We start from the raw sequence: 72,089 nt of genomic DNA on the forward strand, positions 1-72,089 counted from the left end.
CTATAAACAGCTCCAGGAAAACCCATTCGTTAAGGACAGAGATGGAAATATAGATAAGATTTCGATTTTTATCAATTCCTTCAGGATTTTTATTTTTATTCAAGTATTTATTGAGCATATAGACCAGGTACCGGATACTTGCTCAGTTCTTGGGATATAATGAGGATGAAAATTGCACTCAAGGAGCTTACAGTGCAGAGGCCTAACGCCTAAACGTAATTCTTGCTGAGCTTATGAACACTGGCCTCAGATCCCTCCAGAACTGCCCTGGGAAGGACACTTTCTAAGTAATACTTTGCTTGGCTTCCAAAGGGTATGTAAAAAGTAAGCCCTTCAATAAGTGAGAGAAGTTTGCTCTGGGGAAGGATTTTTTGCATTCCATCCTATTCCTGCCCCTCTCTCTAAAACAAGAAAGAGAGGAGAGGTGTTAGAAGGTAAGCATGTGGATACCGAATAGGAAACATCATAGAGAAACTCCTCTCAACAGGCATACGGAGGAAGACTGGCTTTGCTTAACTGTTCTTTCAAAGTATTGCTCCCACTTTCAGAGCCAAATCTCTCTTTCAGTAGAACACTTGCGAATTTACAACCGTGGATGAATTCAGGTTCCTCCTCTGCTCTATCTTTTAATTCCATTAAGTAAGTATATTTTGGAGGGGTAACAAAAACTCTAATAGCAATTTTTAGGCTTCCATTTATTTGCACATTTGGCTCTCAACTTTCCCTGGAACTGCCTTCTACATAATATACTTCCTATTTGTTACTTAAAATGTTCTTGTTTCTTCAAACAAGACATAAAAGTAAAGTTTTGTCAGCAGAGCAATGGAGCTTTTTACAAAAGGACCGAATAACACAGGATCTTGAAACTGGAAACTCCCAGATCTTTCTCTGCACTGGCTGTGAAGTTAACCATTCTGTGGGCCCAACTGCCTGGGGAGTGAATGAGGACTGGAGGAATCAGAGTTGGCAAGAAAAATGTCTCTCCCTCTGAAGCTTCTGGCTGTGTATTCAGCAAAGACAGGACATTTGAAGTAAGAGCATAATTGACCTGTCAGAAACATTTTGATTTCACTTAAATACCAGGCAAACTGACAACCACTTTTCCCACAACTGAGAAGAATCTCCTAACATGAGAGGCACTTGAAGACGTGTTAAAATTTTTGCAGCTATTAACACATTCCTAAGAAAAATACTGCTGGAGACACAAGAAAGCCAAGGATAACAATCTTCTCTTTCCAATGAAAACGTTTAGTCTGTTTGATTAAAGGAAGATAAATGAAGGGACAAGGGCATACTCACCTCCCATTCTGTGTGACAGTTTGGTCTGCCTACAGACCAAATTGTCTAGCTTAGGAAAAATGTAGTCTGTCTTCAAGTCCCTGCATTCCTGGAGCAGGGAATCTGACGTGGAGCCACTCAACATTCAGCAGAAGATCTCAGCTGGCTCTGAAGGGCCTCATTCTCAGGCAACCTTGGCCAAGGATAGGCAGAAGGGAGAAAGCAGGGCACGACCATAGTATATGTTTCCTTCTTCCCTTACCCGTATTCCAAGGGAGCTGAATAGAGATGCAGGTTGCACTGAGAGAACAAAACCCTTTGGACCAAGGGACTGGGGCTCTGGTCCCAGCTCTACAATAACTGTGACTTTGGAAAATTCATTTGGTGTCCCTGAGCTACAGTTTTCTCTTCTATTAATAGTAAATAAGAGGGTTACCTAAAACAGTATTTTCGAACTGTGAGTTGTATCCATTAGTGGGACAAAATGTTGATTTAGTGGGTTGCAACAGACAGCTTTTAGAAAAGAAAGATAGGATAGGAAAGCATACAATAGGATAGAAGGAGAGGATAGGGTAGGATAGGATAGAATAGAACAGGGGATAGGCTAGGACAGAAAATATAACACTGCATCGTATACTGTTTCATGAGAGTTTTGTTTCAATTATTTGGTTATGTGTATTTTGAAATATAGTTCTATGTATTGTGTTTTTTAAAAGCTTGATAAACTCTGTATTAAATGACCTCTTGGTTTTTCTCTAGCTCTAGTTTTCTGGAACTTGGTGAAATATACAGACACCATTCTGACAAGACTACACTCTAGGTATATTCCAGACCTTAGCACACTCCACTACTGAATATGAACCTATTTTTATGTGATTCTAAGCCCCTGAAATCTTGGGTATGTTTATGTTTGTGTATTGATGTGCATGTGTATTTGTATTTTTATCTCACCTTTTCTTTTTTCTGCTTGACCTATGTTGTGCTCCTTGGATATGTGCAGACATAATTTTTACTGGTTTTGGAAAATTTACAATCAATACTTTGTTATATATTGGTTCTCCTCCATTCTCTCTAGTCTCTTTTTTGAAACTCCTATTGAACATATATAAGACCTTCTATTTCCATTTCTGTCCCTCTCATTCATGCTAACAGATTTTATATCACTATCTCTGCTACCTTCTAGATAGACTTTTTTCAGATAATTCTTCCAGCTTACTACTTCTTTCCTTAATTGTGTCTAATGTTATTTTTGCCTAAACATTCAGTTTTTTAAAAATTACAACATTTATAATTTTTCAGTGCTAGAAGTTAGTTGATTTTTTTAAGTTTATCATTTTTTGATTGTTTTTTATTGTATGCTCATCTTTGTAATTATAACACATCTTTTATTTTGTTAAATATTGCAAACTTAGCAGTCCATATAGGTTCATATTTGTTGTTCATTCTTTTACTGACTCTCCTTCATAGTGGCCTACCTTCTAGTGTGTTTAGTAATTTTTACATGTGAACTCATAAGTCCTGCAGCTTTAATCTGGAGAAACATTCCTCCAGAGAAAGTTTGCTTCTGCCCCTGCTAGTGATCAGTTGGCACCTGTAACCCAGAACTACTTCATTCCTCCTGAATAGTTTAAGCCCAGGACCAGAGACCCAGATTCAGCTTCCTCTCATTGCTATCTCCAGTGTTTACTATCTTTACAATGGTGTTGCTGTAGCAAAGCCTCAAAGCTATCAGAATTCATCCTTGCAGTCCACCTTGCAGGGTCCATTCCCTACTGCTCTAACACCCCAGTGCTCCAAGTCTCCTATTGTTCTGGCCCCAGTTCCCCTTCTCTGCAGCCTTGATCTCAGCCACCCATTCTCAGCTCAGTCCCAACGAAGCTACTGGCTGCCCTGAGTGCTCAGGCCACGGGCTTCAGGGGAGGCAAACCAAGTAGAATACAAGGCAAAATGTGTTAAATTGGACAAAGAGTACCCCCCTCTGCCTGAAATATCCTCCCATTGACACTCCATTACTAACTCTTATCTACCTGGAAAGCACTCAGCCATCTTGCAAAACTCAACTTAAACATTACATCAAGGAGGCCTTTGGTGATCAAGTCCTACTTGTGCCCTTATCTACCAAAATAGGATTTAGGACTGACTCCCTCTTTGCTCCTAAGTGATTTCTTTCTTTATTTTTTATTTTTAATTCTTGGAAATGGTAAAAAAAAAGTGTAGAGACTAATAATGAATTTGAAAAATTGTTCCTATATGCAACAAAATACCAATGCTATATTAAAAAGCAATAGTTAGGAATATTAATTTCTGACCCATTCATTTTTTTCACTGAATGTGTGCTCAATTTCTTTTCTTCTTTTTAAATTAGTGAGACTTCTTTTCCAGCTTTCTTGGGGTATAAATGACAAATAGAAATTGTATATACTTAAGATATGCAACCCGATGTTTTGTGAGATATATATATACGCACATCGTGAAATGATCACCAGAATCAAACCAGTTTGCACTTAATTTATTTTCAACCAAATTGTTTTTAAGCAAAATATTACCTACTACTTTTTATCCCACTATATCCCACATGTATTTTTTATTATAGCCTCTCCAAATGTTTATTTCTGTACTTTTTTCCTAGACTGTTAAATTGTAAATATCTTGGAGGCAGTGATCATTTATCTCAATCCCCAGCAGATAGTAGAATGCCTAGTATTCATTATTCAGTTAACATTATTAAAACAATGAATGAATAACATCCAGAATGATCCCTTTCTGCCTAAATAAAATATGCTAGCTTCAGTCTTTGTAAGCAAGTAGTAAATGTGTTGTACACAAGTGTTTATTATTTTTTAAAGTTGTATGCATCTGTTTATGTTAGATAATTGCTTGTGTATAAAAACTCTTTGGACTGTTGTGAAAATGATGATCATGAAATCTAAAACCATGGTCATTTGCATAGCTCAGAGTTTTTACAAAAGAGAACACTAAAGAGAGAAAAAAAATTCTACTTCATTCAGTCTGCCCTCCCCAGAATCACATTCCACCTAATTATTTATTACAAAAATATCTAGGCCTTGCCAACTACTAGAACTTAGTGATATGAATCTAAGAGTGACTTTCAAATCTCCAAACAAGATGAAAATGAATTCTGAGGCCCAGAATTTGTCATATTTCACTTTCTTTGCCAAATCTGCCTTAATTTGTTTGCCATCACTCAGTTTTCTTAAATGAATGCTTTTTTGGAGGGAGGAGGGAGCAGAGGCTGTAATTTTGCTATGATGTACTTCAATAAATATTTACTGAATTGAATGTCAATTTTTATTCATGCAGATTCTGTTGATCTATTTCACAAAACAATTTAATCTACACATCTTATTAAACATTGAACCTACTAAATAGGGCTCTCCAAATATTGTCTATCACATCCAAAAGTGATGGGTTTGGATTTCTGATTCTGCAAAGATCCTTTATTTGATGTCAACATCTTGATAAGCATGGCTAATGAGCATATTTGGGTGTATTTATTTAAAAGTTTGTAACCATTTCTAGATTGAAATGTCGAAATCATTGAGCAGAAGAAACTTAATTTCAATATTATTGATTCCATTTTTAAAAATAAGTAAAGTGGACCAATAAATTTTTAAAGTCACAGATGGAGCAATCTTAACATTGTGTACTAATGTTAGCAAAGATGAAAGAACATGAAGATAAGTTTTTCTAATTCACTGGTTTTTTTTTGTTTTGATGTTATATAGTAGGGAACAAACTGGTAAGTAAAGTAGTGACAGATCTGTTGAGATCTAATTAGCATAACACCTTTCCTGGGGATTCCCAACTGACGTCAGTGGGAAGAGGTAAAGGGTGGTGAGGGAGCTGCCTATCAGATTGGTCTGTGCATTTTTTATTCTACAATATACCTGCTGGACCCCAAGAAAATATGGCCAAGAGACATGTAAGAAAGATTACCAGCAGTGTGTGTATCTCCACCTTCCATGTTTGATAACTACCTATCTTTAGACTCTAAGCTATCCCAGGTATTTGTTTAAGTACTCTCCATATTTAAAAAGCCCAAATGAAAATTGATATGCTAATGAATACCCTTTTTATAATGAATATACAATGGTTTTAGATATAAAAGTTTCAATACTGCATACTGTAGATTTGGTATAATGACAGTTTTTCCCCTGATTAGCTTTACCAAATAGCCTAGAGAACTTCATCATCACTTTTTCCTGTCTAATGCCACCCAAACCTCTTCTTAGAAAAAATCCCATTGTTCAGTGTGCATACTTAACAAGATGCTGCTGCATTTAACACAGTGCTTATTATGTGCCAGGCACTGTTATAAGTGCTTTACATTTTACGAGATGATTTGACCTCAAAACATCTCTGTGAATTAGGCACTATTATTATCCTTTTTTCACAGATAAGGAAACTGAGGTTTAGAGGAGTTATGGAACTGCCCAAGGTTTCAGGGCTAGAAAGTATAAGAACCTGGACTTGCAAAATTGGCATAAAGTTTTTATAAGAAGGTCATATAGAAATCATATGATTTTTTTTTTTGCCTATAGAATGAAAAGAATTAGTTCAGAATGTCAGATGAAAAATATGATAATTCAGGATAGATAAAAAAGTCAAAGCTCAGGAAAACTTAAGTTCTGTGGCCAATCAACTGTTCTTGATTTTCCTTCTCTTATAAGGGCTTCTACACTATAAAAATAAAGAGGCTGGGAGAATCCATATGAAGTTAAGACAACGTACACACCCCCTGTTGAAAGCCGGGATGAAATCAAGTATCTTATATGCTGTTATTCTTCCCACAGGACTATTTCAGAATGAGCTCTGAGTGCATGATGTGTAGCACCTAGTTTCCCCCAGTGGGTAATGAGTTAGGGCATCCAACCCTCATGCCCTCAGTTTAAATTCTTTGTCTTCATAAAAAGTCACAAGACATGTGCTGTGGTTTGATTCTGCTCAGCAGCTGTCTATATGCTGGGCACATGATTTTCTTGCTAATCTCTTGTTAGCATTTTTTTTGCACAAATAGTATTTGTGGTGTTCATAGTGCAAGAGTCATTAATATAACTGAGGATATTTAGGCTTTTTAAGAAAAACCACTCTATTTCCATTTAATTGGACAACAGCTTCCACATACTGGATAAAGCTGTGCCTATCTATGGTTTTGTGTGCGAAGAAAGACAAAACAGGCAGTGTGGAGATGGTTGGGAACAATTCCAGGGTATTCAAATACCATGAAGGTATGGTGTGTGTGTGTGTATATATATATATAACTTTGTTATATATTTAACAAAATGTAACCGTTATTATTGCTATAGTTACATTGTCTTGTCCCCTTCTTTCCTTACCCAGTGTAAACATGAAATGGGTTAATATCCATTGGGTTGACTGGAAAGGGAAGGATAGAATTGATGACACAAATGCATTCACGTTCATAAATTGTGGACCACTTCTTTTGAAGAATCAATTTTGGAAAATAATAGTACAAAAACCACGATATAGGCAACAAGTGTGAACAATGCCTGGTGACAGCCTATATTGCTGAAGTTTTGTATTGGCCAAAATTTATAGTCAAGATATAGAAAGAAGCTATATTAAAGAAGCTATAAAAGAAGAAATATTATTGGATTGTAGACATAGATGAGAGAGGCAGGAAGGGCAAGCATTCTTTAGACAAGACAAAAAGTAATGGAAACATATTTCTAGCTTAACAATATTTGGAGGGAGCTTGGAAATCAGATTTCTGATGGACTAGCATTTGGGATGGCCAAACAATCAACAAGGGTTTATCTGGGGAGGCCATTTCATTCTTCATTTCATTGGAGGCAAAACCATGTTGATGTACAAATGTACCTCCTGGTTTTCCAATTGTTGTTCTCACTCACCAGTGAGGCACAAAGCCTGGGAAACCACAGATATTTGAATGTATTTTATTTCTCCTCTCCAGGGCTATAGAGTAGAAAATACACAAGGGTACTTTATCTTAGTCTTGTGAGTTCTCACAGACATATAACCCTCTTCCTCTGTGCTTCAAGCTCATTAATTGTACATTGATCTATACATTATTTTATTACAAAAAGCGCTCCCTGGTATACACATCCTAGACCAGGGGGAAGATGGGTGAGTTTCTTCCCTCCTCACAGGCCACACACCTTACCCTTCTAGCTTTCCAGGTGCCAGAAACAGACTATCTTAAACTGAAGCAGCAAAAATCTGTTTAGTTAGACTTTAGCCTCTATATGCTTTAAGTTTCTCATTGAAGAGGAGAAAAGTAGTCCTCCCTTGCTCAACACACACACACACACACACACGCACACACACACACGCACACACACAACTTTTTCCCCCCTGCAATCTCCATATTATCTTAATTTCTTAAATCCCATGACTGAATCAATCCCAAACTCTTCTATCAGGCAAAAAATAAGACAGAATAATGAATTCAGAGCTTCCCAGAACAATTTTTACTTTCCCAATCCTTAGAGACTTCCCTCCACAACTTTTTTCCCAGCTGTACTTGAAAACTGTAACAGATCCAGAGACCATTTTAGAACCTCATTTGTATTGTCCTGACACTTAGGAATCCAGTTTCTGTTAGAGAGATGTCATCAAAGTTGGTGGGCTCAAAACATGACCTACTTTTTAAAACCCATCTGTTAGGAGCCTATAGATTTCCTTGGTTTGTTTGTTTCTGACTGTCTACAGAAAGGGCAATAGCAATGTTCTCACTTTTCAAGCCCATCCCTCAAATTGCCATAAACTGAATGCTCACTGCGAAGGATCTGAATGCCTTCCCAACATGCAGCAGGCACAGAATAAGCAAACAAACAAAAACAGTGATTTTCCTTAATTTAGAAGGAAGAGTGTGAGCAGGAAGTAGTGTTTAGTTTGACGTATGCACATCTAGACTATTTCCCCTCAAGAACCTTACTCTGGACCAAAAAGCTGCATTAGAAAGTAGAACCAGTTAGCTCACCATGCTTTTGCCATCGTGGGGTCATGATGTTTTCATTCTAACAATGAAGTTTCTAAATTCACACATCCAAAGAAGAGGGATTTGGGAACTGCAAGTTAAAGCTGATTAACTTTTTAACATAAGTCACTACTGCCCTTGGATTGGTGAGTAGATAGATCTTCAATGTACCCTTTCCACTGATTTTACCCTAGCTCAATGGCTAAAACACACACACACACACACACACACACACACACACACACACACACACACACGATGAAACTTCTAAGTTACTCAAAGTCGATCATTCCTGGATTAGAATAAAGCTACAAATAGGGAGAGTAGGAAGGAAAGAGGGAGGAAGAGAGCAAGGGGGAGAAGGAAGAAGGAAGGGAGGGAGGGAAGGAGGAAGGCAGGCAGGGAACAGGGAAAGCAGGAAAGAAAAACAGGACATTCATACATACTGGCTATTCAGCTAAATCATTTATCTACCTAAAATTCAGATTCCAGATTTTATTAACATTTAATTTCCCATCATGCTGACCCTAGCCCAGTACTGATTCAGTGGTACATTGTAATATGGTTCCGGATCGTATGTTAGTCTTTCAATTAAAGCCCAGCCTCCTCACATCCATGCCTCCGATTTCCAGTTCTGTAAAGGAACCTCCATCCCTACCACTGACCCTCTACTCCACTTCACTCTTGCCACTCTTATGTTCAAAACCTGTCAGTGGCTCTGCCTGACCCACTGGAAAGAATTCAGAGTTCATGGCCTGACATACAGGGCCCTCTACAGTTAATTCAAATCTTCAATTTTAAATGTTTATTTACTGTGCCTCAATTTGAATGCTCAAAAATAGCTCTTCCACCTCTAGGATTATATCTACATTTTAAGTGAGAAGAAGAAGAAGAAAAGAGAAATGGAAAAAGAGATAAGAAGTGATACCTATACTATGAAAGCAAAAACTTTTCAAGAAATCCCTATAACATATCAATTTATAACTTATTCGCCTGAAGTGTTCACATACTCGCCAATAGCTGCAAGGGAGTCTGGGAGGACAAATAGTTCCCAAAAGAAAATTGAGGTTCTGATAGCAAAGAAGAAAGGAAGAACGATTATTGGATACACAATTTGCAGTGTGTCCCAAAGAGCCCAAAGCCAATAGTGGAAAAAGGTCACAAGATATTTTGGTAACAGAAATTGAACAAATATATCAAATGTGCAGAGCTAAGCTCTACATAGTATCCTGTGAAGTTATGAAGGATTTTGTTATAACAAGTCAACTCTAGGAAGATGGGATATAAAATATCTCAAGTGATTACATTTATTAATACATACAAATATTTTTATAATCCTTTTGCTCTCCTTTTTGAGTTCTGAGACCAAGTCATGAATTGCTAAGAAACAGAAGGTGATATAACACATGGGTTATCAAAACACTGACAACTCAACTATTCTTTCTAATTAAAGGATTTTAGTCCAGGGATAAAAATGAATATCAAAATTATCCAGTATTTTATCAAACAGCTTGGGAGCAGGCATATTAAAGTGACTGACACTTTTGTGTTGAATCAAGCAAAAATTACACAAATATTTACATAGTGTCATAGTCTGCAGGGAAAGAACTGATTAAAATAAATCAGTCTCTACATGAGAATTTGCATTAAAATTGTAAATACAAGTTGTCATTTATACTTGCAATATATAGACATGCAAACATGTCAATTGCTTTCAGATAGGTCAAGCCTAGGGGTTAGGAGGGATAGGAGGAATTGTCTTTGTGATCCTGCCTGCAAGCCTGTGGTGAGTGACATTCTTTATGTCTAAGAGCTGTGACTGATAGATGATGCTGAACGTTGGCTGGAGAACAAAATGGAGTTTTTTCATAACCACATTGAACTATGGTGTAAGCATTTTTTTAAAGGAACTCCTGGGCTTTGCACCAGCAGGGAAACTTCCTGTCCTTCTCCCACTTTGTTATCAGTGCCCACGGATTTGGGCTGGTCTTCTTGCTTTTTGGTACTCTTATTTTTGGCATCCGTACTATCTTCACTTTAAAATGTAAGCGCCCAGAGGTCTGTGTTTTTGTTTTAATTTTAGCAAGCCAACACCAAAGATAAGTGTTCCATGCCCAAATCTGAAGAAACCCAGGCACAATCCAGGGCCTCAGCCTTCCAAGTTATACTTTGCGACTGACTTGCAGTATTGGCATCAGGCAATTCATCTCTCTCCATCCATTCATTCATTTCTGAATGGGAATAAGAGCAGCCGTCCTTACAGCACTGTTTCCTTTGTCGTTAAGTATTTATTAAGCATTCACATGTGTGACACAAAGTTGGAACTGTACAAGCTAAACCAGACAGGGCTTTCCCTGGCTTTAGAGAGCTATCATGACGCAAAAGACAGGTGGAATCTGGGCGCGTAAGTACAGGGTCAGAGGGTGCAAACTAGTGTGTATATGTGTGTGCATGCATGCTAAAGAATAAAGGCTGTAACCACAGCCCATTTGCCATTTTTCTGACTATGTGAGTTTGCCTTGATTTTAGGTTGCCTTTGGCCATGAATAAATGGAAATATGTTTGAATTACAAAAACACTGGATTTCACACTAGAGAATAACCAGTTTGCCTCCTCTTCTATTTGCATGAAGGGCATTCACTAGCATATGCTCAAAGGAATTCACATGGCAGGTGTACAGAATGGCCCCCACAGAAGAATTATGAGCAATCGAACATTCACAGCACCAAGGAGTTTGTGACCAATGAGGTGACATCATTCAATGAGATATGTTGGTGTTACCTAAGTGCATAATACCACTATGGCATTATTCTTTATAGTAGAGGTCAACATGAGACTGAATTACAATAGTTATTTCTGCTAAGAAAATACTTTTAATGGACAGAAAAGGGCATTTAGAGAAGTAGTAATCAAGGGGGTGTAGAATGGAAATTATACTGTGTTAATATGTCTCCATATATGAAGCCCCAGCCATTCCCATTAATCTTGTGTCAATTTGTATTATTAAAAGGCTGTCAATTATGTGAGGTATATTGTAATTTTTTTTAAGCCAGCAACAGTTGGAAACTTTCATCTTGGGCCTAGCTATGTTTCCTCCTTTGTTTACTTAATCTAGGCTTTTGGTCTTCCTGAAAGATGAAACAAAGTCTGCCACTTTAGCCTCAATGCCTCATAATATGTGTGTTAAACTCACTACTGCCTCATTATTTATTAATGTCAATTTATTATACTTCAGTGGAGGACGGAGACCGAAGCCACGATGGTGACAGATGTTCCAACAGATCAGCTTATATAATGAGAAGTTGGGCCAAATCTGTCGAAAGGGGTGTTTTTTAAAAAAACACACTGACTTCAAAGAAATGAGCTGTGGCATCTGTAGCATCTACGGAGCGGTGCCAGCGGAGGCGAGCCGGGCTGCAGAGGAGCGGCTCAAGTCATGCAATTGCTGGAGCTTGCCGCGCAGCGACTGGAACAACATCTGGGCTGCAGCAACCCGGCCAGGACATTTTAAAAGAGCTCCCGTGGTGCCTCAAACTTTGATTTTACAGAGCTGCAGGGAAAGAAGCAGGTCACATCCAAGAGCTCATGTGCTTTGGCTCACATGTTTTGTCCTCGGTCACTGCGGAGGGCCCCACTCAGCTGGGGAAATCCGAGGGACACTCTTGGACGGTCATGCCCTGTGCACTCCATGGGTTTGTGCTGGGGTCTGGGTAGGCAATCTTTGCAAAAGGTGTAAAATAAGAAATATCTCTCACCAATAAGTGAAAATTACACTTTTTATTTCTCAGCAAGAAACTCTCAAGAGGATGGATTTGGGAAAGAACTTGACACTGATCAGTTGATTTCGGATGGTATGCCAGTTGGAAACTAAATAGTGTATGTGTGCCTGTGTGTGTGTCTGTGTGTGTGTGCATGTGTTGTGAAGGGGTAAGGAGATTATGTCCTACAACTCAGAATTAAGAATATCCAGTCCCAGTATCCCCGTAACTGTGCTCAGTATTACAGTATCACAGTGTTCAGAAACACTTTTTCCCTTTCCTCTTTCCAGATTATTCATTTATTCAACAAACATTATTGTGAAACTACAGTGTGTGTGACATATAGTAGACAGAGCCCTGGACAGAGAGAAGACCTGGGCCTGAATCCCAGCCTTGCAGCCCACCAATTTCATGAGCCTCACTTAACTGCTGAGATGTTTGGAAAGCATGTATAAGGTTCTTTGGAAACTTTCAATTTGCATGACATAGCTCAGGTGGCAGGACAGCAGGGTGATGAAAAGCATGATTTCTAGAGCCAGAACCCTTGGGTCAAATCTAGACTTTGCTACTCACAGGCTGTGTGATCTTGGGCACATTATTTAATCTCTCTTGTGTTGTTCAGTGTGCGTGTCTGTAAGATGGGGGTGATAGTAACAGCACCTATTGCAGAGGCTTGTTGTTTGGAGCAAATATACTAACGCATGTGATGCATGTTGAATTTTACTGGGCACATAGAAAGCATTAGTAAGTATTTTTCTCCTTTAAAGCTCTCTCTCTCTACCCACTTTCCCCAAAGCCCATAGTGGCACATGTATGAGAGCATTTAGTGAAGCCCTTAGTCAACTCACAACCTCAGCTCAGATTTAGGGAGGAATGTGGGAGAAGGAATGGCCTAAACCAGCAAGAAGGAGGACAAAGGGAAACCCTTAGCTCTTTGCCTTCCCTCATTTCAAGTCACAGATGCTTCATGGTGTCTGAAAATGCATACCCCTCATTTCTTGCTAGGAAAGAAGTAGACTGACAAGAAACCCCTGGCTGTTTCTTTGGGAAAACAGAGAGTTTCCTATAATAGAGTTAACATGAAGACCAAATTCCAAAGAATTTAAGAAAAAATATTGTTTTCCATAATGTCAATGACTGAAATTCTAAGTGGCAACTTTAAAAAGCCAAATATGCCAACAGATCAAAAGGAATTAAAAATAACTTTAATGTGATCCTAATCTTCACAAGATACTGAGTTTGATCCAATCTCTAAAGTGACACTCGTCCTGGTAGCACATTTTAGATTCACATGATTCAAGAACTTACAGAATCATCCCAATGTAGAAGCCCATAAATGAGTCACTTTGGGAACAGCACACTATTTTTTTCTTTTTATAAACTCAGCAACAGCAGAAACAGATCATAGTCTCTAGAAGCCACAGTGATAATCCTCTTTATCCAATCTATTTTCACTTTGGGATGAAAGATGGATGATGTTGGGGCCCAGCAGATTTTTCTTGAAGTTTATGATGGGTCAGCTGCACAGACAAGATGTCCAGCCTCCTCTTTGATATCTCCCTTTTTCCCCTTATCTAAGCCAACTCAACGTTACTTTTTATTGGATTTCCATTACTTCAATGTTCTTCATAGAGTCTTAGTTCCTGCAACTGTTACAGCGGATGGTAGTTTAGTACTTTGAACATCATTAATTAAATCACTACATCACGCAGGCCAGACATATTTCCATCAAAAGTTGCTATCTTGTCCTCCAGCCTAGAAACCTTGGCATAGTGCCCTCTTGGAAAGCCTGGATTGCATCTCAAACCATGTGGCAGAGGGGGAAACTGAAGACAGGCCATCCTGAGGAGACTCAGCCTGGGACTAAAGCTCTACTCTCCAGAGACCAAGCAACAGAGGACCAGCCACCCTCTGGGCTGCCCCACTGGCCAGCCCACAAGTTCCTTCATTTTTCTAAGCAATTTCACTTGCTTCTGCACTACCTGCTCCACTCTGACACCCTAACACTTCTATCATATTATAGTAGCAAATAAATCCAAAACCCAATGCCAACTATATCTTCTTTCCAAAATGCGTACCACTTTAGCACACCAGGTATATTATAGCATATGAAAGAATTTCCTCTTTTCTTCAACAATCATCTAAAAGTTGTCTTTATTTGAAAACCCACCCTGAGTCACAACCATTAACCATATATAAGGATAAATAGGCCCTTTTTTTCCCTTTTACTGATGAATTACTATATGGCTACTATGATGGATATAAGGAAAAAAGTAAAGGATACTAACATTTACTAAACACCTATTGTGTGTCAATCCTATTCTGCAATTTCAAGGATCTTACATTTATACTGTTAACATAAAACCAAATGCTCAAAATATTGGCTACTTCTTTTAAATCACTCCCAATGATGCTGTATTCCCTTTCTATGGGCTTCTCTTTTCAGTCCTTACTTTCTAAAGAAAATATGCCCTTTTAGTTTCAAGTACCGCATAGGCCCTAGGCATCCCAATGCTCATACTTCTCATTTTTCCAATAATTTAGGAATAAGACTACATATGCTCAAGTAAGTGTTTAATAGAATGAAATTAAGTTCCCAAATCATAGAGCTATTTCTCTGATTCCTGAGAACTATGCTGTCCAGTATGGTAGCCACTAGACACGTGGCTATCGAACACTTGAAATGTCCCTGATGTAACTGCAGAACCAGATTTTTAATTTACTCAATATTAATTAATATAAGTCTAAATTTAAAAACAGAAGCAACTTAAAATATTTTTCTATTACAAGCAACTTTATTGTTTTGGAAGGGCTACGTTGGAAATTCTGCATCCAAATTGAGATATGCGGTTAGATTGAGAACTCCAGACATTGGAGTTCAAAGACTTAGTACTAAAAAACAAACAAAAAAAAAGGAACGTAAAATCTAACATAAATAAGTTTTATATTATAGTGACATGGTGAAAGAATAATATTTAGGATACATTGGGTTAACTAGATTATTAAACTTAATTTCACCTGTTTCTTTTTTAATGTAGCCACTAGAAAATTTTAAATTACATATGTGGCTCATTTTATGTTTCTATTGGGCAGCAATACTTCAGAAAGAAAATTATAAAGAGAATAGAAAAAGTATTTCCTACACTGAAATGTAGAGGGCAAAGAATAGAAGGGGAAAAAATGTGAAAATACTAATTTAGCCCAGTTAACTATATGAAAGGAAAAAAATCTTACCTGAGACTAACTCATGGACTCGTAATTCCCTGTGGGGTTAATTTTCCATTCCATGCTCCTAATCAAAACTGACTTTGAGAAATCCTGTGCTGGCCACTTCCAGGTGATGGGATTCCTCTGTATGACACTGACTATTCAATATCTGGACACCACACATCCCCTGTCCCATCAGAATCCAGTAGAGGGGTATTGACGGTATATTCTTATTAATTCATTCATTCATTCACTAATGTCTGCATGATCTGAAATTCATGTTTTTGGTCAGCACAATTTGGCATGCAAATATGTTATAATAAATAAATTGAGTTCCAAACATTTTTAAAAGTGCTTAAAATTGAGTAATAATAAACACATAGCTTACAGAAATGGCATTAAATGTCCCCTTATGTGGTATTTGTGTGGGGCTTAGTGAGATGGCAGGATTACAGAAAAAGTTTGTGTCAAAATGATTCTTTAAAGTGAAACCGTAGATCAAAGTTCACCACTGCCAAATATACAACTTGAGAACAAACTCAAGTGCTGCTATTAATCATGGTTTCTGGGGATTTGATGACACAGATTAAACTGCTGTAAAGAATACTGCTGTGCATCACATTCTTGCAACTGTCATCAACACTTCTGCCAAGTGTCCACGGATCATGAGAAAAGCTGCTCAACATATACGGGAGGTGTTTCCCTTACTGAGCTTAGTCAAGAATCTGGGCAACAGGTTTAAGTTCATGACAACACCTCAAAGGTAGCACATCTGCAAAGCCACTGCTTTCTTAGGAAAGACAAGTCTTGGAGAGTTAAGGTAGGGATAGAGCAAGGAGCAAGTAAACTGAGATTACATCCCACATGAGCTGCGTTTCCCTTGAACTTTCAATTAGATCTGACTTTCCATAAATATTGGGTAAAATAAATAATTTATAATGTATCATATCTCAAAGGTCTGGGGCTATGTGATTTTTTAATATTTTAAACAGCTTCTGAACATGAATGCATCTTTGAGTCAATGGCATTTTAACAACCCCCTGTAAGGCAGGAAGCATGCTGGTCTGATTTTAATCACTGTCATTTGGTTCTTTGCATTGCTGGTACAACAAGGATTGAGTTTAACTACCAAATAAAATGTCTTCAAGAAGCCTACACTACGATACAGCATTGAAAAATGTAGAATCATACAATATTTGTCACTGGGGTCTGACTTATTTCACTTGGCATAATGTTTTCATGGTTTATCCATGTTGTAACATGTATCAGAATTTCATTCCTTTTTAAAGCTGAATAATATTCCAAAGTAGGTACAATTATCCCTCAGTATCCCTGGAGGATTGATTCCAGGACCCTCTTTGGATAACCAAATCCATAGATGCTCAAGTCCCTTGATGCATAGTGTCATATTTGCATATAACTTACACACATCTTCCTGTATACTTTAAATAATCTCTAGATTACTTGTAATACCTAATACAATGTACATAGATGATATGTAAATAGTTGTTGCACTGAATTTATTTTTTCTTTTTGAAATAGGGTGTTGCTCTGTCACTCAGCCTGGAGTTCAGTCGCAAGATCATAGTTCATTGCAGCCTCCAACTCCTGGGCTCAAGGAATCCTCCCACCTCAGCCTCCCCAGTAGCTATGACTACAGGCACGTACCACCATGCCTGGCTAATTTGTTTTTAAACTTTTTGTAGAAACAGGGTCTCACTGTGTTGCTGGTCTTGAACTACTGATGTCAAGCAATACTCTGGCCTCAACCTCCCAAAGTGCTAGGATTACAGGCATGAGCCACCACACCCAACCACATTATATTGTTTAGGGAATAATGACAAGGAAAATAGTCTGTGCATGTTCAGTACAGATGCGAGCATCCTTTTTTTTAAATATTTTCTATCTGTGGTTGGTTGAATCCATGAATGCAGAACCCACTGACACAGATATCACATTTTGTTTACCCATTTATCCACTGATGAATACTTGGGTCTCTTCCATTTTCTGCCTATTGTGAATAATGCTATGTGAACATGGACATACAAATGTCTGTCCAAGTCCCTTCTTTCAATTTTTTGGGGTATATACCCAGAAATGAAATTGCTGGATCATATGGTAATTCTGTTTTTAAATTTTTAAGGAATTATTTTCCATACTGGCTGCAACATTTAACATTCCCAACAGGGATACACAGTGGTTCTAATTTCTGTATATCTTCACTAACATTTATTTTCTGGGTTGTTGTTTTGTTGCCTTCCTAATGAGTATCTCATGATTTCAATCTGCATTTCTCTAATTATTAATGATGCTAAGCATCTTTTTATGTGCTTATTGGCCATTTGTGTATCTTCTTTGGAGAAATGTCTATTTCAGTCCTTTGCTCATTTTTTAATAGAATTGTTCTTTTCTTGTTGTTGAGTTCTAGAAGTTCTTTATATTATCTAAATATTAAATCTGTATCATATATATAATTTGCACATGTTTTCTTCCATTCTGTGGGTTGCCTTTGCACTCTGTTGATTGTGTCCTTTGATGCACTGAAGATTTTAAATTTGATGAAGTCCAATTTATCTTTTTTTTCTTTTGTTGCCTCATATTATGTTTTGCAACATAGTGAGTATTGTGAAAACAATCCTGGGATCAGATGGACTTGAGTTTAAATCCTGATTTTGCTCCTTTCCAGTCCCATATTTTGTCATTCACTTATTTATAAAATCATACTAAATAATACCATCCTAGTTTAGATTTTGGGAACTAAAATATGTAAAGGAGCTTTAGGATCACAATTCATGTTATAAGAATATTAGTCAATTACATCAACAATCATAAGATTTAAATTTCAAGCTGGTGGGATTTTCCTTGAGCCAATTTAGCTACAAGACCAGTGAACTTTGGAATGTGATAAAATTTACCTACAAGAAATAAGTTGATATTATTCTTCTCTTTATCTTTACTATTTAAATTTATTTGTTCCCTTTTTAAAGAAGTCTGGAAAAAAGAATTTTCTCTAAAGACCTCATTTTAGAAATATTAGTAATAATTTCCCATAGCACTTTGAAGTTGTATATATGTATCTCCAGGGGAACTAACATTATAAGAGGGAAAGCTGACAGTTTCATTTCCCCCTTTCCAATCCCTAATGGTGAACTCTTAAAAAATCACTACCACTTTCCCACTGGCTTCACCCCAGCTCTGAATTCCTCAGCTGCCCATTCATGGTAGGGTGCTGTTCACTGGATGGAAGTAGGTGGCAAGGAAAGGGAAGTTGTGTTAACAAATACACTTTGGTGATTGTTCCTGCAAACCAGTTGCTTTCCCTGACGGGAACTTCCCCCCTAAGATGGCACCAGCTTGCTGGGTCAACAGCTATCCAGGCAGCTTTTCTTGGAGCAAATAAGGATTTCTCCGAACTGTCTTAAATCCCCACCAAGAGAGAAGAAAACAGCAAGCAGCACCTTCTTCTCCTTTTCTCTTCCCTCCTCTCTTCTTCTCTCTCTCTCCTCTTCCAGCCAGAATTATTTCCCCAATCATTATTTTTGTCCTAATCGCCTTCCTTCCATGTTGTCAGACACCATTTGGGGATCAGAAGACTGAGGCTGAGTCCCAGCTTGTCCCTTAATGTCCAAATGATTGTGGTTAAGTCTTTAACTTCTGTGCTTCTTGGTTTCTTCATTTATAAAGGATAAAAACAACTCACAGGACTATAGAAAGACTTTAAAAAATAATGTATGTGAATGTGTATGTAGCATGTACTATAAAAAGCCATGCAAACTCTAAGTTGTTTTCTATGAGGAAAATTCTGCATTAATTTTTTTCCATCTTTCCCTGGGAATAATTGTCTTCTTAATTCATTTAATGGGGGTAAGGCAAGTGAAAGAATCACCTTCACCAGTAAGGGATTAGCTGGGCTTTGGCCTGGTTTGGCAAGGCAAGAGGAGGAGACGGCAGCAGACAAGTTTTTCTCTAGCGGTTCCACAGTGGACGCGATACGGAGAGAGCAAGCAGGGTACAAGGAGAAAGGAGTAGGGTTTGAGCCATTCTTCAGACAGGAAGTCAAGCACAGACATGGTGAACAGTCTCCCCTGTTCAAAATCAATAGCTGCTCTTCCCAAAACAAACCCTGCCAAAGGAGATTACAATGTGTAACTCCTCAAGTAAACCTTTTGGCCTCTGCCTGATGGAAAGGAAATAACATGAGACCTTGGTCATTGCTGTGATTGTGAAGAGACTAACCATTTGGCAGACAGAAGAACTGCTTAGGTGTTCAATAAACTTCATCAAGAGTGAGTTGCCTGGCAGAGTCACGCAGCAGCACTAGTCAGTTGCCACAGTCACAGAGTCACGCCTAGTCATAGTAACCCTCCAGAAGCAGCTTCCACACAGTGAATGAACTGTGCATTGAGGGGGCTATTCCCCCACTGCCCATTACCCAGACTCCTCTTAGGATGCACATTGCTTCCTGCTTTGCAGAGTTTCGAGAGCTTCACTGCCAACATGGTGGCCACTAGCCACATGTGGCTAAAGTTAAATTTAAATTTGAATTATTATTAAATAAAATTTAAAATGCAGACCCTCAGATGGAATAGTTGTATTTCAAGTGCTCAATAGCCATCTAGGCTAGTGGCTACTGGATTGGCCAGTGAAGATGGAGAATACTTACATCTATGCAGAAAGTTCTATTGTATAGCACTGTTCTAGAACACTAGCCCACACCCCCCAACTCCCACCACCTTCCCTGGCTTTTATCACATGGTTTCTCATCTTCACAGTTCTCCTTAATCCCTCCCTCTTCCCTACATAACCTTAGTCACAAACGCCAATTTTCCCGTTGCTCACGGAACATGTCTCTTGCTATGGTTTGCACGTCCCCTCTGAAACTCATGTTGAAGTTTAATTGCCAACATGGGTTCTGCCCTTGTAAATGGGTTAATCCATGCATGCTTTAATGGATTAATGGGTTATTATGGGATGGGAACTGTGGCTTTACAAGAAGAGGAAGGGAGGCCTGAGCTAGCATGTTAGCATGTTCAGCAACCCTAACCATGTGACACCCTGCGCTGCCTCAAAGCTCTTCAGAGAGTTCCCACCAGCAAGAAGGCTCTCACCAGATGTGGCCCCTCGACCTTGGACTTCTCAGCCTCCATAACTGTAAGAAATTCCTTTACTTTATAAATTCCCCAGTTTCAGATATTTTGTTAAAGGCAACAGAAAAGGGACTAATACATTTCTCTTTTAACACTTACCACATTGTGTCATGATGATGCGTTTGCACACGTAATCCACTGACAAGGCTCTGAAATCTCCCAAAAGAACAACTTTTTCTTGCTCATCACCACATGTGCAGCAAGAGAATCTGGCACATGGCAAGTGCACAATGAATGCTAAATGCAGGGATGAATGAATGATTGAACTTGGAGTAAACAAGAAAACACATGTGGTTAGGGGCTCAGGGTGTCACTCATGCCCCTCCCCCTGAATTCTGACAGATTGTACACATGGAAAACAGAAAAAAAATTATAAACAAAATATAGTTTTATTAATCTGGGCAGACACCTGGTACCCCCAAAGCAGAGCTGCGGTAAAAGCTGGGATAGGGAACTCCGGAAGGCCTCCTGCTTTCTCTACACCTCCTGCCCCTGCTCTATGCCTATTTCACCCCAAACCTCTTGAGTGGCTCTTACCATTAGAATCTGAGGAAAAACCAAGAGACAGTACTCCCATATGCTCCAGAGAAAAAGGAATGAGACAGACAGCAAGAAGAAGCATACATGCCCTAAACACAGTGCCTCACTAAGCATAGGGGCTCACCCTAATATGGCACCACCTACTGGGCCAACAGCCACCCACATGGTTTATTTCAGAACAAAGTTTTTCTCCAAAGTGTCTTGGATTCTTACCAAGAGAGAAAAAAACTTTTGCCTGACAGAGCACCCCTAATCTATGGGAACGAGAGATATCACTAGGTCTTCTTCTATAACTTCATTATTATATATTAGAAAACAAGCACTTTTTCCCAGATGAAATGATATTTATTGCAATATCAATTCACTTGCACAGATGTGTAACTCATAATGTAGAAGTAACCATGTTAGTAATCTAACACAGCACCCCCCTTCAGAAACTCTCGGGCCCATAACTGCCAGGATACACTATACCCATCTCTTGTGAAACGTGGGCTTTGCTTTCACTCTATCTCACTGCAATCAACAACACATCTGTGGCTAGCTGGTGTCTAGGATGTAAAAAGCCTCACTTTCATAGTGTTATTCCTAGACCAGACTCTAGGGGGTGTCTGCAACAGAAACAGTTGTTCCTGAAACTACAGCTTAGCCGGCTGAAGCTCATTAGATAGAATGATCTCCAAGTTGTATATAGTATCTTCTTTCCTTAGGAGTAGTTCGATTTTGGATTCACATAACATCCTAACGGCTTTGGAAGATATTGATGATAAAATACATACAGTTTTGGGAGAGCATCTTATTTAGGTGCCAGCCACAATCCTCTGTTTATAAGACTGCCCAAACGGGGGCGGTGGTGGGGGAGGAAGAGGAGAGAAAAAGAAAGAAGGCTTTCCTTTCCTATCTTTCTCTGAAGACACTACAGTCCTCTGTGTCTCTTCTGATACGGCGAATGAGCACCCCTCCAAGCCACACCTCCAGATCTCCCAAATCTGAGGTTTAATTCGAGGCCTACAAAATTCACTGGTTTATTCATTTAATTCACATTTACTTATGTATTCACTCCTGTATTAATCACTTTATCTTTGCGAGGTCTCGTGGCAAAAATAAATGAGATACAGCTCCCTCCCTTGTGGACGCCCCTTATAGCTGGACTGGGTGGCCTCCATGACAAGCAGACACTGAGGTGTATTCTTCAAGAGAAGTATGCACGGAGAGCGGTGGCAACATTTTAGAGGGAGAGTTTATTTCTCCTGGGGAAAGGTAGATGGGAGGGATGAAAATTGGGTAAATCTTCACTGAGGAAAGAAGTCCTTGAAAATGAGCAGGTAGGTGGGGAAGGACTTTCAGACTGAGGGAAAAGTGTGAAGACAGACAAGGAAGCTCGAAAATGCTTGATGGGGACTGCCAAGGGGACTGTCACTGAAGTTGCTGAACATTCTCTGAAGCTTGCAGATGGGTCACAGTGGCTACCTCGGGAGGTCCCATGTGTCCACACACCTCTCTCTCCTACTCAATCTCTAAGAACCTTCCAGTTATAAATTTTATGTATTTGTCTCCCCACCTTCTCTGTATCCTCAAAGTAAAACTGAGTAGACAGCAAACATTGACATGTGTACAATTTCCAGTTCTTCTCTTCCCCATACACCAAGGTCATCGAACTTAGAAAAACACAAGCAGAAGCTACAAGGGGTCCACTGTGATGTTCATTCATTCTGAGCTAACTTTACCAAAGCAAGGGACTATTGGGCTGTGTAATGTTACTTGGTAGAAGCGCCTTTTAAGATTCTCCATTGTTACTGAGTGAGAGTTTCTATTTTGTTTGAAAAACATATGGTTCAACAAATTTTCCCTTGAAATTCATTTAGGCAAATTAAGAAAAAATAATCTGCAAATCTCTGCAATCCATTTCACCAAATACCTTTGAGAAAAATGTGGAGTTTTCCAAAACCCTAAACAAGCATGATTTTCCTTTCCTGCTATTAATAGAGAAATATCTTATTACAGTTCTGCAAACAGAGCCAAATTGAAAAAAAATGAATTTTAAATGATGTTAGGGTTCCCAAAGAAAACCACAGAACAAACTCAGAGTTAAGGCGATAATGCATCCCTGTTGTACCTTGGCATAGGAGCAAGCATTTTGCACTGACCATCTGGGATATGTAACATCGTAGTAAGGGCGAGGGCACCAACTCATAGAAAAGCCAAGAGGCAACACTTTTTTTTCCTGCCAACTGTGATATATTGCAGTATGAAGGTTTTTTCTCCAGCAAACCAGCATTTCAGTATTTATAAAGCATTTGAAGACACCAACAGTGTTGTTCACAGCTGTATCCCAAATGTCTAAAATGATGCTAAAGAAATAGTAGATAGTCGATAACAAATATTTACTGATTGAATAAATATTTAAAGTGCCAACCATTTTCTGTGGTAATAAAAAGTTCATGATTCTTTGGGATACTTTTATCTTCCCTTTAAGACACTGAAAGAATAATTTATTTCCCCAAGAACATTTCAGGTGTGTTGGGAGGAGGAGTAATTTATCAAGTACTATTAAATTTATACATCTGAAAAGCACTTTAAAAATCCGCTTCTGCTTCTACTACTACTAGTAGTGAGAATGTAAAAAGTTAGATTAAAAGAGTTCATCAAAATGCCTTGGCCCTCATACCAAAAGCATAAGGAACAAAAGAAAAAAATGAATTGGACTTTCTCAAAATTAAAACCTTTTGTGCTGCAAGACACCATCAAGATGGCTATATAGCCCTCAGAATGGAAGAAAATATTTGCAAATAATAAATCTGATAAGAGATGTGTGTCTAGAATATATAAAGAATTCATACACCTCAGTAATAAAAAGACAACCCAATTAAAACATGGGCAAAGGATCTGAATAAACATTTCTCCAAAGATGATATAGTAATACAATGGGCCAATAAAGCACAGAAAAAGATGTTCAACAAAATTAATAATCAGGGAAATGCAAATCAAAACCACATTGAGATACCACTTCATGCCCACTAGGCTGGCAATAATCAAAAAGACTGATGATAACAATTGTTGGTGAGGATGTGGGGAAACCAGAACCCTCATGCATTCCTGGTAAGCCTGTGAAATGGTACAATTGCATTGGAAAACAATCTGGCAGTTCCTCAAAAGGTTACCTCGGCACCCCGCAATTCCACTCCTACATATATACCCAAGAGAAATGAAAGCATATATCCACACAACTTATATGCAAATGTTTATAGTGGCATCATAATAGCTAAAAAGTGGAAATGTCCATCAACTGATAAATAGATAAACAAATTGTGGTATATCCACACAATGGAATATTATTCAGCATTAAAAAGAAATGAAATACTGACGTGTACCACGATGTGGATGAACCTTACGCTAAGTGAAAGAAGTCTCTCACAAAGGAACACATATTGTATGATTCCATTTCCTGAGATGTCCAGACTAGGAAAATCCACAGAGAGAAAGTAGATTAGTGGTTGCCTAGGATTTGGGGATAAGAAAGGAGTGGAGGGAAAAGGAGGGTAACAATTAATGGGCATGGAGTTTTTTGCAGGGTAATTAAAATGTTATGAAATTGATTGTGATGATGGTTGCACAACTCTGTGAATATATTGAAAACCATTGAATTGTTCACTTCAAATAGGTGACTTATATGGTATGTGAATTATATCTCAATATAGTTGTTATTTAGAAAAATATCTTGGCTTTATTAAGTTATTCTAGTGACCTGATTAATATGATTTAAAACAGGGACATAGGATGTGCATGTTGATCCAGCCTTGTATAAACTCAGAGAAGTGCAAAGTCATAAACTGCTTCATATTATTTTATGTGTCTGAGTCTCAGCATGAATAAAACCCTTCAAAAAGACAAGTTCAAGGGTTTTCTTGAGGATTTAAATGTTTGAATGGATTTGGAATGATCTCTAGATATTATATTAGATTAATATTAGATTGTCATGCTTATTCCAAAATAAAATAATTTTATGCCATGCAATTAAGAGCATCATGAAAAGGAAATTTTATTAATATATTTTAATATGCACTATAAAGTAGCAAATACATTACATTACCTTTCAAATATTAAAATACTAAAATTTGTGCTATATAACTAAGGAGTAGTTCCTTTTAAAAGATAAATTTTATATAATCCAACAAATGGAAAATAATCCTGGTAGTGTTATGTTCCTTATAAAGATATAGAAACTGTATATATATCCAAAAATAAATAGACATACATTTCAAAAGATATTAGTTTTATAAAACTAGTTTCCTAATATTAAGCTACTATTCACAAACTAGGATCATGTGAATTTGAAACTAAAAGGAATAGTAACAATTCTCATTCTAGCCACTCGTTTCACACATGAGAAAACTGAGACCTAAAATGGTTAAGTTTTTGCCCAACATCATGATTGAGAAATCCATGGTTTGAAACCAAGTTACCTAAATCTCAAGGTAATGATATTCTAACCATACAAAAATTCCATAAAAATAAAATTATTTTAAAGCCTATCATAATAGAGAGGGATACTAAGTTTATACATCTATTGAATGTTTCTCTATTGAATATATATTATTTGTTCATTTTTATCACTAACGTTAATTTTTAAGCTAGAACGCTTTATGTCTACTTAGCTGCTCACATATTCAACCTCACTCTCAACTTATCTGAGAACTTATTTTCAGAAAGGATGAACAATGCAATTAAAATATAACATGGTAACAATTTAATAAAATCATTTAATTCCCATTGGAAAGCTTAGGAATACCTTCATGTAGATGAGACAATAAATTCCCCATGAGGAAATCCAACACTGTGTTATGCTTGGAAATAAAGGATTCTTTACAAACCTAATTAGAGAGAACATTAGCATAGCATCCACCAACTCTACCATGGCTCCTGAAAGAAGCCTATGGCATGATTATTCTTAATGGTTCTGCACCAAGCCTTCATGGGAATCTGCAGTTTAGTTAGGCATATCTCTTCTTGCACCTCTCCAGCCCCCCCCCCCCCAAAATCTTCCTAGAATTGCCCTGTTACAAAAATTACTTTTTTGTCCTAATCAAATCTCCAGCTATCTCCAAAGCTGTTTATTGATTGCACATTAAGGTGTGAGTTCCTGATGGGTTTATGTCAGGGGGCGGGTGAGGGGGGGTGGTGACGAAGAGCTATTTACATGTTAAAAGTGAGGTTCCTTTTGCTAAAAATTTTGCTAACTAATGTAGAGAGTGAGTGTGATCCTTCCCTATATAGGATACGCTGTGCCCCAACCTCCTCTGGGGGCCATCAAGGTCTCCTGACCCCCTACATTCCAGAAATCAAGGGTCAGCAACTGGGTGCTCCACTTGTGAAAAGCTGTTGACCTCTGGGAGGGAGCTTGTATGGAAGCAAGTGTTAATTTTCAAAATGTGACTGGTCTTGATAGCAGCAACCTCACCCCATCACGATGTCCCTTGGAATGTTTACTAGTCAAGGGGCATAGAAGTCATCTGTCATCACTGGTCAGTGGTGCAAGCAGCTCATTCTTGTATCCTTGCCTTTCTCCCTTGGACTTAAAACAAAACATACCACTCGCGCTCTTCCTCAGCACATTCAAATTTTCATGTGTTCAACATTTGTCAGGGCCTTCACCTTCAATGACATGGTCAACACACCAAGAAATTATATTTAACACATGAAAAATGAACAGCAGGCCCATTTCGACCTGCCTTGTAATTGAGAGCTACAGAATTTGTGTTTGGGGTATGCATGTGTGTGCTAATTCTTGGAACAATATTTATGGACACTTAAAATGATTATCCTCCAAAATCACAAAAAGGTTTAATAACACACTTTAATATAATTTCTTAAGCATTTTTTAATATAATACAGATATATAATTATAATTATCAATGTATGTATGTCATTTAATACAACAATAAAAGGCTAGTCTTTGAAGTGACATGGTGATTAATATTTACAGTAAAACCTAAAGGAAACAGCATTTGTACAATATGGCTAAATTTTACCAAAAAAAGATTAATAAAAAATTCTACACATATAGATGTCATCTCAAGTTACCAAAAGCAAAATGTGAAACACTCTCCTTAATACCTAAGGTATAGAGCATTACTTTCCATGCTTTCTCAAGATGGAAAACTCTCTGTTCCTCTTGAATTATACTAAGCACTCATTCTCAAAGCCTTTTCCCAAATCTTCATCAGGCTATTAATACCATACTCAACCATCTTTTATAGATATACCTATTGCAAATATTTCATGTCCCTTCCTGTTAATTTTAAACGTAAAAATCAATATTAATTTGATGAACTGCTACAGAATCCAAGAGGAAATCTGTCAGTATCTACTAAACAGAATCACATCCTGTGCAAATGCTGTTCAAACAGTATATCCCCCTATATTTCCAACAGTTGTGCTGTTTTAAAGTAAAGAAGCAGATCAGGAGCTATACCCTTTCCCCACCTAAATTAAGAATGAGTTAAAGCAATTCTGTTTAGCAAAGAAAGGAAATCACATTTCTTTTTGCTTGAAAAATACATGAAATGCAATGAGTCAATGTGCAGATACATCATTTTACTTTCTCATCAGGACAGTAATGCTCATCGATGTATTTTAGTCTTTTGTATTTATCTCATAATGTGCTACCAAGGTTACTTGTTTTTAACTCTTCAACCACGTATACCTTACTTTAGAGATTTAAAAAAAGTAATACTGTCTTCATTTCTCCAGTTCCAAGGTTAAAAATGCTGCTGAAGTTAAAAGTTTTATAGTTCTTTTATCATAATTAGTATCTTCCTCCTCAGTACTCTGGGAGAGCCTTTATAGAGTAATGGGCTTTGGCCTTTGCACTACAACCCCCAGAAGACAGATAGCTGGAGACAACCTCTTGAAATTCCTTGCTGAGTTATTTAACACCATAAAGGCCTAGGACCTAGCCGTTTGAGGAACGACTCAGACAGGGACAAGGTTAAGGAGGGCGGAGGTTTTCAATTTGTAGGAGTTACAAGACATAAATAAATAGAATAAATGCATTTTCCCCTACTTATACAGCATGGGTCAAGAAGCTCAAAGCAGGATGGAAAAAAGATTTTAAATGAAAAGCCAAACTATATAAAAACCTAAGGGATAGGTGACAATATTATTCCTCTTGGTTTAAAAAGATAGACATTTCTCATTGGAATCAAAGAATTTGAGGTGGACTTATTTTCTTTTTGCCATTCCACTCATATCACATATTCCTTCCCTGGTGAAAGTCTGAATTTAAAAATCTTTATAGGACATTCTTTAATGGCCTATTTGATAAACTAAATAAAATCAGCCCCAAATCCAAAATACTGGAAATGTATTCTCTGCAGATAAATTAAGTACCTCTTACATGCTCAGTGGAAAACGAAAAAAAAAAAAAATCACAAGCCTCTCTTCTACCTTCCTTAAGGAAATAATTATTATGGGTTATGAATTTTTAAAGACCCAAGGTCATATAATATCTGTGGTAAATAAGAAGCAGCAGGAATGAAAAAGCTAATCCTTCATGATTACAAATACCTTTGAGCTAATACTAAGACTTCAGCTGGCTTTTGTATGTTAGGTTCTCACACTGTGTCCAAGGATAACGGAAATCACAGGACTAACTGCTGGTCACTGCTGGTTATCACCACTCAAGTATGAAACTGTTCAGAGCATTTTTCTGATAAATTAAGTTATAAGTCTTCGTCTGGTGAGTATCGTTGCCAGGTTTTAAGTTTACCGTTTTGTTTTTAAAAGAGTCTGAGAACTTTGTTTAAACATACTACATGGATGCCAATACTCTGTGCGACTGAATGAACTGAGGGAGAAATAGGGGCTGCAACATTCCACATGATATGTATGTACAGTATACATCTATGCCATAGATAATTACAATCTCACCATGAGGTCAAAAAACTTAGTGAGCCTTCATTTTCTATTATATGTACATTTTACAAGCTACAGATAGTTTCTTTCCATATTGCTTTTTTAAAAAGAAAAAAGAAAAAGAAGAAAGAAAATACATTAGACAGATTCAAATGTAATTTAACTTAAAGACTTCATCAGACCATATGTGCAGACACTTGAGATGATGACAGAGTTAAGCTTCCTAGGGTCCTAGAGTCAAAGAAACTCTGCTGACCCCCACTGCTAAGCAGGTGCACTCCTTCCACAGGGGGCAACATCTGCCGATCCGTCATGGTCCCACTCGGTGAAGACCCCAAGAAACTTCCTGGGGAAGAAACAATTTTCTCAGGACTGGCAGCCAGTTTAGGGGAGGTGGAGAAGTTATATCCATACAAGGCACAGGGGCTGTGTAACCTGAAGGTGTTATAGGAACCCTGATGGGTCTGGTTAGTAGCAAAGGCGTTGCTGGAGGGTGAAGGCATGATATACTGGAGCTGGGGGGACATCCCCGAAATCTGCATGGACAAGCTGGTCTGCGGGCAGCTGAAGGTGTCCCCATCAGTGCCACCCATGGACATGTTCACAGACGTGCTGCTGCTCACGCCCACGTAGGAGGGAGTCCTGGGTGGGGCGAAGGTCTCGCCGGTCTGGTTGGTGAGCCTGTTGTAGGTCTCGGCCAAGGACGTGCTGTACCGGTTGAGGGCGAGGCCCGAGCGGGCACAGGCGGAATAGTCAGCCGGAGCCAGACTACACAGTTGGCTGGTGTTGGGCCCCAGATGGAAGGCTGGAGAGGAGCAAGAGGAGCCAGACAAAAGGTGAGGGTGGGTGGCGGGAACGCCATTCCCAGAACTTTGGAGTAAGGTGGAGGAACTCGCATTGCCTACAAAAGAAGTTCAAATGTAAAGAACGACCCTGTGGCCATCTTTTCCTTTCAATCTTGTCAATATGAGGTAGACATAAGCTTGTTACAAGGCAGGGATGGGGGATGCTATAAAGAGGAATACGAGATGGTCTTAGCTTTCAAGGAATTCGCAATTTAATTGAATTAAGCTTGAAATAATTTAAATACAGATTCTGTCAATATTTTTAAGGCAAATTATCTCCCCAGGGAATTTTTTTTTGGGGGGGAGGGGGCAGAAGACAATAGGACACTATCACTTGGAATTTTCACATTTTTCTGTCTCAGTTAGCTTTCTCAAAATTTTCTCATTTACTATGGTAAATATTACAAATATTGACTTTACCATCAACTTTATAAAATATAAATTTCATCTTACTCTGTTATCTTGTTTCAAAAGTGTAACCATCACGTCTCTTCTACCCACCTTTTACTCTTTTAGCAAAACTTGCTCTGGATCAATATATTTCTTGCGAGGAAAAAGAAGTAACTCAGAGGTAAGAACCAAATTGGTCAAAGATACAAACATTGCCTCAAATATATCTGCAACTTCTCACTGAAAGCTTTTGTGCATCGGTGACTATACAATGAAGATCTTGGCTATTGTAGTAAGGCAATAGTGTAGCCCTTCAAAAATCTCATTTCCAGCCAGAAAACAGGCTGTTGAATGCCATGCTAACACACGAGGTCCAGCAAATAAAGAGTCTTGTGAAACTTTGAGAGGGTGGTTAACCCTGTGTCCCACCAGGGACAGTGATGGTGGTTGACTCTCCCCTTCTGGATTTGCCGGCAGATTGATGTTTACAAATCTCACAGAATCAAGTGGAGGGGAGAATTCCAAGGGGCTAGACAGGCTGTAAAACCTTCATTGTTCCAGCAATGGTGTTTTATATGGCTTCTCAAAATAATCTAAAAGCCCAATCCAACCAGTGGTAATTATCTAAAACCCAGCATGCTAAATTCTCACTGGGAGCTGGGCAGGCTCATGGCGAGGAGCCTGGCTGTAGGAGTGAGCTGAAGGTCCCACCAACTGAGCAGCCCAGAGCGGAGGCACCAACCCTGTCCGTGCAGCTCCCTCTGAGGAGACATAAACCTGGCTGGTGGGAAACGTTCAGTGATGAGCCCAGGGAGGTCTGCCTGACCGTCTCATCATTAACCCACCAGGAGAACCCTGCCCAGAGGTAACGCTGCTGAAGGAAAGAGAAGAAAGCAGCTGTCAAGAAAGGGTGGACTGAGACCAGCATCAGCAATTTCTTGGGAAGTGTACTTGGCACCAGAGCCCACGGTTCCACCTCTAATTTTAATACAAGATTTAAGGATGAGGTCAAAGTCATGAAATATATAAACAGCCTAAAACATCTAAGATTTAATCTATGACCACAACAGCCATTTTTCCTGGTCCATCCCCATAACATAGAGAAAACAGATGGATTCTGTAGTAAGAGGATGTTGGTGATGAGGTCGCCATTGTAGGTGTAAATAACAACTTATACACTCTCAGTGCCTGAGCTTATAGGCGAGAACTGGATGTATATATGACTCCGGAGACTTGTGAGTTACCTTGCTTGGGAATTCCAGGGATATCTTCAAAGGTGAGAGTCCGTAGTGAAGGTCGCCAGAATGCATATGACTCCACCAGGGCTTCCAAACCCATTCTAAAGGGAAGGGTGAGGATTGGGGTGGACAAAAGAAGTCTAGTTAGGAGCATTTGGAGCGTCCACCAGTAATAAGCATCTTCGCAAACAACAGTGGTATTGACAGTACCCCCTACACCGGCAGGTTAGGAGCCACAGGCAGGAAGAAATGCTTTGGGGATGGGCTACCATTCTGTCACCAGGAACTCGAGAGGATGGAAACCACCCAAGACACCTGTTAATGTTCTTGGAAAACTCAGCTGACTTGAGAGGATCAAAAGCTGTTCCTGTGGGCTAAGGAACTGATGGGGAGAGGGTCTATCTTGGCTGCTGCGAGTCCAAGGCTTTGCTTTGAGCTGAAGCGCACCTTCTCTTCCTGTCCTGTTAGTTCTCCCTCTGGTGAGGAAGACGTTACCACAAAAGCATGCCCCTGTAAGACCACCTCTTTTCTAAGAGGAATTTCTGCCCATAATTCAGTGCCTTGGCCACCAGCTCAGAGAAGCACTCATGCAAAGAAAACTGGCTTTTCTTTCAGGGGTACAATCTCCACCACACCTAGTGCAGCCAGGCAGGGTTCTTCCAAGGCTATCTGGTATATAGATTTAGTAGTAATATCACAATTTATTTTAAGGCCCCAAATACACGTAATGAATAGATACTTAAAGAGACAGGAAAAGTTGATTATGAACTATTTACATGACAAATGTATATTTTAAAGCAAGGGTAACTACTCTAAATCCATATGTAAGTCACTTCTTACCATAAGTGATTCAGAGTCTTCCCCTCTTTAGATTAGGTGACTAAGTCCTCTAGGTTCTAGGAATGAGGCCTTTCACCCAACCAGCCCATTCTCAAGACAGCACATCTGAGACCTCACCGCTCTTCCTTCAACCACCTGAGCCCTAAGCAATTTGTTAATCTAGATAACATTATGTTCTCCGGGAAACCTATAGCTCCACTGTAGGAAATGCTTGTTCCTGGGGTGTCCAATAATACCCAGACATCTCTTGTGATTGTCGGATATCTTTCATAGCTTGACTCAAGGTGCTACCTCCTCTGGATCCCCTGCACTCCAAGTCATGAACTGTGAACTAAGACTAGAGAAAACCACCACAGGAAGTCACTTAAAGCTCTCTCAACACCAGTGGTAAGTGATCCGTGTAGAGATAAAACTATCTCACACTACTTGTCCTTCTGTTCCAAGGTTTCACACACAAAATTTGCTTCCGTAGGGTTTCAGGCTATAGTTCCATTAATTTATTGATTTTTGTCCTCACTCTATGAAGGGCATGCCTCTAGTGACAGAAGGAGACAGCTGTGCATATGTGGATGGGTGGTGTATGTGCGTTCACATACTTGCACGCATGGACACATCCTTCATGAGTCCACATGTGGACCTGACCCATCTCTTAAGTTGCAGGTTCAAGGGGGAGCTGCTCTGGGACCACTTCAAAGAGACATCCACAGCCTCAACAAGTGCCAGTGTGGGGCTGCCAAAGAGGACAGAGGGGACCTGTACCTGCTTTACCTGGCCCTCAGTGAGAGGGAAGAACAGAAACTGGCTTCCGAAGTAAGCAATGTGCCACAGACACAGGATTATTTAGTGGTAAGGACACTGGATTGGGGTCAGGAGAATTGGGCTGGGGCTGCAACTCACTAAAACTCATTGTCTGACCTTAAGTCACTTTCTTAACCTCCGTAAACTTCAGTTTCCCACAAAGTGAGGATGGGATTACAAAAGCTCTGAAATCCCTCCTAGCTCTAAAGTTGTTTCACTCTAAGTGATTGTTTTTTCCAAACCAGACATCATCATATGCGTGGCCAAACCATAAGCCAAACCCAAGATCATACCACTCAATAATATCTTCTGTGTATTGATTCCTGGGCAGTTTGTCAGGCCCGGTAAGTCCCCAAACCCTACATTGCTGTGGGTTGTATTCAACGCTGGACTAATGAACCCTCGGTGCTGTTCAGCTGATTACCCTCTTTTCAGTTTATACCAATACGAAATTTTTATGGCTTTCTAGAAACAAGATTATTTTAAATGCAAAAGAATGTTAGGATACAGCTTTTTATTACCACACAGATGAGTTTTGGTAATGGTAGTTTTAAATATTAAAGATACCAAAGTGCCTATGGAGCAGTCCTGAGGGGAATTTACCAAGATAATTTATAAGCACCCACTGGACTTAGAAATTTATTAACTATAGAGATGTGCATTACTACATTATTTGCTTTAGCGATGTGAACTTTATTATGCAAATACAAATCCGTAAACCAAATTCTTGGGGAGAAGTTATTGATCATCACAAATGTACAACCCTAAGCTTTAGAGATGCTCCGAAGGTGACTTATCTACAAATGATCTGATTTGGAGCTATTGATATTTTTTCTGAGGCTGCCGTTTCACACTGCAAGTTCCAGAAAGGATTTCAGATATTTTGCAGGAAACAGTTATAAAATATTTATTAGCTGAATCTGGACTTTTTTAAAAAAGCCTTCATTTTCTCCAGTAATGGAGACTTTTCCCGTCTAGTTAAAGAAAAGATAAAAGGCACCTCCTGCAGGAGTGTAGCCAAGGCGATAATTTATACAAGATGCCTTTGAACAATTTCCACATTTTATCACCACCCTAATTTATGCTATCAAATGGCCAAGTTTATTTAGTAAAATGGTTATGTTTTTCCTGAAGTATTTAAAGAGAAGAAATTTTTGTACCTTCCTGAGTAAAAAATTTTATAGGGTCAAACCTAAGGCCTAACTGAAGAATGAAACTATTCTCAGCACATAAATTCTCTCTCACGTAGCAAATGTCTTGCAGGAGAGCTTTTAAGGGCCGAAGCTACTGATTCCTATAAAATACGCTGTGGAGCCATAAATAGCCAGAAAAGGATAATTTTTAATTAAAGCAAATTGTTTTATAAAGTTTAAACAATCACAAGTCCATGTTTATTTCTTGTCCTGCTCAATTTGTTTATTTCAGGTATGGGGGAGAAAATAAAAATAGTTTGTTTTAAAAAGCAGTAACAACAGCACAACAGAACTAGAAGAAATATATTGAATTTTTTCCCATGGGCTTTCTTCTCTATTAATATATTTTTAAAAATCCACCCTCCACCAAGTCTTATGTATAACCTAGGCTCTTTTTTAAAAAAAGGAAAATGCTACATAAATTACAAATGCTTAAAGCTGACCCATTCTCTCTTCTCCATATGTATCTTTTGCATGTATCAATGGAAAATGTTCAAATTAGATTTTTTAAAAGAAAAATAATGATTTATGGATATTTAGCATTTCAAAGTGAGCAGTAAATAACTTAACCTATGATAAGCAAGAAAAGTAATTTCAGTGAGGAAAAAGTTGAAACTTTATTTCACTGGCACGAAAGTTTTCTATAGGCTCAACAAGTGTAACCGGTATAAAGATATTATTTAGGCACTTGTAGAAAAATTAAAAATTTTTAATTTTAACAAAATTTAGAAAATGTTAAAACATAATTTGTTGTCTTCTGTACATCCATTAAAAAGTTTAAAAGTTTTGGAGTCAGGGAAGAAATAGTAGCAAGTACCACGGATGCCATGCCTACCTATTCCCAAAACAGCCAAAGAAATGGAAAAATCTATACCAAAGCTAGCCTTTGACCTCGCCATACCAAACACCAGGCCTAGTAGTTTATTTTCACCAATGCCACCGATTTTTTTCACTGACCAGATTTAAATAACCAAATGTCTTTTCATTATGCTGACATATCTAGAATTCTTCCTGAAAAGTTGTCATATGCATCTATCATCTCACTTCTTGTAGAAAGTTCATTCACTATCATTATCTGTCTGCAATTTACTTTTAAAAATATTTTTTAATTTCTTGCTTCAAAAATGAACTGACAGGGTATGAGCAGTTTGACCCCCAGGTCAGTAGCAGTGACGTCTCTGCTAGAGCAATCGATAGCTTGGACATAGCTCCTGGTTGTATATTCTCCAAGCCTGAGTACTGGCCCCCCCCTGAAAATTCATTGAGTTTTAATAAATTCCTTTTCTGCTTAAGAAAAAATAACCTGAAAGTAATGTGAGAGTCTTAAATGGACAAATACTATTTTGCTATAACAAAAATCACAAGATGATTCCATCGAGGCATTTGTCAAGGTAGAATAGGGGTCATCCCAAAGGTTCCTTTCAGTCACCTTACTAAGAAATCCTCTCTGGTTATTAAAGTATGATTCAATTTGCATTCAATTTTCAGAAACACTTCTGAAAAGCAAAGTTAACCAAGAGCTAATGTAACAAAACAAAAGCCAAGCAATTTTTTTCTCCATATTGAAATAGACATCTAAAAGGATATCAAATAATTTTAATATAGCACACAATTTTTATGTGTTAAGAATACTTGCCAAACTTTCTATAGAGTAAAGAATTTCAGAAGGAAGCCCTGCTATGAATCAGCCTCACTGACTCACCTGCACTAAGTTGAAGGCTACTCTACTCTCAGTGCATTTTAGTTGCATTTTAGTCCTCATGTTGCATGGTGTTTAAATGACACCAGTTCATATAAAGAAGACATCAAATTTCTGCAAGCACTTGAGTGTATTCTGAGAAAATGTCTCTATCATCCACCTTGCCCAATTAATCAACTGAAAGAGCTGAGAATCTGGATTGTTCTCAGTCTGAATTTTCAAATAAAATTGTTTCTAAAAATAATTAGGGTCATTTTGACTTCATGTAGACAGAGCCTATTAACACCAATTTTTCAAGGAGTATTAGAGTAATTTCAAGAGTAAAGTAATAAAAATTTCTCAAATGCTTCTTTTTAAAAATAAGCTGCTTCTGAAAACATTTAAATCAAAGCCTTACCCTGAAAAGGCATTTGGAGAATGTGAGTCTATTATTATTCTCTATTACTACTATTTTAGAAAATGTTGCACTAAACTGCATTGGAATAGAATCGTATCAATAAATTCAAAAACTCTTGGCATACCGACTAGGTGATCTGCTTTTTGATAAAAGTAATAGAGTGGAATTTATTATTGTAGCTTTCCCACTTAGTATAAACACCATAAAACACAACACAAAAAATAAACAAGTGTGTGGCTGTCAGCAGAGCCAAGACAAATCTGGAAACTAAAGAACATAAGCTCTCTTGGCAATCAGAAGTAGTTTCATATTCCAGCTGGAAATCTGAGTTAACAAGAGACCCCAACATACTCCACGGACAGAATCAATAGATAGTTGTGTCATCACTAAGGTAATTCTAAACCAATAGTAGAGGCACAAAGGATATTTACTTGGAATACGGCGGCCGCTGGGCCTTCAAGGCCCCTTCAGAAACAACACGCCGTGTACACCCTGAGAGCTTTTATCTTTACCTCAGCATCATGCGTGAAGAGTTCACCTTAGGGCACTCTACACCATTACATTCCAAAAATAAGTTACCTCTGAGGCCCAATAGTATCAACAAATTTAAATCCTCACCAGAAATGATTTCAATACCATGTCAGTAAATTTATCCATTTACTTTGTAATGAAAAATTCACAATAAAAAAATCAAATATATTTATCACAACTAGAATGTTCTTCACTGAGACCTACCTGTTACGCCCAGAGTCTCGGAAGCCTTTGGCAAATGGATTCCTATCTATCTTCAAGCGAGTAATCTGCAGAGTAGAAAAACAAATCATATCAAATGTCAAGTAAGGTTCTTAAAAACAGAAATGACCGCAGAACTAAATTAACTGTTAGAGGAAGCTATTGTTTACCTTTCTTCTATTCCCTAGGCATTTTAATATCCTAGCAGTAAATCTAAAAGAAAATTTCAGAAATCATCTAGAATATTCACCTACTATGAAAAAAACACTTCTCTACTCCTTTCCAATCTACATGAATATAATAGATAAGTTTGTTATGCTTCTAATATTCCCAGGGACAGAGATTCTAAATCATCTGTTGGTAATTAGCCCTATGTTTGACAATCCTCTGTGAGCTGAAGTTCTTCCTTTTAATTGTAGGATGTGGTTTAATCCTGTTTCTCTCACAATGGAGGTCATGTGGAACAATGAATATCCAACTTCTGTTTAACAGCGATTTTTATGCTTGAATATTGTTATGCTCCTACGCAGTCTTCTCTTCTTCAGAATTAGGTAATAATTTAATTTTCTCCTCTGTATTTTTCTTTGTCTCTCCTTTAATCTTCCTTGTGGCTCTCATTTGAAAGTTTTATTCTTTTGTCTTTTATCTGTGGAGTCCTAACCTGGTCAGAGCACTACAGTGAGTGTCTAACCAGTGGTAAGCACTACTTGAAGGTTTCAATAATATTAAATCCCGTACTACATGTAGTAGAAATAAATGGTGTTTTAATTTTATGTTTTAGCTTTTTAAAATAAATTTTATTGCTATATTTAAGGTATACAACATGATGTTATGGACTACATATAGATAATGAAATGGTTCCTATAGATAATGTTTTATTTTAACTAGAGTTATAATTTGTTGACTCACAATCAGCTGCTTGCCCACTAAGACATCAACATTTGGGGGCTGGGGGAATTGTTACAAATGGTCTAATCATCTCCATTAAAAAATTCTTTATTTTAGTTATGCCATCCTGAACTTAACACTAATAAATAACATTCCATCTGTTTCTTACCAGGTCTCTACTTTGCCCAGAGGAATTTACAGCCTATTTTCTAAGAGGCACATCATGCTTTGCTTTCTAAATTCCTTGGCTTAATGAACTCTGCAAAGTTAACGAACATACTTCTGATTGCACCATCTTGGCTAAGGACAAAAACTGTCGGATAACACTAAGGACAAAGAAAGGCATCTTTGGAAAGTCATCTGCAGCCCCCTATATTGCCTGTGCACGCTCTCAGCCATCCTCCAATCAGCCATGCAACACTTAAGACACATGTGCTCCATATGATATCGTCCTAGGATGTGGATAAAACTACATTATAAATGATATAATGAAAGGGTTGATAATTAATTCACTATGTCTGCCATTCTATAGTTGAAGCAATTCTTCTGTACAGATCATTATAGCTCAATTTTCTGTTCATTTCAATAAATTTTAAATAACATTATGTAATTTAAATATTCATTTAAAATACTATTTAAAGAATATAGATTTATATAATGATGCCTTGTCTAAATTGAGATATATCACTATTACTATTGCCATCATTTTTATACTAACATGACTGCATTTATTGAGGGCATATCACATAGGCTGTGCTAAGTTTTATGCATACTAAAATTATCAAAATAATTTTATGCATAGCTATTATTGCAATTTCATGTTTTCTTTTAAACTGAGGCTTAAGTAATTTTCCTAAGATCATATGGTTGCTAGCAGTAGAAACGGTCTGCGACCCTAAGTTGCAGAGCCCATGCTATTAACAACTTGGTGAGTCTGCTTACCAATTTTCCAGAAGTTATTAAAAATAATAGCCAGGAATTTAAAAGTGAATGTGATTCCATTTTATCTTTATCAATTTCCCCTCTAATTTTTTGCCATCTTAATCAACTCATCAATGTGCACTAATTGGCATTAGTCACCAACATGTGCCAAAAGCCCAAGGCATCACACTTACTGTACCACAGAGCGTAGGGGAAAATATACATAGAGGACAGTTAATTTATGTGTGTATGAGAGAGAAAGAGAAGACAAATTTGGGTTGTTAAAAGGGAACTAAGCACCTCTGCTATTTTCTCCTTGTGCATTATTTTTTTATCCCCCCAAAATCATTTTCTGTCCCTAATTATCTCTTCCGAATTATCTCTGGACCTTGTAAAGGTTATATTTCACGTTCCTTCCTGGAAGCCTGCATAAAAGAGTGGCGACGCGCGTGAGAGAGGACAGAGCAGTTTCGGCTGTGGGACTGGCGTCTGCGCACAGATGGCAACCGCTAAGCAGCTTGGCCCTAAAGACCACATGGGATGGCATCCAGATCTCCTACGCTTTACAACAGAAACCATAATGGAGAGATTATGAAGACTTATATTTTTAACTGCGATGTATATACATGTAAAGAGAAGTAGAGATCTAAAACAATTCTGCTGACCGCTGAAATTGAAAAAAAAATCGACCACAGAGCACATCAGCCTCCATTACATGGCTATTCCTTATGAAAACTAGCTGGGGTTGCATGGATTACATATTTGCCTCCAACTCAATTCTCCACCCACTTGACACATGTAGACACAGCCTTAAAGAAATACATATATTTCCTCACACAGAAAAGAAATAGTTCAATTCTCAAACTGTTTATAACTTTGTGAAAGGATTCCTCCACAATTGCTGATCTCTCAGACTACGAGCATGTACATCACTCTCTATTACAAAATTAAAGCATATGTTGAAAGCAATTGCCCTTTTTGTATATATACCAAAATGACCATACAGGATAAACGCTTCTGAAATATTTCTCACAATTCATGGGCTGTAGTTTTAAAATAAGGTGAGCTACCAAATCCCATGCTCTACAATACAATTCACACTTTTATATTTTACATGTCTATTTCCTGGGCAGTAATCATGCTTTCTAATTTCAATTATGACATCATGATTCAATATCTCAAAATGGAAAGTAAACCTATACTATCAGTCATGAGACACATTCTTGTCTACAGAAGTTCTCACTAGAGTAGCCTTACTTGGGGAATCATGGATAAAGAATTGTTATTACTATATACACACACAGACACACACACACACACATGCTTTCTCTTTGTATGTCACATATGGCAAATGCTTTATGATAATTTATAACATTTAGATATAGTGAGGACAGCTAACTTCCTATGTATACCTGCAATGAAAAGTCTAGAAAGATACCAATTCTGAGAATAATACCTGCTGATTCTGATAGGCAGTGACAGTTGTGAAGACAGTTTCTGGAAAGGAGAATGCCTTCACTCCTTCCCCAGAGGGAACAGGCTTGACGGGAGAAAGATCATCTCCACAGTCTTTACGGATGACGTGTACTCGCGGCTGGTATTTGTGCATAGAATGCAGAATAATCTGTATCAAAGAAAGAAAAGCCAAATTTATCAGGAACCTCTGTCCAACCTCAACACCATGACTAAATATGTAATGTGTAAAGTAAATTCTTGCTGGAAATTAACATTTCCAAGGATGCAGATTTTATTCCAATTTAATAAAATATATTAGCATTGAAGAGGGAAGGCTAGGAAGCTTTTTTTGTAAAATGTACATAACAATACAAAATAAAAATCACTATTTTAGTGAAACCCTGTGTACAACCACATGAACTTAACATCAAATTTTCTGTTGCTAAAAATACAGGAATAAATCCTTAAGCATTTTATTTATAATGAGCCCAATGGAACACAAAGTCCAAACCAATAAAACTAAAAATGAGATTGAAATGATTACTTAAATTGCACCATAATCACCCTCTAAAAATAAGTATTTGCACACAAGGTTTTCTTCAGAGGGAATTTTTCCCTAATCAGTGACTGCATATGTCTATTCAAAGGCAAAGGGGATTCTAAGGACACACCAGCATCTGCTTTGTATGTGGCTCACAAAGTCTCTGGTTTGCCAGGAGAGCCCTGTGTCCATTCCTCCATCACAAGGCGGCTTCCAAAACTCAGACTCCCAAGAATGGAAACGCTGGCTCTCTCAGACTCTGCTGGGGAAATCTGATAATATGCTTCAACTACCTTCTACCCAATGGTTCTACTTCTGAGAATTTACCCAAAGGAAATATTCCAAATTCAGAAAAGCTTTTCGTGTACAAAGATGTGCATCACATTATTTACGACAGCGGAAGAACTACAATATATCAGCAGGGTTGAGGGCATCTTGTAGATATTTGGATCCGGTAGTTATTTTACTTTTTTTCCAGAGATATGTTGGGAAAAAAGAATAGGCGAGGGGAAAGCTGAGGTCTGCTTCCTGCTCTCTAATTGGGAAGGCACTCCCCTTCCCTGTTTGATAGGCAGGGCTTTGTGTGACATTACATTTGACATATTTAAGTATGAAAAAACTGACATTAATACTCCAATTTATAGATAAGAAGCTAAGGTCTACACGAGCAAGAGAATTCTGAATCCTCAGGGCTGGACCCAGTCCCTTGGCCCACAGCTGGTCTTCTCCCCACCACGTTTATATGCATTCATTATGAATACATATTTTGCGAGCAGGCGTTATCACTGGACTAGGCCCAAAGAGGCAGCCGATTAAGTCCCAACTCCCCAACTGGCGTTTCAGAAGTTTTGACTTTAACATACTCTTTTAGATATGAACATAAAACAGCAAATGACCAACAATATAATAACTGTAAATGTTAACCCTACTTTTCCCCCCTCCCTCTTTATTTCTCAAAATAACATTCACTTGATATCTTGTGGAATAGGAGAGCTTAAGGGGGAAGTCTTCCTTTTCTCCGAATTCAGAAACAAAATGCCAGCGGTAAGCAAATAACAATGAACAAAATAATAGCATTTATAAACCAAAAATAAGTGCATAGCCAATTCCAGAAGATTGGACTGACTTGGAATGAAGGAAACAAAAATTTTATGGGTTTCTGTTTACTAGTCAATGAAAAGTAGGTTTTTGTTTTATGAACACTCTGTTCTCTCAAGCAGATTTTTCTATGGAGTTATATATATTTTTAACTTTTATTTGTTCATATCCTTACAATATTTCAAAAATGACTTCAAGTGGGGTATATTGGGTAGGGCACAGAAATGGTTGATGTTTATGCCTATGTCTGCACATTAAGGAGCAACTGCCAATAATACCCTGAAGATTATTCAAGCTAAATAATATATTTTCAATATTACCTAGGAAAATTTAGCATATCCTTGGAAATGTTTAGGGAATACTAAACAAGCCTCAGTTTTTCTTTATAAGATAGCATTATTGGCTGTCTAATAAACTGTCAAACTGATAATAATGAGTGGTCAATAATGTTTTGCTTATTTAATAGAACAAGCAGACCCAGAATTTCTGGCCTTATAAACAAGCGGACCACAATGATACTGTCCATCACATTATCTGATGGGTATGTTCTATGCTCTCTGTTCTGTTTAGGTTTAGATGGAGAATTATTATTTTTTTTTTTTTTTGGCCTTACCTATTAACACAGACAGACACATGGATCTATGTCCACAAACACAGAGTGCTTTCCCATGTTCAGGCTAATACATGTTTTTCTACTTTAAAGATGCTAGATTTGAGTCCGAAGAAGCATGATACTGTTTATTTCTGATATGATGAGTCGAAAGTGCCTGAGGTTTGATTGACAGACAGCTGCATCTAGTCTTACAGAACAGCTCAATAGGAAAACACTCCCTGCTGCCTGGAAATTTTCCAGATGACCTGAATTCCCATGATGGAATTTGTCAAGCAAAGGACCAAGGGGAAACAGATAACAAAAATGTGGCTCCCTGCAAGTTTTGGGGATAGCAGGTACTGACTCACTTCAAATGGTAGGGGGTCAAGGCTGTAACAATGAATCACAAACACCATAGCAAGGTGGCCCTATTTCTATTTTACACATGGTGCTATATATAAAGCACTCCTTATAAACATGCACTCATTTGATTCACTCAAAGTTTTATGATTCCAATATAACCCATGAGAAAACCAAGCCTTACAGAGTGGAAGTGACGTGCCCACAAACACAAATGTGGCATACCTCGGCCATTGCAAGTTCCTTCCACCAGCGAGACCTCCATAACCTCCCCTATAACATTTTGTTTCTCCATTTGATTCTCAAGGAGAAATGGAAAGAGAGTGAGTATAGAGTCCTCTGCAGCTGGGGGCACAGGCCCTCCCACAGGCCCCTGGCTGTAGCTGTCTGGAAATGCTTCCTTCCAAAGCACCCCAGCACTGGAGTTATGACTCTTGCTGAGGTTTAAAGTGCACCATTACCTATTAAATGTCTTCTAATTTTTCAGGGAAATTCTCACCTAAATGTTTCCTTTCAGATGGGAATTTCCAGGTGAACAGGGAAACATACACATGATGAGGAGGAATTACCCTACCAAAGCAAACTAACCATCTGCACATAAGTAGCCCAAGGACCAGTCTTGGTTTGTATAAAAGCCAGCATAAAGCTGGCTATGGATTCCCCAAGGATCAGGTAGGGATTATAAAGTCTTCACAACATTCAAAAATTAGCTGTGGAGTGGTGGGACATTTCCACTCTGGACTCTCACCAAATATCCCTGATATTTGGACAGCTGAAAAGTGACTTTGAGGAAAGCCACAATGGCACACCATCTCATGTCTCATGTGATCCTAGGTCAAGTCCTAGCACTGCAAGGATTTGATTCTGCAACCACTTTGTGTTAAACTAATAAAAGTCTTAGGTCTACATGGAGTTCTCAAGTCACTATGCTGCACACTTGCACATCTTTAGTAGAGTAAAACTGGGAACTAAGAAGAGAAAAAAAGGGAAGAAAGCAATTTAGAAAGCAAATAAAATCACCTCTCATTTGAGTCTACAGCTTTATTTGAGATTAGCTTTATTTCCATTAGAATGGGGGGAGGTGCCGTGCTGGGGGTGGCAGAGGGAGGAACTTCAAGCACGTAAGGGCAGAGGGGTAGGTCCACAAGAGTCTCTGTATCAGGAAAGGGACTAATGAGTTAGAAAATCCTATCATAATGGCACTACTGTCTTTTTAAACCCCGAGTCACAATCAACAATAGAATTAGAAACAAATTACTAATCTCTAATCTAGTCTCTTCTGAGGTCATCAAACTGAGTAAATAAACACAACAGATACTTTTTTCACAAAGTCTTCCCAGTCTCTCCTGGCTGGGGTATGGTGGCATCCGTACTTCTCTAAACTGGCAGGATGTGAACCTGTGTGCACATCTTCTCTCCCCATCCAGGCTAGAAACTCACCAAAACACAGACCATGGCTTTGTGTCTTTTACCACATTCTATAGTCTTCAAAAGTGTTTTTAAAATGAATAATAGAAAAGAGCACTTTCCCTCCTACATTCTCCTCTACTATTAACTAGTACGTACATACATGTTTACCATTTGCAAAGGCAATTTCCTTGCTTCCAAATTGCACAAATATATCTTTCTTCCTTTTCCCACACACATCAATTACCCCCATTTATCATCCTGCCACAACCTCGAAAGAGAAATTTCACTGGAAGACAACACACACTTCTCTATATTTTGCCTGTTTTCTGCTATGTTTCTGATTTTCCTAATAGTAAAATATTTTATTATTTAGGGTTAGGTAATCAAATTTCAATTTTTAATCTATTCTTTTGTGCTTTAAACAAATGCTGTGTGATAGTTAATTTTATGTCAACTTGGCTAGGTCACAGTCCCCAGATATTTGGTCAAACAGCAGTCTGGATGTTGCTGTGAAGGTATTTTTTAAAAGAGATGAACATTTACATCAGTAGGCTTTCAGTAAAGCAGATTACCCTCCATCATCTAGGTGGGCCTCATCGAATCAGCTGAAGGCCTTTAGAGTAAACAGACTGAGATCCCCGAAGGGGGAGCTCTCATAGCAGACTACTTTCAGACTTAAGCTGCAACATCACTTCTTCCTTTGGTCTCCAGTCTGCCAGCCTGCCCTACACATTCTGGACTTGCCAACTCCTACAATCTGGTGAGCCAAGTCCTTAAAATCAATCAATCATTTTCTCATTCTCTTCCCTCTCTCTCTTTCTCACCACACAAATACACACACACTCCCACACACATACACCCTATTTCTGGAGAGTGCTGTTTTAAATAAAGTTTAGTGAAATTACAAAGTTAAAATTATATAGGTGAATAAATTACTAGATATATGTCTAATATTTGACACATCAGATATTAGCTATAAGGCCAATAATTTGAACTGAAAGAATTAGAACTGTAAAATGATTATAGTAATTTAAATTACTAAGACATTTGAAACTTATATATGATAATATACAGTTCTTAGGTCCAATTATCTCTTTAAAACATATATTCTTAAACTATAGAACTCAGAAAAGTATAGTATACTTAGGTTTTGACAACAAGTAACACTAAATGGCATTTACTCTAAAATTTTCTATTCCAAAAAAAAAATCAAAAACCACTCAATGGATGTTCTGCCAACATTTAAGTCAGCTCCCTCAGTGAGACGAAGAAATCAGTTTAATTTCACTGAGGTCACGTGAAAAATAATTGTGACAGCTTGGCTGTGTTAAATTATAAAAATAAAGCATAAAAAGATGGGACACAAAGTAATGCACTAGAAAATAGGACATGAAGTTGGATTCAGAAACCAAAATCTACCATGCTATTTTTCTGTTTTAAATCTGAAAAGGCAACAATCAATAGACAAAAAGCACTGGCAATGTGAGATTTTACTAGATGTACCTTAAAACATCTAGATACTGCATTTGTACCACAATGAAATTTGTACTCGAATGTTTTCATTAAGATCAATTCCTTAAGATATTGTCTAGCAACTTGCAAACCATATCCTGTAATCACTATATTACTAGTTTGTGACAGTTCGCATTTTTGTTTAAAAAGATTTTCTCATAAATATGCTATCTTTATGTCACACTTTGAGAAACAAACAAGTTGGTGTTTCTTTTATGTAGGATATATTCTTCAAAAGGCATTTCAATCTTGCCGCTATTAAAACCTACTCAAATAACAGAAACCTAATAAAAATGCTAGCCTTGAACACAAATCAGCATGTATCCAGAGTTACTTATTTATCAAAATAATAATGCATAAATCTTGCCTAGGAACATACTGAATAAAAATTAATAAAGTGTTAAAAATGTATTATTGAAATGGCTGAACTTTGACTTATGTATCATGTTTCAGCAGTTTTAGGAATAAAAGGAAATTATTGTTGTAACATATTTTGACACATTAGATGTTATTACAAAACAATTGGGAACTTGCAGAAGGAACACACAAACAGTATAAGCCTGGGCAATTACTGAGAAGCAATGAGCCTCAGCTGGGAAAAGAGCTAGACGCAGACAGGACACAATAAATCATTATCCCTGTTAACCTAACTCCAAAGTATTCATAGTCAGAGCATAATAATTAGCACCTCATGGGATTTCACACAAATGTTTTGGCTAAAAAAGTCTCTGCCTTGGGTACTTTCATTCCAGTACAAATGCAGTATCTAGTTTAAACCTATTAAATGCCTTATAATCCAAGTCTATGCAAATATAAACTTTATTTTGTGCAAACTATGCATAGGCTGATCAACCAAGAAACAAATATTATGATCTTAGAAGTGTCCATTTCCTTCCAGTAGATGTAGTACAGTTAGATATCCCTGTGCCATCCAATGGAGATGCATTAGACAGGCCGTCTACTCACATGGCCTTGGTCATCCAGTTCATTGTTGGTGAGCTTCAACTTGTCGAAGCTGATCACTTGTCTCATCCAAGTCTCCCCCGAGGCAGGCGAGTCCGGATGAATGTACACCCGGGGTGGCACAGGGGAGTCAGCATTACCCGCCACCATCCATTTAGAGCTGTGGTAAACATACCTACAAGGTAATGACAAGGCTCTCAGTGTACTGTCTATGCATTTCTTGAAATTTCCAACTCAGTAAAATCAGACAAAATGTATACTCCTTTTTTTTTTCAGATCTAAAATCAATTGATTTCCTCTTGACATCCAAAATAAGATTTCGAGCATTTTTCAGAAACTTTCTGAGGCAGCAATGGCTTATTAGAAACTCAGGGCTTACTGAAAAATGTGCACACTGTCACCACCGTAACTACAAGGATCTTAATTCTTATGAATCACACTTATTCACATTAGACATTCCATCTGTATTCTGATATTTTCCATTTTCCATCTGGATATTCAGCTGAAATGAAGAAATTATTGAGTTGTCAAGCCCACCTTTAAGTAAATCTCAAAAATACTTGAGAGTTATATCTACGTGAGAGTTATATATCACAAGCCTGTTTCAAAAACTGTCCTCTACTTCCTTCAAGATCACTTCCCATTTTAGGCTATCTATAGGCTGATGAGATAGACAGTAGAAAGGCAAGAGGAAATTGTCAAAAGTTCTAGGAACTTTTATTTTAATAGAAAAAAAAGTTTTATCTGTTATCATTTAAATTATTTTTTCTAATGCTATGACACTATATATTGAGGACAAGGTGTTCAGTTAAATTTAAAAATTTTGTATTATCATAAAATGTAGGTCTTTATCACCTGTCTTTCTTTATTGACTATTCTTTCAAATAGTTTTCAAATACTGCTAATCAAAAAATAAATCAAACTTTGAAAATGATGGCATTATGTAATTAATTTTACTTTTCTAATTAAGAGACAGACATTCTATTGTTTGTTTATATGTCAAATATATTCCGTAAGAATAATACATTTAAATAATATTTCAAGTAATAAAGAAGATCTTAATATTTAACCCTATATTCAGATTACCATTTATTAATATTAATTTAAAATAAAATAAAAAACTAGAAACTAGTGTATTGATGAAGAAAAGAGTATAAAATAAAATTACATACTTAGATGTTTCTCTTCCATTTGTGTGTTAAAATATAGCATACAGTTTAAAGCAATAATTTGCAAGCAGTCTCAGAAAATTCTGTGTAGTCTACAAATCTCCTTTTTAAAGAGCATGAAACATTTTCTTAACATCTTGTTTTAACTGTGATCACATATTTCATTTTAAGCTCAATATATCTTTAATTCCCTTTTAACATATCTTTAATTCCCTTTCATTTAGAAAAATACATATCATAAAATTAAGAAAAGTTTTTTTTAATAAAACCTTCCTTTCATTGGTATAGTATAATTTCAATCAATAAATTCCTAACTGTGGGCCTTTATGAATATTAATTTTGCATTCTAATAAGTGACAATCATTTTTAACTTGATCAAATGCCACTCTTGAATCAAAGAACAAGCAATTTTTTTTCTAACACTGCTGAAAAAGTTGGAAAATAAAATGAAAATCTCAGAAATGCAAGAAAAAAACTGCACTGTAGAAGTGAACTGGGTTACTACCAAAATAAATAGAGTAACATGCTCTATCAAAACCTTGAAGAAGTATGCATATTGAATAGTTCAAAACTCCATACCCACTGAGAGAATAAATACTACATGTTACACATTCTTTACAGAACATACTAAGACAAATGCTAAAAACAAATTTCTTCTTGGGAAGCAATGTAAATGAAAGCAAATTTATGTTTTAAAATTTGATATTTTAAAATCTGGTGTCCTAATATTAATTTGTGAAATTTCCCTGCTTTCTGTGAGAGTAAATAAGAATCAGTTAAATAAAAAAAAAAAATCCAAAATATAGGGAAAAGATCTGGAGAAAGACATAGGAGACAACTTTAGAAAAGAAAGGGATAATTTCTAAGCTCATTAAGAATATTATCTTCCTCAGCACAAAACCCAAGTTGGAATATAGGTTTTAAACCAAGTATATTTAAAGAATGAACTTCGATGCCTTCTAGCTTCTGTCATGCAGTAGATAATTTTAGCAAAACTCCATAATGACTTAAATAAGTAATACAATGTATACACAAAACAAATAATAAAACTGTCCTTTTCATTACCCATTTTTGTAGGATTTCATATGCTCATATACTAATTAAAATATGAGTATTTTTGACATCATAAGCCTGTTTCAAAAAAACTCCCTAAATTTTTTAAAGTGTTAAAAACCAAATCTGATTTCATTTAAAAACTTGCTGAACACTCTGTTCCTTAAAAACAAGAAACAAAGACCAAAATTTAAAATGGCATCTTCTGATCTTCCAAACACTTAAAACCTCCTTATTTAAATGTTAGCATTTTTAACACTTCAGAAAAATAAAAAGCAGTGTCACTGAAAATTGCTGATTTGCTTTCTTGCAGAAGAAAAAGAGCAAAGGTTGGTTTAAAGAACATGTATCTTTTCAAAGTTTACTTCGTCCCCACATAAATATATTCTCTTTCAAAATCAACATATTATAAAGGTTTTTAAAAAAGTTATTACGTTAACTATCAACTAAAAAACAAAAGAAAGGTAATATTTAACTACCAGTTTAGAGATATCTTAATATCATAATAAATTATAAGATTTTATTTTTCTTTCTTGTAGAAACCTTAAATAATTTTCTTAAATTAAAAAAGCCTACAGACATGATCTTGAACATAACAACATAAAGGGAATTTCTGTGACGATCAAAAAGATCACAAAGAAAATATAACATATCCTTTAATATAAATTATATCTACAAACTTTTCATAACATTTTCTCTCAAAATTCTAAGGGACATGTGAGCCAATATAAAAGATGCATTTAGTTTAGCAACACCAAACTATCCCCATTTAAAAGTCCTTAATACTTAAAAACATTACTGTATGTATTAAAAGCAAACAAAAATTAAGCTTCCACGTTTGCTACAAGAGAAGGCACAATCTGGGCTGCTGGAACCCATGGGTGTTGGATTATGGATCTGGAAATTCTACAGACTTCTGGAAACAAAGATCACAGTCCCCACAGACCAAACAAGTACTAGCCTACAAAATTCTAGCAGTTCTCTTATTGCCCTGTATCTAATCACTGTACCTGTATCTTTTGTTGTCCACTGGCACAATATCCATGGCAATGTAATATTGCTGGTGAGGATCTAATCCTGAGATCTTCACTCTCATTGCTGGAAACATGCGCCTATTTATAAGGGAGGGGAGAAAAAGCGTTTGGGTTTTTTGTTTGTGATTAAGGACAGAGAATGAATAAGCAAAGAAACCTCTTGAATCTTTATTTTTAATATGGCAAAATTATGGCATTCACTTTGGTAATATAATTCAAGGAGTCAGAACATAGGACACATCAAAACTGAGGTTTTTAAATGTAATTTGTTGCACCCTATGTACATGTGTTCCATGTTTACTGAAATGTCAGTATAGTTAAAAGTAAAAGAATTGTAGAGTAATGGCACTAAAGAAAGCACTTTGTTTTTTTAAAAAACAAAATGCATATTTACTTTAATAATACAAATAATAAAATGTACCAAATGGTAGAAATAAAAAAATTGAATTTCTGAAAGTGATAAAATATATTATAATGTGAAACTTTAAAAGGGTTATAAAAAACCACAAGGAGCCAATGTGCCATGCTATAACCAAACAATATGTTCTTTATTGAGACAGGACTTCCTGTCTGCAGCATGGTAAAGGTGAAGTGCAAAAGTTGCTCTAAATTTGAAAGGTATAGTAAAACTTCTTTATTGAAAGCAGAAACTAAACATAACGTATATTTACCAAATCATTCCTTCCCCCCCATACCTGGAAAATGCTTTCTAATTTAACCACACACTCAAAACTTTGCTAATTAAAACAAATGAAAATCTGCATTTCTTTTGGCTTCCCAGAGATGTATATCAAAGGAGATGCTAAAGTAAATGCACCCATCTCTTTAAAAAGGCACAGCAGCAAAGAATGCAACAGCGAATAATTGTATATGAAAAACAAACTCAGGGGTTCTTTTGTAAAAAATTTTCATCTAATGATTTATGTCTAGGACCCTTCCAGTTAATCTAATTTTTGCTAATTTAACCTATAACACAAATTTTAGTACTGTTATTTACCAATTTTTTCTATAACAATAATACTATTAAAGACCACTTCCAGAGAAAAGAAAGTCCATTATTCCTAACTAGGCATGAGAACAGTTTAATATGCTGGCTGTTTTAGTGTTATTTCAGTGCACCTGTAAGATAAAGAGTAAAGGTCTTTAACTACATCCTTTATAAGACAACTGTTGCTTTGTGTTGTTGAAGACTGAATTTGGATCATTAATAAAAGCTCTGTGAAAATGTAGAAGGTAGCATATGGATTCAATAAAATATGTTTTTGTAATTTCTAATAAGTTTGGATACTTTTATGCTATCCAGGTTTTTACCATGTGTACTCCCTGAAAGAATTGTGTGTGCTTTCTAACTAACGTCGTTCCTTTTAAGGGAGCATGTTATTCAGATTTCATTGCACTAAATGAACTGAAAACTTTAAAATGCAAATATTTCTGCGCCTACCTCAAATTAACATGATCTGGCCAACAAATTCCTTTATTCTGCTAACAGAGGAAAGTGCAAATTTCACTTTTAAAAAACCGACATAATGTCTTATAAATTTTTTTTTTTTTTTTTTTTTTTTTTTAGTATTCTTCAGCAAATCAGGCTAATGTGTTGGATTCCACTTAGGAAAAAAATTTAACCAGGCACTGTGAATCTATAAACAGGAAAGTTTTTTTAAAAATCACGGTAATTATTCTTGTAGCTATACAGTATTAAACATGTATTACGGGTGATTCCAGTGATTTTTTTTATCTTAGTTTAATATAAAAATAGCACAACCCTTCCTGTTTTCATATTGCGAGGAAATCTTTTGATAAAGAACCAGCCTGGAAGTTTCAAATATGAAAAAGCAAACCATCGTTTACTGAAGAGTTAACTGTGTTTAAAAAATAAAAAAAGAAAAGAAAAAAATGAAATTTGTTCCCTAAATCCAGAACTGATAACTAGAGCCTAAATAAATGCTTGGACTGCTGTAAATATGACCTCGAATCTGTAACTACACGGAACATCAACCGCGACAGCTGTAGCATCGGCGGCGACAGCAATTTTTCCCCTGGCATTCAACCAGAGAGAGGTCGGGCTGTTCCCCTCGCTGACTGCTCTCGTGGTAGATATGCAAAGCCAGCCTCTAAAGTGAACCACCGTCCCAGGCCTTGTGCTGCAAGTCCAAAAATGCTAACCAGAGCGCCCACGCGCTGCAGGCCCTTCTTCTTCCCAACCCTCTCCTTTGATCTAGGGATGGAGTGAGACCAGGGCCCAGGGTGCTGGGGGTGGACGGGGCGGCTTCTGCGCCAACTCGCCCTTTACCTGCCCGCCTTGGTGATGATCATCTCCGTGCCGATCTCGTGAAAGCGCTTCCAGAGCTCAGCTCCCTGCAGATCCACCCGAGGAGCCTGCGGCGAGGGCAGCGGGGTCCCGGGTGGGGCCAGGGCGGGCGCCGGGGACCCCTTTGGGGAGCCTCCCGGGGACGGCAGAGGGGAAGCGCCCTGCAGGAAGCCATCTTCACAGCCGCCTGGACAGCAAAGGACCGAGAGGGGAAACCAGTGAGGGGTCCAGAGGGGAAGCCGGCCGCGGAGATGGACTCTCTCGGCTGGTGGCGGGGGAGAGGAAAATGACCGGGGGGAAAAGGGAAAGCTCTGGTGCCATCGGGTCGAACAGGCCCATTGTTAAGACAGTGTGGTCTGTCCGGCCCCTAAGTCCCGAGCCCGGGAGAGGCGCGCAGGCCGCGTCCACCTCACCCACTGGGCCTCCGCGGGGCAAAGGCCCCAGCAGAAGAGGTGTCACGCCGCCGCCAGGGTCTGGGACGCATGCCCGACGGAGTCTGAGATGAGCTCCACAGTGCAGAGTCCCCAGTGCAGCCCCAGACACAACCCGCGCCCCAAAACGCACGTAGCAGACGCGCCGGGCGTCCGGGACTCTGATCCCAAGACTCTGGGCCTCCCTTCGCTATAGGCGTCTCAGGCGCCTCGCTTTGGGCCGGACCGGAGGCACCCTCTAAAAGGCTCTGCAGATTCCGTTCCCGCCAAACTCCCCGGCCGGCCTACGCCTCTACCCAAGCAGGGAAGCCGCTAGAAGAGTGTGAAAAGCAAGCCGGCGGTCGCCGTGGGCCGTGGCAGGATTCTAGCGAGAAGGGAAGGGAACGGCTCAGCTACCCCCGGGAAACCACGTTTGCAAATACGCCGCCCTCTTCCTGGTTTGCACAAACGGTTTAGGGCATCCGTTCCGGTTTCGGGGGGGTTATGCCGTCGCTCCCCCACCCCCGCCCCATGCTTTTAAAAGTTAGTAAAGAAAAAGAGCACCCATTGGCTGGAACCCCAAGGGAGGCAGATGCAGGAAGCACAGAGCTGCGCCGCCCGGCGCCGCAAACTGCTGCGGCTGCAGGCGCGGGTCGCCGAGTGGGCGGCGGCTGCCTACGAGACGAGGCTGGAAGCGGCATTTTAACCGTCTGGAGGGTGACCAGGTTGCGCGCCGAGCTTTGCGCCTGACACCCGCGGCCAGTGCGCTTGTGGCTGAGTTGCCTCGTTCACGTAGGGACACTGCTCGCACGCACACCCACAGACTCGCAGAAGTTCAGGTTCCCGGCGGCAGTGTGGGCCAGCGGGACCCAGGAAGGGACGCGCCAAGGAGAAGTTAAGCGGGAAGGGGCCGACTCACCCGCAGCTCCACGCTCCAGGTCTGCGCAGCTCCGGGCCGGCCCGGACGCCGCCCCAGCCGGCAGCGGGAGCGCAGCGCAGTCCTCTCCCTCAGAGAAGCCTTTTTCGCCCGCGCTGTTGCCGCGGCTGCAGCCTCCGTCGTCCGCGGCCCCGGCCGCCTCTTCTGTGCCCAACTTTCGCCGCTTCTTTTGAAGCTGCTGCTGCTTCTCGGCGCCGATCAGCGCTTCCACGGAGAAGGCGTGCGCCTTGAGGCTTAGCATGCTGCACGGCGAGCCCCTCCGCTTCTCGGCCATCCCCGCCGCCCGGCGCCCGCCCGCCCCTCTCTCATATACACCCACGCGGGCACACGCACGCACTCGCTTTTCTTCCCCACCAAAAATCGAACTGCTCTCGGGGCCTCCCGAGATCTGCCCCCTGCCCCGCCGCAGGCAAAAAACAAATTTGGCGTTTCCTCTTTCTCGCTCGTGTTGGGATCCGAGGCACCAGCGACGCGCCCGCCAAGTTTCCTTCCCTCGGTCTCTCGCGCGCGCTCTCACTGATGCACTCCTTCGCTCCCACCCCTTCCACCTCCTCCTGCTGCTCCAAGATCTGCCTCGACTGATGCGCCAGAGAGGACTAACATGGGTAAAAAAACACTCTGTGGACACAAATTAGGGATTGTAATTGAAATTTGTTGCCTTGATCTGTCAGCACTTCCAGGCAGGAGAGCGGTGGGAAGAACTTGCTCATTAGTGTCAATAAAGCGGTGTGGGTGGAGCTTGGGGCCCTGTCAATCACCAAGACGGCCGACCAATCAAGAGGCGCTGACTCCGCGCAGCCCGCGCCCACTTCCTTACATGGTTGCGAAAAACTAGGAGTGAAAAGCGCCGCCGTCTGGCTTGGATGTGCCAGTCCCTCGCGCTGTGAACCCGGTCGGTCTTGGAGCTCGTATCCCAGTCTAGCCCTGGAGTCTCCAGCTTTCTTGCCCAGGACCTAGAAAGGCGGAGGCTCCTGGCTTCAAACCCAGACATTCACCAAGTTAGAACATCAAGAATCTTTCAAGGAACCTTAAATTCCCGTCCCATTTCCGTATCACTTAATGTTACTATGACTCGGAACATTTGGGGAGGTGTGGAGTATTCACAGCTACAAGGCCCCTCCTTTCTCATTTAAACATTCCTGAGTTTAGTAGCACCCAGTTTTTATCTGCTATGGCACTAGGCTTATTGAAGTTTTACTACTGTGAGATTTTTCTTGAGGGAGACAGGTTCAAAAATATGTAAATCCTTTATACTTAGGAATGCAAAATGTTACATTAACGCTCAGTCCCTCTTATAAACCAGCCAGAAAAATCATGCCCTTTCCAGAGCCTCCCTTTTCTTTTAGAGTGGTAATTATTTTAAAACGTAAGCCAAGAGATTGTCATTCTGTATGTCTTTAATGATATGGACAATTTTAAAACCCCTTAAAACTTCTCAAAGTGAAATTAGTTTTAAGACGCAATAAAATTCCCCACTAAAGATTTTTCTCTGTGATTTAACGTAACTTTGTATTTTGTCCTGCTTTTGACAATTTACCACATTTATCTCAGGCTTTTAAGGAGTCAACTTGTTTTTTTAAAACAAATTCAAAAGAAGGTAGAGCTTTTTAATTGAATGAGACCAAACATTTGTACATACAGTTATTTTGTAGTTTCAATTCGACATTTTATTAGGATTAACAAAAATATGTTTGGTGTGAACAGAACAAATCTCATGTAGAATAAAATTAATAATGCATATTTCTATTAATCTTCGGTGTAAAATACACGACAAAAGATCGCTTTTTGGCTCTTTCTCGTTCAGTTCAACCTCCACAACCATTTGCTGAGCGATTACCTCGGACTTCTCTGTAAACTTTCGGTAGAGTAGCTTCTGGGAGTAGCTTTGCCTCTGGGGTTTTCTTTTCACCGCAGCTAGGGGGTACGCGCGGTTCCTCCGAGTCCGGCCAGCGCGGCAGCACCGGGAACCTAACCCGCGGTACCCAGAGGCACGTGCACGCCGCCCAGCCAGGCCTAGCAACCTTAGGGTCAAAAAGGACTCTGTCATTTCCTTACCGAAGAGAGCTCTTTTAAACGCTTGAGAAACAAACTCTACTGGAAGAAATTGTTCTGCTTTTTTTTTTTTTTAAAGCTTTGGACCAGTTTGGGGCTGTCGGGTCATAGGTGGGCCTCCAAGCTCCGCGGTACCCCAGGCCTATATCATAGCCTAAAGAATAGGCGTAAACCCTGTTTCTGAAGCTCGGTCCAAGGCAGGCGCGGGCGGCAGAACGCAGAGGGGCCATCTGGAGAGCTTGGGCTGGGAGTGGGAGTGGGATGAGGTTGTGGGGGTGGACTTGGCAGGAGTCTAAGCCCGAAGCTCTGTAGGGCTAGGGCGCCTGAAGCCCTAATCTGCTGCCTGAGAAGACAGAGCGCCCCGCCCCGGGCCCAGGCTCTTGTTGACCCGAAGGAGGAGCGACCTGCTTGCTCCTCAGAGTGGCCCTTGCAGCCTTGGAGACTTGGCGGCGCTGTGGCCCAAAGGTGGAGTCGCCGGAGCCCTAAGGCCAACTTGGGCCCGGCTGTCGGGGTAAGGGGGAGCTACTGGTTCCCAGAAACTGCCAGGGGCAAACATGGTTTCTGATGTGAAGCCTATTCTGTGGATGAGTTCTTGTCTTTTTATATGTCCCGCAGCTCAAATTGATTTAGGAAGGACTGCACAGGCCCACGGGCGCTCTCAGGATAACACAGCAGCGAGCCCTCCTCTTTTCCTCCTCCACTTCTTTCGCTTTTACCCTTGGCAGCAGGCTCCAGAACGCGCGGACACCCGGGGACTGGTGACCGCATAGTCGACAAAATGGAAAGCCTGGCCTCATCGACGTCCGCGATGCTAAACAGAATGTAGCCCTTAGAAATAATCCAAGTGTGTACGGGGCGCCCAGGGCAGGACAAGGGCACTCGCCCCTTAGTCTTGGCTACCAAAAATCACAGCTGTGGAGCCGCGCCGCCGCTCGTCGCCTCGGACTTGCGCTGAATTTGGCTCAAGCTCCCGGACCGCGCAGGACCACCTAACCCTATCCCCATCCAGGAACAATGGGTCGCAGACTGCAGCCCACCACGACCCTAGCCCCTGGGGGAGGGGTGTCGAACCTTTCCTGGGCACGAGAGGGAAAGAATCCCCAAGTTGACTGACAGGCGGAGTCGCGGCCTTCAGAGTGATGGAGAAGCCATCACCCTAGCAAGGCCTTCCCTCAAAAGCGCGGCACGCTCTTGCCAAGGCAGAGCCAGGCTCTTGCGCTTTATGAGTCGAAAGAACAAAGAAAGGGAGGACAGGGCACATATTAGCCGAAAGAGAGGTCGGCGACGCGCGGTCGTGCGTGTGCGCGTGTCCATATGATTGTGTACCCGTCCGTGCATGCGCGTATGCACCTGTGCAGGTGTAAACTTGGTGGATGAGGGGGTCTACGTATCGGGGAGTGTGTGCCTCCTATCGTTTTAGGAGAGAAAATATCTTTTCACAGTATGAGCTACGCTAAGGAAACAATTAAAACTCAAATAAACTGTCAGGCCTCTTGCAAGAGCAGCCAGCCGGACTCTATATCAAATAAAAGTCACTCAGAGAAGAACATTAACAGAATGAGTCAGTCTCAGGGACTTGGGGAGAAACAGAAGGACAGAAGATCCATGAGGGTCCTGATCTGGAACAAGGGTACACTGTGGAATCCAAGCCTCACCAGAAAGTAACACTGACTGTTGAGGGGATGGACTTGTGAAAAGCATATCCGGTCTCTTCTTTATTTTTCTTGGTGCGGTTTGAAATTGGACAGTTCCGAAAGATTCTTTTTAAAAAAACTCATTCTCTCTGTTGGCTCCCACTGTGTATTTTAGCCTGGAGCCTGTTTACATAGCATTGATATATATATACACGTATGTATATATCTAGTTTGCTATTTGACCTTACCTGACTTATAAGGTATTTGTATTTTATTTATAAATAATTGTCTTTTTAAATTCTAAATTTAAAAGCCCTAGGGGTCAGAACTTCAATCTCTAGATAGACTGATTTTGTTTCTTTCACATTTGACAATCGCCTAAGAGTTTTTAACCTTTGTGTTTGATTTCCCAGCCTGAAGATCTGACACAGGGAGGTGAACCCTTTGCATACGTGAAAAGTCTGTTCGTGGCCCCCGAACTCGGGGCGCATCAGGTGGTCCCCGACTTTCCAGTCTGGACCCAGACTTCCTTCCCACTCGTAAAAATATTTTTATTATTAGCTAACTGACTAAAAATACAGAAACAGGCAGGAGAGTGGAGGTGGGGCAAGGGCCAAATCAAAGCACCAAGAGGGGTACTTATTTGGCTGCCTTTCTTTGTAATCTAATCTGGGAAGGAGCCATATCCTAATTGGGGACAGTGGACTTCAGACGCCGCTTGGAGTCACCAGGCAGCTCCTCCGCAACAGTGAGGCTCCGGCTCCCTCTCTTCATTTCTCCCCCTCTGCTTTCTCACTCTGTTCCTTCTCTTTGCACGTACTCTTCTTCTGGCCTCTCTCTCTGATACTGGTTAATGAAAATAATGTTATAACCTGTATGTTTACAAAGGCTACGGGAGTAAACTCAGGCAGTCGGGGGCTCGACGGCTATGCGCTCTCGCAGACTTCCAGCCGGGTCTGGGGCTTCCGTTGCAATCGCAGGCCGGGTGAAGACAGATCCAGAGCAGCAATTACTCTCTGCTCGCTCCAGTCGTCGACTGGCATACACGGACATCACCTCCTCACTTGGGCCGCTGTTTTCCATTCTTCTCTGCCAACAACCCCTGCGGTTCTCAAGTCTGAGAGCCAGACTCGGTCGAGCTCGTAGAGTTTCTCCTTTAGCGTTGATTTGTCAATCAATGCTCATTTCTCACTGTAGCTCAGGGGAGGTGAAAGGTTTCAGGAGAGTCAAATGAGTTTGTACTCTGAGAGCAAGCTTGTCTCCCTCCCTCACTCCCTCTACTCACAAGTTCTCCAGTTTGGAGAAGGGAAAGTAAAGGGGAGAAGGGGGCTTCTGATCCAAATCAGGGAGCAGTGAGGAAATAATGAATTTGTGATGCGTCCAGAAGAAAACTCATGCGCTGGGCTAATGAGCTTCGTGATTCATGATCAATCTCTGGCAGCATCTGCTCTGTCTCCACACCATACTGCGATTATTTTTTTCACACTATGTGTGGAAAACCGCCATCCTCTCTTCCTTATTTATTGACCCACACCCCTCTCACAACACTACAGTGAAGGGTCAGTAACAGAAGATTTTCAAGAAGGCCACACTTGTCTCTATTACTAATACTGATCCAAATATAAGATTACTTGGAGGAGGTAATGAAATTAACAGCCATATGTAAATGAATACCTGAAGATGGGTAGCTGGACATTGCTGACACCAATATTGCAACAAATTGATTTGGATGTGAATCAAACTGAGACGCTGAATCGGGAAATTAAATAATATTCTCAAATTAGTTAACAGGCATTTTAATAGTCTATGATGGATAGAATCATGCTTAAATTGATATTTTTAAATATGCAGCTTCATATTCTTTGAATTAAATATTTAATCCTATTTTCTTCTGTAGACAAAGGTTACCCTGAGCCTGCTGGTTTTACAAAATGAATTGAACATGGAACTAAACGTTCCAGTTTAGGCCCCGTTAAAGAATCACTAGGTTTGGTGTTTAGCTTTTAATAAAAATTATTACACTCTCTAATTGGCTGTAAATTAGGTCCTGTTCTCGTATTTTACTTCTGTAGATACCGACAGTTCTTAAACAGTGGAAATTTTGTGCACATTCATATAATCTGCTGAAAGTATAAACAATGAAAAATGTGGCTGGAATTTATTCATATTTTTGTACTGACAGATGAGACATTTCAGTTTCAGCTGAATGAAAGAACTTTTAACAGATTAATTTAAAGCTAGCACTGGAATTGTGCAAAAAGAAGCGAGCTATTGAAAAATACTATTAACATTGGGAATGAGCCCTGCATTTAAACATATGAGCAAAAATTTGGCAAGAAGCTATGACTTTTCTACATGACTTTTGGTTTGGTTTTGTTTTCACTTTTAATTGTGTAAACTCTTCCATGCTTTAAGAAGTGTATCATGAACAATTAAGAGAGATGAAAAATGAAAGAGCTTAGGTTTTTTTTTTCCTTTTCAATATAACATTCCTCTTTATTTCAAATAAAATAGTCATACTGGAATAGATTTCCAAATTGAGTTTTCAGGAAGAGCCAAATGAAAATCTTCAAGCAAAAGGCCAAAGAGTAGCAGTACCAAGAAGAATTCTACGATATGTTTTGGAATTTCCAAATTACTACATTTCCAAATTCAGTCATAGGAAGAAAGGGGAAAGAAAAAAATCATTTCAGGCCATGTATAATAGGTAATGTAAATTTAGAATAACTAGCATTTCTAGAAAGACTTGCCCTTTTTTTTTTCTGTTCACTTTTAGTCTTTGGTGAAGGTTCCTTCTCAAATTACATAAAATGTACTTTAAGAAGCACTCACTACCTGCTACAGATGTCCAGGAAAACTGAATTATGGAAGTCGGAAACATATGGCAGTTGCCTATTGCACAAGGAAGGTACATATGAAAGTTATAAATTTCTTTCTTTAAGTCAGCATTGTAAACGCATTTTATAGGGTTCACAGTGTGTATTACATCTGTAGATTTAATTTTTGAAATATATGTTTTTTGAGATATTTGTGGTTTAGGATTCTAAGAGAAGGAACTCATCTTGATGTATTAGAAATAAAAAAAAACCCTAACAAATAAAAATAAATATGTGGAAAGGTAAGCATTTTTCTTTTATTTCCCAGCTGGTTATACTGAAAAGGACATCAGGCCATCTATTGGCAAAGGATTACTCACAACCCAGGAGGTGCCCGTCAACAGGGCATGTTGCATTTATTGAGTTCCCGTTCTGAAGAAGCAGAGATATCAATTTGAGAAAAGCCAGCTTGAGGCCAGTATAAAAACCACCAGATTAAGAACTGGACCACACAAATGTCAAAATGGCACTAATTCAGTTTGCTTTTTGAGGAAAAATTCAACTACTTGTTGATCTTTTCCCCATGAGAATACTAGATTTAATTTTGATTATTTTATTTAAAGCTTTTGAAACCACGTTTTGATTGCAATAATGATTTATTCAGTATTATCTATGGGTACCAAGTGCTATCAACTACCAAGGTATCTTCCCTTACACCATCAGAGTTATTTTAAAATAATCCCTCTGATTTTCTACTTGAAGCTCCTTGTGTTATCTTTAAATTTAAGTCAATTTTGTGAATTTTAAGAGTCACAGCTCTCTTGTTACAGTTTATTTGGAGAAATATTGGAAGCAAGTAATGCGAATGGTCTTGATCAAGTTCAAACAAATATATACCTGTTTAAATACCCTAAAAGTGGAGCAGGTGTCTGCAAATAAGGTCGCTGTGGGTTCACTTCAAGACAACCATCCTCAGATTTCCGTAGTGGAGCGCTGGGAAATGAGCGAGACTGGTCTCTCCTTTGTTGCGCTAGAATGAAATTTACTTGGGGGGAGAAATAATGCAAAATCATAGCAGATGCGCCCTTCTCAGGCAGAAGTTTTATTTGGTTGTGTTTTCAATTTCCCCTTTGTGATCAATTATTAGTAGTCGCCCATATTGGTTTTCTCTTCTTTTCCAGTTCCTGCCTTCCTGAGGGCTACTCCTGGCCAGGCTTTTGATCGCTGGCTGGGTCTATGCGAGGCGGGGAGAAACAAAGTGGTAAATATTGTGGGCTTCCAAATGCATGGAGAGGAATCCCTGAGGCGCAGAAAAAAACTATCAAATTCTTCTTCATCTATCCGTAGAAAGCTGGTAACAAGGAAAGCATCGTGGAAATTTCTGATTTCCTTCTTATTCACGTTTTAGCGGCTTCCTGAGCTCCCACGCTGTCCTGTCCAGGCCATTCTGCGTCTCCTTGTTTCCATTTAGAGCTCTATAGGAGGACCCCAACCTGACTTCACCAGAGAGTAAGCTTAGTTCTGGTTTATTAATATTTTAAGTAGTTATTACTTCATGTTACTTAACAACAAAACTAGCAATAAAGTAAAAAGGGAGAAATCAGTCCAGTTTCGGGGACACCCTAAAATCCCTGGGGCGGATCCCGCTGGTAAAACTTTCAGAAATTCACATTTCCAATGAAGTTCTACACCTGAAATTAAAATCCAGTCTGGGTTTCTGAAGCTCATATTGCTTTGGTCAATATCTGAGTTTTCTTTCATTTAGTTTCCATTCTTTCTGGTTTTGGTGCCTTTTTTTTTTTCATTGCCGAAGACAATCTGATTTACAGTTTGACTGAGAGTTGCATTTCTGTTTAGAAGGTGAAACGTCCAAGTCAGTTAGCCAAATTATTCCCCGACGGCTCCAATATTGCACCAGAGTCCCAGAGTCAGTTATTTTTATGTCTGACTGTATTTCAAATGTGCGAGGTGATAAATAAAAACCGCCTCAAGCGACAAACTATCTCAGCGTGATGAGAACAATCGACCAAAATTAACCCAGCCAAGGCTTCGGGGTTCTCGCGAGCGGCTGGAGCTTAGATCAGCGTCGCGGCGGCGGGAAGCTGCGCGCTCACAGCCGCGCGCCCGCTGCGGCCGCTACTCTCAGCAGCCGCTGGGCTCGCCCGGCCGAAGCGAGCAGGGCTCAGCGGGGCCGAGCAGGAATCAGACTCGGCCGCGGGCTTGGAGTCATCTGTGGAAGGCGTGTGTTGGGGTAGAAAGGCATGGCCACGCCTAAACGACCCCCCTAATTAATTCACATGGAGAATTCTCCAGCGAGGTGTGTGCTTGTAAAATCAAAAAAGACGTACGAGGCAAAGTTGCTGTGGGGGAGGTGTTGAGGAAAGAGTAACAATCCCCGATTTTTTTTTTGATCCCTAAGGAGTTTCTCTGATTCCTCAAGTCACTTGAAAGGGAGATTCGTCTCAGCCATTAACAATGAAACCCTTTTTACGAGAAATTTAAGGAAGGCGTCTAGGGAAGCTCTCCGCGGCGGCGGTGTAGCCTCTTGGAGTCCTGAGCCTGCCTGAGTATTCACTTCCCCGCGCAAACGCCCCATTCCCGGATCCTGGCTTCTGCCAAGCCCGTGCCGCCTGCCCCGGAGCGAAGTGGTCGGCCGCCCCCCGTCCCCGGGGCCGAGTGCGTCAGGCTAAGCGGGAGTCGTCCCGACCGGTCGCCGCCGCCGTCGCCACCTGTTGGAATACCTAGGGCAGAGAACCGCGCTGGCGGCTGCATCTAGGCGCTCAGTGACCACAGGGAGTCAGGGGCTGCGGAACCGTGGGTTTCTGTTGATAAGTGCAAAGAACAGCCCTCTCGGTGCTAAGTGCACACAGTAAGTGCGAAGAATAAATACATCATCTCCCGGGGCGTCTGTCTTGAAAAGGCCTCTCAGCCCCCTGCGTTTCAGAGCCCGCAGAGGGTTATAGATTAGTGCGGGCCCCCGCGCCGCGCCTGCGCCTCCCAGCGCCCGCCGAGAAGGGCGCGCAGCCCTGGCCAACGCGCGCCACCCGCTCGGCACTGCGCCCGACTCCCCGAGAAGCGCCAATAATGCTCATCAAGACCCTAAGAAACGTCCCCGAGCCCCTAAGACCGCACCACAGCGCGAGCGACGTCCCGGGCCTCGCCCCGGGCCTCGCTCCCACCCTGCCCAGGCAGCCTGGGAGGAGAAGCCCATCCGGGGAGGGCGCGCGCGAAGGGCCGCCGCGCGTGAGTGAGTGTGCGGATTCGCCTCGGGCCGTCAATGCGGGTTACCCCAGCAGAGCGGGAGAGAAAGGAGTGGGGGAGTTCGGGCTGCAATTGTCTTCCAAATTTTTGAATGAAAATAGGTTCAGAGCCAAGGCAGTGAAAACTTAAGCCTCTCGGCAAGAAACTCTAGTTCCCGGGAGGCGCGGCCCCCGCTTTGCTGCTGGCAGCGCCCGGGCGTGGGGCGTCCGCGCTAGTCTGAGGAGGTCCGGTGGCCGCGTCGGGGGGAGCTGGGCCTTTTTGTGGCTCCGAGGCTCTGCGGCGCGCGCGCCACGACTCACTCTGGCCTCGGGCGTCCCCAGGCCCTCGCCGACCTCGCCAGCCGCAGAGCCCACCGCCTCCCCCCGCTGGTTTAAACCCGAATAGGCCCTGGCCTCGGGCCTCGGCCTCCGCCCCTGCCCGCCGCCCGCCCGGCTCCAGAGGACTGGCGGGCGGAGGGAGGCGGACAGAGCTCCGCTCGCGACGCGATAACGCATGTATTTGTTTCATGACCCTGACCACGTCCTGGACTTAACTTCCTCAGCGTTACCGCAGGGGTCACAACCCTTGTCGGGCTGGCCTGCCGGGCGGCGGGATAATGTATTCCCGCGGGGGGAGGACGCAGGTTGGCAGAGACTGTTAACTACCCCTCAGTGTGGTTGTTCACAGCTCGCCCAGATTTGGGGGATAATTCCGGCCCGCTCTGGTCTGCGTTTCACTCCCCCACCCCCGGCAGAAAGGGGTTCGTGGGCAGTTAGGTTCCGCCGAGCACCACCCCAAGCTGTGGGCGGCCGGGCGCCACCCGGACACCGGGTGGGGGCACATGGCGCCCTCTGGGGACCGCCGGCCGCACTGCCCAGAGCCCCGCCTGAGGAGGAGCGGCCTCCCCTGGCGCATCCCGCCTACTCAGCCTTGGCCCGGCGCCCTGAACGCGGCTCCGTGCCTACTCCTCCACTCGGCGCCCGTGGCAGCCCTGGGAGATTTCGGAACCCCAGGCGAGCCAGAGCAGTGCCCCGCTGGAACCTAGGGGGAAAGGGAAGCCCTGCAGGTTGCCCTCTACTGTGGACTCGATGGAGGCGGCCCCGAGTCGCTCAAAACCAGCCCAAAGGCGGCAATGACCTGTGTGTGACAGTGTCAAACCTCCGAGGACAGAGACTGTAAAAGGAGTCTCCCAACCGTTTGTAAAAATATAAAGCCAACTGGAAAAGGGAGCATCCACATAGATGGAGGGAGGCAATTGAAAATAAAAGGTAATTTGGATGAGGAGCCTGAAAGGAACGCTAATATACATTTTACATGGGCATGAGTGTGAGTTAACCCCAGATTTTTAATGCAACAAACCAACCAACTAACAAACAAAAAAGACTTAAGTCTCCACAAGCGAGATATTTCCCAGTCAAGTTCCCACGGCCTGTTACTGGTATCACCTCCCCAGATAGTGGGCGAGAAATGAACTGCTTTTCCATTGCCATTTCCATTTAAAATCCCAGGGCACTCCACCTAGTAACTTTCTTGACTTCTCTCAGTAATAAGGTTCTCTTTCCCCCCTTTTTAGAAGGGCTCATTTCACAAGTTTATAAGTAGGTCAACAGTTTCAAACTGCCCCCATCTTGTATGATAGCAGACCAAAAAAAAAAAAAAAAACGGAAGCAAAGTAACCTGCATACAGGGCGGTGATCTAAGGTGGTTATGGACTTTCGGTTGCATAGTTATTTCTAAGACTTCATTTCAGAAAAATGAAACATTTTGGGGCAGTTGCAGTTACATTAGTACATGTTGTGGAAATAAGCTTGCATTTAGAGAAAAATTATTAGAAACAGCTGTGACGTTAATGTTTCTAAACCCAAAGTACTCAGTATGCTCAGTATCTACTTTTCATCATAATTTTTTGTGTGCATCCACATAATGCATACTCTCTGTGTGTAATACAAGACACTTGTTTAATAAAGCAAACGATTGTCTGTGTCAGAGAGATTTGGTCCTCTCTCCCTCTCCCAGTCCATGTGCAGAGCAGATCAAAGACCTGAATTACCTCCGTCTTTCCAAAGGCAGCCAGATGGTGTCTTGATTTTTCTTCAGATTTTTTTTTTTTTAGCAATAGAATTCAAAGGACTAAAGAATCTGTGTGATGCTACAGATGAAAGCCCTGCCCAGGTAAATTATTTTTCTTTTTAATGTAATGCATACCTTACCTTATTCCACTAAGATTTTGAGAAGTCTCTTGAGAATACATATAATAAATATGTAAATGGTGAGTAAAAGATTAGGACTTAGTAAAATTGAAATCACAATCCAGGGTCAAGATGAGAAGAAAATAAGAACTCTGATATGCATGTGAAGTACCAGACAGTTACTAAAGAGGAACTTCCTAGCAGCAAGGGTAAAAAGTGAAACATGATCCTCATCAAACACAAGGAAAAATCATATCAGTTCCTTATAGTAAACAATATATTCCCTAAGGTGGTCGTGATGATGATGATGATGATGATGATGATACTAGCAGCACCAACAATGGCATGTTGTTTTACATGCTGCTCCATTTGGGAAACCACTGTCCCTGCCTCACCTCAACACACACAGATACTCTTCCTGGGCTATTTTTACTTTGTTATATATAGATTAAAGCTGTTTCTCTATATAGAGGCAATTTCGTGTCTGAGAAGAACTTTGGAATCAGACAGACCTGGATTCTGGCTTTTGGCTTCTGCACTTAGGGTTCTGCAACAACCCTTGGCAAGGCACTTTCTCTCTCTCTCTCTCTCATTCTCTGAGACCCAGTTTTCTTTATAAAATGGAGACAATCTATCCCACAGGTTTATAGAGAGGATATTCCAGAGACTGACAACTAGGAAACATGAAGATAAGTATTTAGGCTATTATGGCTGTTTTTATTGTCATCAACAAATGACAAATTTGAGTTTCCTTCCTCCTTTTCCACAGTTGCACAACATTCAAGGACACTTCTACTTTCGGGCCTCAGAGCAAATGAGAATGCTGAAGTTTGGACTCTAAGACCTGTCAGTACTGTCAGGTAAGCAAGGTCTCTGAGCTCCCTTACCCTCTCTCCCTGTCTATAGTGGTCTCTCCACTCTTTGGAGTGAGCCAGTTTCTGGGAGAGAGAAGTGGTTGTTGGTAATATGGGCCTTTCCTTGAACCAGCAAGGGTAGGAGTAGGCCAGTCCCTGAGGTTGCAGGCCCTTCGGTGGCTCTGTGCAGCAGCCCCACTCCTAGTCACCAGCGGGGGTAGGAGCTGTCTGGATCACCTTGATATTGGGATGAGTCATGGCGTGGAATAACTTCCAAAAGAAGCTAAATGTATCTGAGTATTATTTTGGAGGGAGAGGGTAGTACTAAAGTTTTTCAGGTCACTGCAGAAAGTCAGTATTCTCTTGGGGGCTGAGGGGCAGGAACAAAACACAAGGTAACATTCTCTTCCCCTCATCCTTTCTCATTCTACCACTTCCTGTGTAGAGCTTTTAAACTGAGTACCTGCTAAGACCCAGCAGTGGGGCTAAGTTTTATGGAGACAAGTTCTCTGTTCTGGATCTACCACCTAAGACTATCCAGACAGCTGGCCTCCAGAGATGTCTTCTCTTTTTTGTCCCTGTTTTACTTGCTTGATACCTACTAAACTTTTACTCTCCTATTCCTCCTAAAATGTATGGGTTGATAATAGGTTAAATATAAATGCAGTGTATTTAAGTCTCTATATTTCTCAAGGTTAGTTATATTTTAGATAAGCATGGAGAAGTATATGTGCATCTTTGACCTGTTCTACTAGTTTGTTATCTTCCTAAGGTCAGAAAGGTCAGAAACCTCATGATGTTTATGCATTGATTAGTCAAATCTAGAACAGCAGATAATGTACTTCAGCTTGAGACAGCTTCATTACTAAGCTGCTAAGAAGCCACATGATATAACAGGGTGGGCAAGGACTTGGAGTGAGAAGAGGGAGCCCAAGGCTTGTTGGCTCTGTCACTGGCTTCATGAGCTTGAGTAATCACTCAACACCCTTAGTGGCTACCTGAAATATTTATATAAGATGATCCCAGTGGCACCACGTAGCAACAACATTTTATCATCCTGAATCTGCTTTCCAGCTGAGAGTAGTCTTGTCCTCTTCAGAATTAACCCACATGGCATCTTATTTCTTCCTCTTTTAGGCACATAAATTATTGCAAACATTTCTTATCTTCTGTATTGGATATAAGCTCCATGAGTTCAGGAAAGGTGTCTACATCGGTGTTTCCAAAAGAGCTAGCTCAGTGTTTTGGACCACTGAACAGATAAATACTTTTGAGTGAATAAAATATGACCCTTTATTTATAACATCTACTAATTTGGTATAATAAGAGGGAAGGCTAACATTCTTGCCATTGGATGACAGAAACAGCTAAGCTTTTAGGGAACTGGCACATGTAGGCTCCTTCTCTGTCAAGTCCTGCTGTCTTATCTCCATGTAAGCTAGGCTACACACAGTCATGCTTGTGCTTGTTTGAGGGGTACACATCAAATGATCCAGAACAAATATCCAGCTCCTTTCCTTAGCTAATGCACATAAAATGGTGGAAGGGAAGCAGGCTTTATGATGGCAGGAGAAAGGCACATGGGAGAAGAATTTTTCCCACCTGATGAGTGTAGGTAGTGGGTGTTGAGCTGTGTCTTCCTAGCCTCCAGTGTGGCATGCAGCTGGCAATGCGGCCTACACAGCCTGAGAGAGGGAGGCCATAGAGGTCTACCTATTCCTATGGCATGGTTTTCTTAGCCATGTTTGCCAACTTCCTGAAGCTCTCTCAGGGAAATGGAGGTGGGAAGAAGGAGTGAGAAGGCAGCTATGCTGTGTTAAAGTGTATGCCTCTGGATTCTTCTCCTGAAACAGATTCCAGGATAGGAATGCAGGCAGAACCATTAGTCTGTTCTCTAGAGCAATCCTAGAAGCATATAATAAATTCTCACAAAAAGTCATTTCCTTGCTTCTTCTACTAGCGAGGTCTTTGGGACTGCAGCCCTGCCCCCTCCCTAAGTCTCCTGTGCTCACCTTAAACAGGAGCTCCTCCAAGCAGCCCTTCATGCTGTGGCCAGCCCGGAGCCTCCATCCAGGCCAGCTGGCCCAGCATTCACACACTTCCTCCCTGGAAGACTGGTGCTTCTGGAGCTTCTGCTGCTACTGCCAAGTGCCTCCAAGTTGCTAAACTTATTCCTACTGCCTCTGAGGCCATCTCCATGGTCAACCCAAATTCCCGTTGCCCGGTATACCTGGGTACGAGCTTGGGTCTTGCATGTTAGAGGCCTGCTAGAGTAGTCCTACTTACTTGTCTTTTCCTCCTGCTCTGGATTCTCCTGCTTCTCCCTTCCCCAGCCCCACCCGCACACAGCAGTGAAAGTCCCTTATAGTGAACTAATGCTTTCTGGCTGTTCTTTCTGATCCATCCCTAACTGTCAGGTCCAAAGATATAGAATGATACTTCCTTTTCCTCTTGACTTATAGTTGTAGGAAGTCCCCATGTACCCATATATGGAAGCTGGTCCCTGTTCCCATTCAGGCCAGTTAGGCTCCTTGGGCTCAATTGGATGCATATTCATTCCCATCCATTTATCACACAAATCTTTATATGATAGGCTTCAGGTATATTTATCGTATAAATCTTAGACTTATTTCTTGTAGAAAATATCAACATTCTAGAAATTATTTGTTAGTCATGGAAATTAATTCTAACTACAGCATAAAACAATCCCTGAATAACAGTGGAATAACCCAATATCAATTTTCTTCTCACTTAAGAGACCTGAGTGGGTCAGGTGGCTCTTCTGTGTATCCTTCCTCCAACTGGTGACTCTTTCTTGTAGCTGCGTCATTTGGAACTTGACTTCCAAGTTTGCTGTGGAAGGGAGGAGAGAGTATGGGGATAGCAAACCTGTTCTTAATTACCTCAGCCTGGAAGTAACACTGTGACTTCTGTTCACATTCTATTGGCAAGAGGTCAACCCCAAAGCCCAATGTACCTGCAGAAGAATATGGGGAAATACAGTATTTCTTTCCACCCAGGAAAAACAAATAAAACAATTCGATGACTACCTAGCTTTGTCTCTGTAATAAGGTTTTGAAGGGAAACTCCTCCTTTTTCTGTGCAGGAGAAACTCCAAAGCCAGTGTGCCCCTGGATTCAAATGACAGAGAAAGTAGAATCTGCTGTTTAATCAGGTGTAAAAACTAGGATGAGTTCTATAGGCCATTATTTGTTTTTGCTCTTATGGAACTGGTTGAAGGACAAAGTTCTTTTTGAGGTCAGGGAGAATTATATTTCATAGAATTGAAGCAAGGTATCTGGAGGGAGATGAAGGTGTGAGGAACCAAAGGATATCCACTTATTGTGGAAACAGCCATATCAATGTCAAAAGCCCTAAAGCTGTCTATTACAGATTTCCATAGTCTTTTTATTACCGGAGTAGTTGCCAGTAACTTGGAACTTGGGAAAGTTTAGCCAACAAGCTGTAGTGATATTCCAAAATCCAGGAATTAATCACCTCTTCTCTGGTCTTTTAGTCCTAATACATGCTATCAGCACTCTCCCTTCCTCCTCTGTCTTGGTTAACATTTTTATTTGTATCTTTAATGATTTAACAGATGTCAAACTTTGTTATTGGTTTGATGAGGGCTGACATTGCTCTAACGCCTTTGCTCAGGTCTGGTTCATTTATGAGGGGATAACAGACCACTGATGTCATATTCATGTGCTTTGATGGAAGTTTTAGTGTCCCAACTCCCCTGTGGAAGGAGTTTTATACTTCTAAAGTGGTTGCAGCCTTCTTGTTAAGTTCTTCTCCCAACACACTCTTGCATTTTACCTTCTCACTGAACAGTATATTGTAACACCATTTAAGATAGTTGGTTTAACACCAGTACATTCAGATTTTCCAGATGAAAAGTATAGCAGAGAGGTAAAATGGAAATCTTCTGTTTCTAGGAGGGACAATGGACTTGCAAGCTAATCTGTATTGGGTTAGAAAGACTGAAAAATCCTCTGTGTTGTCTGGTCTTAGAACAATTGCATTTATTGTTTAAAATAGCCTAATATTATTCTCATTCCTGAACTTATGTTTTAGATGTCCTCCCAGAACCTTAGAAACTGCTTGATTGGCCAATGTTCACCGGCCATATTCAAAGCACCCAAAGAAACCTCTAGCCAAAGGGAGAATTAAATGGGGATCCATTGAATGCCAGAAGATGTATGTTGCAAACTATACTGACCACAGACAAGACCTGGCCTTGGCCTTCAAGAGTTTATAGCTGAATAAACAATACGGAAAATCAAAAATAAATTAACTCTATTAATAGGGCAGGGAAAGCATGACCAGAGGCACACTAATGATATTACCTAAAGGAAATGTAGGTAAAAATATTTGGCCGGTATTCTTTTAGGCAAAAATGTCAAAAGGTGTACAAGTAAGATTCAGGGCTAAGCAAAGAGTAAGAATTGAGAGGCTGTTTCTGGTGCAGATTCTTTCACTTACTGCCTGTATGACTTTGGGGAAGTTCTTTAACTTTTATGAGCCGCCATTTCCTCACCCAAAAAATGGAGAGTGTAATGTGGGTCCTGGCAAATGTGTTAACTGATTGTGCAGATCGGATGAGATGCTATATTTGAAAGTACTTTACAATGGTAAAGTGCTACATAAAGGTAAAGGCAAAGAGAGGCCTTACTCTTGCACTTTCTCTTCTCATTTTCTCCTCTCTGCTTTCTCCTTCCTCCCCTCTACACCCCCATATCCACACACAGACTGCTGTGAGCCTTCATTGCAGCACAAGGGAAGAAGTCAACAGGAAGCAACACATTTGGGTGGAGGTGATGTGGGTGTTGAGTATTTTTTGGTTGGTATGCTATTTGGCACCATAAGTATATATAGAAACAATACTTTTGGTGGAGGCCAGTTTTCTCCCAAAAGTTTGCTTCTAGCTGCTGAAAACATTTACATTGTGAGTGGAAAAATAATTTAACTAGAGGAAGAGGTGGCACTTAGTGGTGGCTCTAGATCAGTTCTCTGAAAATCAATTTGCCAAATTACCAATTGCAGGATACCATCCGGCTTGTTTCTTTTACCAGGTGGTGGAGAGTTTTAAGAGCTTTCTCACCAGCAGAGGTAGGGGCAGGGCCAGGGCACATGCTCCAGAAATAGAGAAGGCTGTCAAGTGTGTTTAAAGGAAAGCTCATCCATTCACATCTTAAATGTTGAGTCCTGGAGAAATGCTTCAGCATCTGAAATGTGAATCACGTGGAAAACTGACATTGAACTGAGCAGGCCTATCAAATCACCTGTGAAAACTACGGATGTAAATAATCACCAAAACTAAAATTTTGAAAAAATTCAACAATTATTCAGTGAATTAGCCATTCAATAACTTGGTCAGACTAGTAAAGGGTGACTATTGATTCCAATGACAGTGGGTTGAGTCCAGATTGCTTTCCCTATCTGTGTGTGTGTGTGTTTGGGAACGAGGAATACTGTAGTGGTGGCATTTAAGCAGTAGAGATTTTCAAAGCTAGTGAGAGTTAGAATCACAGTTTTCTATAGTTTATGCAGTTTGGAGGGTCAAGAATGATATTGAAGAGAAGAGATAGAGTGGAGGCAAGTGCTGGGGGAACTATCCACGAAGCCCAGGTGTGCAGGGCCCATCCTGTGAACACTGGAATCTAGTCAGAGAAGCCAAGCAGATTTCAGAAGCTCC

The 72,089-nt window shown here is 40.1% G+C and overlaps 1 protein-coding gene across 1 annotated transcript; it reads right to left on the minus strand.

Annotated features, from left to right (window-relative positions):
* Nucleotides 1–24,809: 24,809 nt before the first annotated feature.
* On the minus strand, nucleotides 24,810–54,299 carry TBX18 (T-box transcription factor 18). The gene is made up of 8 exons (XM_045542272.1): nucleotides 53,589–54,299; nucleotides 52,242–52,446; nucleotides 49,928–50,029; nucleotides 46,699–46,870; nucleotides 40,221–40,388; nucleotides 36,959–37,023; nucleotides 31,303–31,397; nucleotides 24,810–29,724 (listed from the first exon to the last, which is right to left on the minus strand). Exons 1-8 carry the CDS (start codon nucleotides 53,878–53,880, stop codon nucleotides 29,000–29,002), a joined length of 1,824 nt encoding a protein of 607 aa, XP_045398228.1. The 5' UTR covers nucleotides 53,881–54,299; the 3' UTR covers nucleotides 24,810–28,999.
* Between the last annotated feature and the right edge of the window lie 17,790 nt (nucleotides 54,300–72,089).

The sequence above is a fragment of the Lemur catta genome, chromosome 2 (assembly GCF_020740605.2).
Source record: "Lemur catta isolate mLemCat1 chromosome 2, mLemCat1.pri, whole genome shotgun sequence".
NCBI lineage: Eukaryota > Metazoa > Chordata > Mammalia > Primates > Lemuridae > Lemur > Lemur catta.

Excerpts from the sequence above, each read along its gene's own strand:
- TBX18 (XM_045542272.1), bottom strand. The coding sequence starts at position 53,880 with ATGGCCGAGAAGCGGAGGGGCTCGCCGTGCAGCATGCTAAGCCTCAAG. Across the intron at positions 50,030-52,241 it reads ATCATCACCAAGGCGGGCAG|GCGCATGTTTCCAGCAATGA; the intron begins GTAAAGGGCGAG and ends CCTTATAAATAG. Across the intron at positions 37,024-40,220 it reads CTGCCTATCAGAATCAGCAG|ATTACTCGCTTGAAGATAGA; the intron begins GTATTATTCTCA and ends TCTACTCTGCAG.